General features: G+C 40.4%; 3 protein-coding genes across 5 annotated transcripts; 1 reads left to right on the plus strand and 2 right to left on the minus strand.

Annotated features, from left to right (window-relative positions):
- Positions 1–30,635: 30,635 nt before the first annotated feature.
- On the minus strand, positions 30,636–45,061 carry znfx1 (zinc finger, NFX1-type containing 1). Its single transcript, XM_085407463.1, has 19 exons — positions 44,955–45,061; positions 44,020–44,106; positions 43,107–43,915; positions 42,438–42,672; positions 41,915–42,267; positions 41,562–41,741; positions 41,319–41,425; positions 40,239–40,477; positions 39,987–40,118; positions 39,582–39,730; positions 39,177–39,320; positions 38,966–39,083; positions 38,375–38,607; positions 37,266–37,405; positions 36,592–36,724; positions 35,868–36,035; positions 34,127–34,237; positions 33,876–33,971; positions 30,636–33,669 (listed from the first exon to the last, which is right to left on the minus strand). The coding sequence occupies exons 2-19, from the start codon at positions 44,063–44,065 to the stop codon at positions 31,216–31,218; spliced, it is 5,847 nt and encodes a 1,948-aa protein (XP_085263589.1). The 5' UTR covers positions 44,066–44,106; positions 44,955–45,061; the 3' UTR covers positions 30,636–31,215.
- A 714-nt stretch (positions 45,062–45,775) lies between these two features.
- tbc1d20 (TBC1 domain family, member 20) lies at positions 45,776–59,293 on the plus strand. 3 transcript variants are annotated; one of them, XR_014911789.1, is made up of 9 exons: positions 45,776–46,201; positions 46,324–46,509; positions 46,622–46,702; positions 48,409–48,595; positions 48,762–48,863; positions 49,517–49,658; positions 50,161–50,339; positions 58,293–58,388; positions 58,472–59,292. XR_014911789.1 is itself a non-coding variant. In XM_085407466.1 (8 exons), exons 1-8 carry the CDS (start codon positions 46,150–46,152, stop codon positions 58,324–58,326), a joined length of 963 nt encoding a protein of 320 aa, XP_085263592.1. In that variant the 5' UTR covers positions 45,776–46,149; the 3' UTR covers positions 58,327–59,293. The 3 variants fall into 3 exon arrangements, 2 of the variants coding, with proteins under 2 accessions (XP_085263592.1, XP_085263591.1); XM_085407466.1 differs by having other exon boundaries at positions 58,293–59,293; XM_085407465.1 differs by lacking the exons at positions 58,293–58,388; positions 58,472–59,292 and adding an exon at positions 50,498–52,612.
- On the minus strand, positions 53,240–60,526 carry rbck1 (RanBP-type and C3HC4-type zinc finger containing 1). The gene is made up of 12 exons (XM_085407464.1): positions 60,269–60,526; positions 59,751–59,895; positions 59,331–59,427; positions 57,515–57,713; positions 57,237–57,379; positions 56,956–57,129; positions 56,320–56,480; positions 55,472–55,568; positions 55,101–55,280; positions 54,912–55,010; positions 54,062–54,205; positions 53,240–53,962 (listed from the first exon to the last, which is right to left on the minus strand). Exons 1-12 carry the CDS (start codon positions 60,306–60,308, stop codon positions 53,882–53,884), a joined length of 1,560 nt encoding a protein of 519 aa, XP_085263590.1. The 5' UTR covers positions 60,309–60,526; the 3' UTR covers positions 53,240–53,881.
- Positions 60,527–60,994: the final 468 nt, after the last annotated feature.

Genomic DNA, 60,994 nt, shown 5'->3' on the forward strand with positions numbered 1-60,994 from the left:
GTGAAACAGCTGTGTACTGCCTTTTGTTCCTGGAGAAGGTATTTAACTGAGAGCCATGCTAGGGTTAGGCTTTGTCCTACCGGCTGTTGAAGCAAAGGAAATGGAGGAGTCACGGAGCCGTGTGTTTCAGCCACCACCGAGACCATCAACTTTGAGGGGACTCCTACAGATGGGTGAGTTGTAGCTAACTTTGTATACAGTCATGGAGAGTTTTTGTCTGGCCGGGAAAAGGGGGGGGGGGAACGCCTGCGGACCCGGAGTTCGAGTCTCCGGAGGGAAAAATCCTGGCGGTTTGAAGCCCCAGGCTTGTGTTGGGTACGGTCCATCACAAGGACATTGGCTCGAGCGCGCTGTTGGGGAGAAGCCGGCCCAGACCTGTGTTCGGTCCAAGTACGTCACAGGGACAGTGGTTCGGGTACACTGTCGGAGTCCATTTCTGCGTACTACAGTGCGCAGAGTGGCGGTGTTCGTTCCTTGGTCTGTAGAAGGCAAGGACCTCACGGGGCACGCCTCGTGTAGTAAAATGGGATATAGATCCAGTAAGGCAGTCAGCTGGATTAGCGGCTCGAGAGGCGGCTGCGGCCAGAGACGAAACTCAGTGCGTGACTGTATGGTAAGAACTGAGTAAATGTGTGGTGTGTAAGATTGCAGAGAATGGTTGTGTGGGAAAAGTTGATGTGTGTGTAAAAACAGTGAAAAATGGGGTTCAACATGTTGAAAATGGGGAACAAAAACAAGGACAAAAAATAAATAAATAAAAAGAGAGGAGTGTAGAAATGTGTGTAAAAGTTGTTTCCAACTAGAGGGAGAGGGTGGTACTGCAGGCCACCAGCTCCCCTAGGGTGGACACACAAAAATTTCTTTTTTAGCAGACTTGTTGATGAAAATACGCAAAAAAAGGAAAAAAAAAATAGGAAGAGGGTTTGGTGTTTTTCAATGTAGAACAACTACAATCTTTCTGGGTTTTTAAAAAAGGGGAATTCAAAACCAGAGAGAGGAGATGTGTTGTTTTAAGCAGTGAGAAGAATGATCAAAATGTCTCAGTGTGTCACTTGCAGGTGAAGAGCAGACCTGGATCAATTTTCCACGTGCAGCAGTCAGAAGAAAATTATAGGTTAACATCATTAGAAACACTCAAGCCAAGTTTTGGCTGAATTGTTTTACAACTTAACTTCCATGTGTTTGTCACCCTGAGAACACAAGCTCCAAGAATCTCCCTGAAGACAAGAAATGCAGTTCCAGAACAACGAGATGGATCTCAAGAGCTCACAGCAGTATCCTGAGCAGTGAAGAAAAGGTCCAGCAGCAGCAGCTGTGCAAGACCGCGGCAGCAAGGAGAAAAATCATCATGACTGGATGGATGGATGTGGATTTCCAACAAGCTGCAACTTCACTGTATGTGAATGGACTGTGAAAAGACTGCCTGAGTTGGACATTTGCAACTTTTGGAGCAAAATGGCAAGATGAGACAGTGGAAAACACAGGACAAAGCTGAAAGACAACTGACTCTCACTGGACTGCTGCAAGGGGGGGAGATGAGATGAGACCACAGTGGAAGGAGCAGGGGAGAACATGGAGGAAGGCTTTTTTAGTATGGGAATGAAGTTTGGGTTTAGGAAACTGGGAAGAAAAAACAACTGCCTTGCGTGGAGAATTGAAAAGTGTCTGGAGCACCGCAAAGAGGAGAGGTACACAAAAATTACACAGAAAAATGCATTAATCCTACTAACACAAACACACATGCAATGAAGCTCATGAAGACCAAATAGTATTTTAAGCATGCATTTCTGTTACCATCATCTTGTCCGGTTCACTTAGTAGGTTAAGAAGTGATACATAGACTAGTGAACTAGTATTATTTTGGGCAAAAATGATTGAATCATTGCAGGGATGAACAGAATGCTGCAGGAGGGTCAGATGAGTGGAGACTAATAGATTATTGAGTTTCTTGTTTCTGATGTGTGGGGGAGGTCTTAACATGACACACATCTGGTTACATGGAAAAAACGCATCATCTAATAGAATATTGCTGTTGTGTGAGGTGTGACTGGTGGATGAATGTTTGTGAGATTTACTTGGCTGATGCATTTTCTTTTGGTACCACTTTGAACCTGCCAATTTTTGATCTATCATTCTAACAGAGTATGCTTTGACGACTCCTAAAAAGAGGCCTTCATATTTTTTTTGATTTTTAACAGTGCACTGAGATTTTTTGTTTGGCAATTTTCTCTTTTTCAAGCAGGCCTGCAAGATCAGAATCGAAAGCGCTACACAACATGTTGATCAATCACAAGTGAGTTTCTCCAAAATTAAAATGGGCTCAGGAGAAAGCCACTTATTTGGGACAATCAGAAAACAAGTCCCTGCCAAAAAGGATTCAGCGAGGTAATCCAGTCTAAAAAAAATTTCTTTTTTGAAATGGCGTCATTGCTGGCAGTAGAAACTTATTGCGTCACGAGAGGTTCTACTGTCAGCAAATAAAAAATGGGGGACTGACTGGCTGACCAAAGCTTGACTGACGGCACCTCCACCCAGAGTGACAAAAGGGTGGATGTATGTATGTATGTATGTTTCTTTTTACATGAGCAGAAAGGTGACAGCAACAGGTTGCATGGGCTTTTGGGCCGTGCTGACTTAACCTTTTAATTGCCACTTTCTGTGTCTTTGTGAATTTACCAGGGGTGTGTTATTCATGACCTTGTATTGTTTACAATGCAAATGTGAGAAAGTGTGCATACAGATGCGCTGCGCTAACATCTACATCACTTTTTCCACAGCAGAAGGTTAATCGTGGGATCTAATCACATGATTTACAGCAGGACACACCACTGGCTAATTTTTTTTCTTACGACAGGGCCTGGAGTGAAACTACTCCAGGGGAGAAGCCCTGGGAATTTTTAAGAGACAATGCACAACTTTATTGCGCATGTCTATTTGTGCTAAGCTGACATGGGGCAAAAGAGGGTTTTCCGGGGAAGCTTTTATTTTTAAATTGCAGAGACCGTGACATGAGATATATAGAAGGATTGGCTGAGGCGCAGAGGCAGACCATGACCAGGAGAGAAGGCTTCAAGAGGAACAGTGAGAAGCAGGAACCATCTCCAGGACAACTGACAAACGACAGCGGGCTGCACCACTGGGCCTTCAAAAGATTGTCATGAGGAGATTTTGAACAACAAAATCTTAAAATAAAGTGAAAGAGTTTCTACGTTGACGTTGAGGAAGACTACAGGAGTGTACGACTTGCTCTGCTCCTAATCTACAGCCGCGTTGGAACAGAAATCGAGGGATGGGGAGAGCGTGCCAAGCTCCAAAGGTGACAGTGCAAGGGGAGATCAGCGTTGGAATTATGACTCTGTAGATGGCACAGACACCAGGACCGTGACTGAGAATGACCACCTAATGCTGCTTCACTTTGCCATGCAAAGTACTTTGACACTCTGGAGAAGGCCTTTCCTCTGTATCATTGTTGTTTCCATTTGCATGTGAGAGCTTAGATTGTGGGGATGATTAAAGATGCCTTGGTGCCACTGGATTTTAACAAGTCTCACACTCATACAGAAAGACAAATGGTTGGGGTCTAGTAAGGAAGTTGGGGGAAGCAGACAACTCCACAGGAAGTCTTTTGTTTCTTTGAGGACTCTGGGAGTTAGCAAGGGAGTGTGAACCTTAAGGTGTGAAACAGCTGTGTACTGCCTTTTGTTCCTGGAGAAGGTATTTAACTGAGAGCCATGCTAAGCTCAGAGAGACTCTGCTAACCGTCTGCCCCACGGTCATGTAGGCTTTCCACAAGCTTGGTTGTCTGTTCTTTGTGTGTTTGATTAAAGAATGTTAGCTACCGCTCGTCTGCAGGCTTTATTTAAATGGAAAACTTCCACAACAGACCCTGTTTGCTTTTCTTTTAAGCTATTCCTTCCTAAGTTCTAAGATACTCTAGTACTCAATTCTAGTGTCAGGTTTCAGTTAACGGACTCAGGTGCAGACCGGGACTCCTTACAGGATTTACAGATTTTATTTACACAACGACACCAGGTGATGCTATTTACAAAGTGCTGGAGGGAGGGGAGGGGGGTCCAGGGTTCCGGGGTATGTGAGGGAAAAGATGGGAATCTGACGTCCTCCAAAGGCTCTCTCTCTTCACTCCCCACACTGGGGAAACACCATCCACTCACTCGTCCACGGGATGACAGGCAGGCAGGGAAAGGTCTGGGATAGATCTGTACACAGAGATTATAGTTAGAGGCGAACAGACGGAACGAACTCACAGATCCTTATTTACAATCTACTGAGCGACTGACGCTGATAACTCAACGATCCAGCGACGAGTGACACAGTGCTGCTGTCTTAAATCGGCCTTGTGATTATCCCGATCGGCAGCAGGTGCGTGGGCCAGGGGCGGGAGCCCATAATGAGCATCGCCCCGGCAGGAGAGAGAGAGAGAGAGAAAACATGTTGCCTAATACAGAATCAGCTGGTGAGGCACAGGGACCATGACAGTACCCCCCCCTCAACGGGAGCCCCCCGGCACAAAATCCAGAGAAACATGGGACCATGGTCTGGTAGGCGTGGGTAAGGGATGAAGCGGACCCGAGGGTGGCTGGTTTGGGGTCTTGTTTCGAGCGCAGGTTGTACACGCGGAGACGTATTCTTTGGTGTCCCGGCTCAGGGTGGGCCACCAAAAGTAGCGCTGCAGGAAAGTAATTGTGCGGTGTATTCCTGGGTGACAGGAGAAACGGGCTGTGTGTGCCCACTGTAATACCTGAGACCTGACAGGTTGGGGAACGAACAGGCGCCCCGCAGGGCCGCCTCCTGGATCCGGTTCGGCTCTCTGAGCCTCGCGAATGGCCGACTCGATTTCCCAGGAGACAGCCCCCACCACACAGGTGGCCGGGAGGATGGGAGCAGGGTCCGCCGGGTCTTCGGAGGTGGAGAACTGTCGAGACAGGGCGTCCGGCTTGACGTTGCGGGATCCTGGCCTGTAAGTGATTGAAAAGTGGAACCGCGTAAAAAACAGAGCCCACCTTGCTTGTCTGGCGTTAAGCCTCTTTGCGGTTTGCAGATATGCCAGATTCCTATGGTCTGTCCAAACGATGAACGGTTGGGCAGTGCCCTCCAGCCAGTGCCTCCACTCCTCCAAGGCGAGCTTGATGGCAAGAAGTTCCCGATCGCCAATGTCGTAGTTGCGTTCTGCGGGGGTGAGACGACGGGAGAAAAAGGCACACGGGTGGAGCTTACCATCCCTCTGTTGCGAGAGGACCGCTCCTACTCCCGTGTCGGATGCGTCCACCTCCACCACAAACTGCAGGGTTAGGTTGGGCTGGACCAGAATGGGTGCTGAGGCGAATCGCTCTTTCAGCTCCAGGAAGGCTGATTGGGCAGCATCGTTCCACTGAAAAGGAACCTTGGGAGAGGTCAATTGTGTTAAAGGCAGAGCTACCTTGCTATAGTCCCGGATGAACCTCCTATAGAAGTTAGCGAAGCCGAGGAACCGCTGCAGCTGCCGTCGGTTGGGGGGTTCAGGCCACTCCACCACGGCTTTCACCTTAGCTGGGTCAGGACGTAGGTCTCCCTGCTCGATGACGTAGCCTAAGAAGGCAACTGTGGACACGTGGAAGACACATTTCTCACCTTTTACGAACAACCGATTTTCCAGCAGGCATTGCAGGACCTGTCTGACGTGGGTCTCATGCTCTGACAGTGATTTGGAGAAGATCAGGATGTCGTCGAGGTAGACGAAGACCAACCTGTTGATGAAATCCCTCAAAACATCATTAACGAGTGCTTGAAAAGCTGCAGGAGCATTAGAGAGGCCGAACGGCATAACCAAGTATTCAAAGTGTCCAAGGTGAGTATTGAAGGCGGTCTTCCACTCGTCGCCCTCTCGGATCCGAACTAAGTGATATGCGCGCCTCAAGTCCAATTTGCTGAAAACTGTCGCCCCCTGGAGCAGCTCAAAAGCGGAGGTCAGAAGTGGGAGTGGATATTTGTTTTTGATGGTTATGTTATTTAATCCACGGTAGTCGATGCACGGGCGGAGAGACTTGTCTTTTTTCTCGACGAAGAAAAACCCTGCTGCTACGGGCGATGAGGATGCGCGGATCAAGCCGGCGGCGAGGGACTCTGAGATGTATGACTCCATAGCCTCTCGCTCCGGTAGAGAGATGCTGTAGAGACGGCTAGTAGGCAATGGCGCGCCAGGGAGTAAGTCGATAGCGCAATCGTACGGTCGGTGAGGAGGCAACGACTGGGCCCGGTCCTTGCGAAACACTTCGGCGAGATCATGATAAACAGGGGGCACTCCGGACAAATCGGAGGGCGCGGTCGACTTGGCGAGGGAGGCTGGTGTGTGAGGCGGTGAGGCGGATTTAAGGCAGGTCATATGGCATTCCTCTCCCCACCCCGTAATGCGTCCCGTAAGCCAATTAATGCACGGGTTGTGTTGACGAAGCCAGGGGTGCCCGAGAACGAGCGGCGTCCGAGTGGCCTTAAACACAAAAAAACATATTTCCTCAGTATGGTTGCCAGACAGAGTAAGAATAACGGGCTCAGTGACGTGAGTAATGTCAGGTAGGCGCTGGCCGGACAAAGCAGTGACATGCAAAGTGTGGGGAAGAGGTTCCTGCCCTAGCTGAAGGCGGTCTGCTAACTCAGAGTCAATAAAATTCTGTTCCGCCCCTGAATCTATCAAAACGGAGAGAACATGACCTTTGGTGTTGACCGTGAGCTGGGCAGACAGCATTAACCGTGGAGGAGATTTGTCTTGGCTGAGACCGCCCACCAGCACTCCTACCGTCACTGGTGGGCGCGACCTTTTGCTCGAGATGGGCAAGAGGCGACCACATGTCCCTTGTGGCCGCAATAGAGGCACTCACCGGCAGAGATACGGCGCTGGCGTTCCGCGGAGGAGAGATGCGAGCCTCCAATCTGCATGGGTTGCTCTCCTCCGTCTGCGCTCTCTGCCTGCCGGGAAGAGCTGGGCTCCGAGGTGGAGCCAGCCCTCCACTGCCCCGTGGCCTCCTGGGAATTGTAGTGCCGCGGCAGACGACAAGCTCGCAGCCGGTCATCCACCTTGATACATAAAGCCATTAACTCGGTAAGAGAGTCGGGGAGATCTCGCATAATGAGTTCATCTTTCACCTCTTCACGAACATTATTGAGCAGTGCACTCCGTAAGGCCTCCGGGCCCCAGCCTGTCTCTTCGGCCAAAATCCAAAAATCAATAGAATAGTCAGACATGCTCCGCTTCCCTTGTTTGTAGTTCAGCAGACGAAGCGCGGCGACTTCAGCGCCTGAGCCTTTATTGAACACAGTCTGGAATTTAGACAGGAAATCAGCATAGGCAATCCCGGGATCCGAGCTAAGCACGACCTGAGCCCACTTTAAAGCCCGGTCCCGCAGCAACTGGACAAAAAAGGTTATTTTGGCACCGTCGTTGTTATGGAAGCGCCGCTGCTCACGGAACACAAGAGTACATTGAGCCAGAAAACCAGCACACTTGTCCGACTCACCCGTAAAAGGTTCCGGCGTGGGCAGGGGTCCGTCCGAGGGTGGCAGAGGTGCCGGAGGTGTGCTCGCAGCGGCAGGCGCAGGCTCCTGGGGGGCGGGAGCCGCCGGCCGGGGATCACTCTCCAGAGGTGTTAAGCGAGCGACCGCCTGCGTAAGCGCCGCCATTTCGTGGTGGAGCCGCTCGAGCATTTGCTCATGTCGAGCCAGAGCAACTCCCTGAGCGATGAGTGCCTGAGCGACAGGGTCCTGAGCGGCTGGGTCCCGACCTGCTGAGTCCATGATGGCTGGATCGTTCTGTCAGGTTTCAGTTAACGGACTCAGGCGCAGACCGGGACTCCTTACAGGATTTACAGATTTTATTTACACAACGACACCAGGTGATGCTATTTACAAAGTGCTGGAGGGAGGGGAGGGGGGTCCAGGGTTCCGGGGTATGTGAGGGAAAAGACGGGAATCTGACGTCCTCCAAAGGCTCTCTCTCTTCACTCCCCACACTGGGGAAACACCATCCACTCACTCGTCCACGGGATGACAGGCAGGCAGGGAAAGGTCCGGGATAGATCTGTACACAGAGATTATAGTTAGAGGCGAACAGACGGAACGAACTCACAGATCCTTATTTACAATCTACTGAGCGACTGACGCTGATAACTCAACGATCCAGCGACGAGTGACACAGTGCTGCTGTCTTAAATCGGCCTTGTGATTATCCCGATCGGCAGCAGGTGCGTGGGCCAGGGGCGGGAGCCCATAATGAGCATCGCCCCGGCAGGAGAGAGAGAGAGAGAGAGAAAACATGTTGCCTAATACAGAATCAGCTGGTGAGGCACAGGGACCATGACATCTAGTCTTTCTAAGTACAAGAGAAAAATGCATAGCAATTGTATTGCAAGCTAACAAGTTGATGTCAAGGAAGTTCAATTCTAATTGTTTTCTGATTATCGACTCACGGACCGGTACCGGTGTGAAATGTATAGTTTTCAGGGTTTTTATCGGTTTTCAGCGTTATTTTGTTATCGTTTTTATCGTTTACTCGGTTTCCCTGGGTCTTTTCATGTGTGTTATGAATAAATCTTCTTTTTTTCGGTACCGGTACTAGTTTTATTTTGTTGTATTTATCCGCGACACCTTAAAGGCCGGTCCATGAAATTATTGTCGGGCATAAACCGGTCCGTGGCGCAAAAAAGGTTGGGGACCGCTGTACTAGAGATTCCAGGTCACCGTTCACATCTGTTAGTTTGACAATCTGTTTTTATCAGTTTTATCTTACACTCATTACCAGTTGTCCAAATCCCACTTGCCATTTTATTTTTACTCTTCAAACCTTTCACCATAGCTAATGTTTTCCCTTGTGTTTCCAACTGGTCTCCTTGTTTTTGACCTTTTAGGTTGTTTTATGATCTTTGTCTTTTGCCTGCTCCTCACCTGCTTTGTTTGCCACACTACCCGCCTACCTGTGCATGACCACTGGCTGTTTTGGAATAAATATCTGGATTTTGGACTTTTTCCCAGCCGCCTGTATCCTGCATTTGGGCTGTGATGTGAAACTGTCACATCAGTGATGAAATACTATTGCATTCTTATAGCATTCTTAAAGTATAGGCCGAAAGTGTAGAAAAACCTTTCCATCAACTTCTTAAGACTTTTTTCCCCCCACTGTTATGAAATCCAAGTCCTAAATACATTTTATTTAGTTCCCACTCTAATTAATTATATTTCATTTCTATTTGACAAAGTGTTATGTTTGTGCTACATGCACAGGTGCAACACAAAGCTAAACTATTCCTTCTTACAAAGTCATACGGCATCTTTATTTTTTAAGAAGATCCATTGTTGTTAATAAGAGGTTACATTGAAGAAGTTCTCTATATTTTCACACATTATTCTATGTCGTTTATTCTAAACGTAGCATTTTCAGTGGAAGAAACATATAATCACTCATCCAAGTGAATTGTTCTGTCTGGAGCGAGACTTTGAAGAATCAATTCTTTTGGATTTCCTTACCTGGGTGATTGGGCATCAAGACATTATTTCTAGTATTTGTTTTTTTCTATGTGTGTGATACGCGTGTTGTCTGTTCTGTCCTGAAGAGAAGTATATACCTATCATCCAATATCTAGTAATATCTCGTCAACTATTTTCCATTAACATTTTAAAAAGAAGGAAAACACAATCCTTGACTGCAAAAAGTTGGTTCTGCAAAAAGTTTTGTTGAATGGGCTACGTTCAGAAAAGGTTAGCTTGATTAAAACTTACCTTTTAGTCAAAGGAAATTGAGAGACACTCGTCAAAAAAATGAATTACCATTTACTCTACATTAGAGATAAGATAAGTTAAACCTTTATTAGTCCCACACGTGGGAAATCTTTTGGTCATATTCATATTATTTAGTTAGAAAAATTATGTATTGAAAGATTATTTGGCTTTTTAAAAACTCAAATTATATTTGTTCTTAAATGATGGCAATAGCCATCTAACCTACCACCTTTAAAAACGATTTCAGAATTGATCACTCCGTGCAAAAGTAAAGATGGTAAATATTTTATCACAGTTCTGATTCATTCACATTCAAATTTCAAAACTCAGATATTTATATAAGATACATTTTTGGCTAATTATATTAAACATTCCTTTTTAAAGTTCACAATGATGTTCTTAAATTTCACAGATCAGTCTTTTGTCAGGTGGATCTTTGACAGCCACATTAGCCCAAATGTCTTGCTCCAGATTGAAAATAAAAATGCCTTATGAGAATCCCTACCTTACCCCACCTCTTCAGACATTTCAATAATAAATGATCCCTCCTTCCTGAACCTCTCCCGTGGATCAAGGGCTGATGTATGGGAGCCCAGAGGGGACATATGGATGCATTAGCTGGGCTCAAGTCTGCACAAATAAGAAGTGAGTGATGGCTGAGAATGTTGACATCCTCAGACATCTTAGACAGAGAGAAAACAAGGTATTGGCATTTAGGCCATTGCTAACTGCAGACAGAGTCAATTCATACTGACACAAAAGAGTATCTGCAGGACTAAAATACAGGGCCATGAGATAATTTCTTGCTAAACTCAGGCAAGCAGTTAAATGTTTTTGTAATCACGAATCATCCCTCCTTGGTATTGAATTTCTGTTACAATGTGCCTGCTTTGCATAGTGCAGGCCAATTAATCCAACTTGGCTGCTCCCCTTTGAGTGCTAATGCGATTAATGGGATTGTGACTAAAGCTAGTTGGATGTGGGTGACCATACCCTTGCTAGAGAATAGAAGTAGTGACAGAAAGACATATGTTTAAAGTTGAAAGCTGAAAAAACTAAAGAGATATAAAATCACTTTGTCTAAAACACAAAGGTGGAAAAACCACTGTCATTTTACAGAAGAAATCTATAATCAAGTGCAGGAGGGAGACCATACATTTATGCCTGTGTTGATTAGGCAAACAGAAATAAATCTAATGACTTCATTTTAATTATGTAGATTATGTTGAGTGACTGTGAAGTTGTTCCATGATTCAGTAATTATTTATTTATTTGTTCATTTTTTATCCTGTCAAACAGAAATTAGCAGGCTTTAGATAAGTTTACAAAGCTGGGCGATAGCTATTTGCCATTTTAGATGTTACTGTGACACATGCCGTGATAAAAGCTTACAGTCACTGGACTGCACCTAAGCTTCTTTAAAAACCTAAAAAAAAAACATAACTCAGTGTTTGTGATGAACAGATAAACTGGAACTTCATCTGTGTGGTCAGTTCAGCTACAAAAAATGGTCCACGGTAAACTCCATCCCACAGAGGCCACTGCCCTCGGAACTGCAAAGCGGCTCAAAGTGTTTCGCAAATCCAGAGACAAAAGGCAAGCAAGAGTGAGCAATTTAGTGCTAGCTGCTTTGTGAAGGGCCTTGCAGCCCACACAGCACCATTCAAGGGACTAAAACACAGGCGAGGATTATGCTTATCAAGCATCAACTGTTTGGTCACACAGACAAAGGCTTATTGCTGTGGGACAACTTTAATGGCCTGTGGCTGAGTGCAAAGAGCGCCTCTTATAACACAGAAAGAGGGTGAGTTGAGGGCGAGAAAGGCAGGGAGCGACAGCAGCACAATCACTACTTTCGATAATGATGAGAGCAAATGAAGGGATGAGCAGTTAGGGTTTGTTGAATGGTATTATCTCTTTGGACCGCAATGAAAAGGAAGCAGCACATGAACCACAGAGTGAGAGACTCAATAATTGCCATCCCTAATTATCCAGAGGTCCGTGTGAGTTTGAGAAGTTACAGTATAAATAGCTGGACGGATGAAAAGTCCACTTGAGGTGCTGAGGAATTCTGATCTTGTCCATAACACATAAGTAGCTGTTGCTGTTCATTTGGCAAAGACTCATAAAATCTGGTACAAGCTTTCATGACCTTGGTCCTTTCTCATCACTCACTAAATGTTGCCATTTTAATCAGTATGTGGTATTAGATTATTGTTACAATGAATTTACCTGAGACAAAATATGACAGACAGGTTGTAAACAACCTCGGCGAGGTAGCTGTGGTCAAAAGAAAAATATTGTAGTAATCCAGTAAAACACTGGTCAGGTTGTTCAGTCCGTCAATTTTGTCTGAGCTGCTTTATTTAAAACCCCTTTCAGCTTTCATATGTCCATTGCCTCTTTTAGGCTCTCACTTTTGAAGTGTGTGAGGAAACCATATTTCTGGTTCAACTGATTCTCTTCTATCCCATTCTAAATGACACCACTTCATCTGCACTTTTCTGCCTACAGTACTTTAGCTCATTTCATGTAATACTTTTATCCTGCGTCAACATTACACAGAGCTCACCTACCTATTGCCATAACCACTGATACACTCTCCCAAATCCATCAGATATAGTCTTTTTCCCTGCAAATCCATTCAAAAGTACATTCTATGTAAATCCTGTTCTCCTTTTTTCCCCAACTCCCTGTTATTCTTATTTCTATAATCCTCAGCTCTATCTGTTCTCCATGTCTCTTTTCATATGACTTTATTCCTTTCTTACATGGTCTCTCTCACATCCTCGTCGTGTCCTTCCGACTTAAAAATGACAGTCCTCCGATGTGCAGCTACTCAAGGACAATATGTAAACAAGAATAAGCGATTTGGTGTTTCTCAGTGTAATTCATTTCCTTGCACTTCTCCTCTGTCACTTTAGTGCTGCTGATGTAATCAAAAGGTATACAAAACATGGCTGCACGACAAGCTCATCTGATCAGTGATCTACAGTACAAGAATCTATTATATGATGCTAACTGCTGACAAAAAAATGAAACCTACCATTAGATGCTTTTCACCATGCTTTTTGACTGATGTTTGAGCTTGGTATTTTTAATTTATGTATTCATTTGACAGTTAAGCACTGCTAAATTATCATTTGATGGCAAAGCATAACTACTGTCATGGAGATATGTCACAGTGGATCTAATTTAATTAATAAGATGACGGCTAACTGTTTGGGGGATTTCCTGTGATCTCAGGACAGCAGTTGGTCCAATAAGATGCGTGTTTGTGTCTTTGTTAGATAGACCCAGCATTTGAAATGGCAAGCAATGGACCAAAGCCTTCTCTGCCATCTCGAAAACCAGGCCATTACTCTGCCTATTGATATTCCATAAGAGTTCACATTCTAAGACTTCTCCTCTCTTGCATCCCACTTCTTTGCTCTGATGTGACAATCCTTACTTGCACACAAAAAACAACATAGGGCAACACAACTCAACACAGCGCAACACAACAAGGTTCCACAAAAACGCAGTCAAAGGGAGGGAGGTCGATCAGCCATTCTCCATTTGCGTTTGTTCTCAACGTGACAGACTTTCCTGTGGAGTCTGTGGCAGCTGAATACTAAAGAGAGAGCAAGGCTGTGATGTAGAGAAGGCAAACAGGTCTCAGTCACCTCCCCAGAGACACCAGGTGCTTCAGAGAACAAGGGAAGAAACGGAGACTTGGACTTTATTCATTGATACCGCCCACCAAGCTAAAGAGTTTCAAATGGGTGGAATTACAGGATCAATAGTGTGATTAGCAAAGGCCTTGTAGCTATAGCATGTTGCTGGCAATCCATTGCATCAAGCTAAACTCAGGGGACAGGGGGGTTGTTACTCCTTCCAACCGTGGAGGCGAGGGGCGGAGGAGAAGTGTGTGAAGAAAAGACTCAAACAGGCCTAACTTGTGCCAGATATAGCAAGCATTTCAAACGGTTAAAAGATTTTTGCCAGTGTCACAGCAAGAATGAATGTCACTCGTTTTTATTGAATATTTGAAAACTTAAGCATGTTGAATAACTATTATTATAGTTATAGTTATATTGTAGTTACTGGTGATTTGCCAAGGGTGTGAATGTAAGCATGTCTGTCTGGTTGTCTCTCTAATCATTCTGTGTTAGCGCTGCAACAACTGCCAACTTGTCCAAAGTGTACTGAACCGCTCAGTGTACTGATGGATGGATGGATGACTTGAAATAAATCTACTGCTATCAAGGTTATTCCATTTGATAATAATAATAATAATAATAATAATAATAATAATAATAATAATAATAATAATAATAATAATAATAATAATAATAATAATAATATAGGTGAATTCCACTAGTGGAGCTAAGTAGTGTTCACAAATATAACTGCCTCTACTATAAAGCAAAAAAAGACAAACTGAATTTTTTTAAGAAAGAAAAGAAGACAATAGAACTTGTGAGCTTCTGAATAATGCGTACATATTTGTTCTGGCAGTGTGTCAGTTTTGCTCTAGTTTTCTATTTGAAAAGCAAATCTAACTGTAATAACTCAAAAAATTAACCACAAAGGTATTACTCATATACTGTTATGTTCATCAAGAGGCTGGAGACCATCGCTGTTCTGTTTTGCAACCAATATATGTATATAACCCAAACAAATATATAAAAGTTTCACATTTCAAGTTTCAGGTTTGCCTTCAGCTACTAAGACTTGCTATTGTCCTCTACCCATCTGTGTATATCTATTGTTGCTGGAGATATTCTCTGTACTAGCTATTGAAAAATGTAGCTTGTCATGTTGCCTCTGGCCTGGTTGACAGTGCCAGGAAAGTCCTTCAAAACACAGTCAGCACAGTCAAAGCAATGCATTTCAAGTCGGGTTTTGGATTTTCATGAATGGGTAAAATGGATGAGGATTCCAAACACACATTTATTTCAATAAAAGCTATTCACCAGTGCATTCACTGTAAAATCTTCATTTAATCTTTATTTACATTTTACATGGGTGCCAATAAGGCAAGCTCATTAGTGTCCTTTTCTGACTGAGCGTATATGTATGCATAAAAGGCACCAAAACAATAATTTGATATGGTTCTTTTAGACTTAAGTCCAAATGAAATTAAAAAATACATTTTTTTCAGCTGCAGCATGCAGTGTTTTCAGCTGTACATACATATACAGTGCATACACAGTGTGAGCTCTTTATATAATTTCTGTACTTTACTTGAATATAAATTGAAAAATGAAGGCATCACGTTGTTGTTACTGCGCTTTTATTTGGTTATCTTACCTATCTCTGCATTAATGGAAGTGTGTAGGACAATCATTTTTAAATTAAATTTCAGTTTATTCAGTGTTTCACACTGATCTTAATTTTAAAGCATCAGTCTAAATGAGCCATGAGCACTTCCAAAAGTGCAGAAAATCAGAGAAAATCTGGCTCATATCTCATTGAGCTAAGCACAAAATGAATTTGGCCTTGCAACCTCCAGTAATGGACTAAGGAGTGAGTGGTCCAGCTGGTTTTGTTTTTTGGCACCAAAACCATGCCTAAATGTGACTGCCAAAGAAAATCCCTAACAAACGGCTAACTACAACACAAGTTCATGACATTACATAAAAAAAAAAAAATCCCCTGCAGGTCCAAACACAGAGTGGTTTTCTCTCTCAGCAAATTTGCTCCACTGTGTGCCAGCACCTGTTAGAGATGTGATGCACAGTTGCTAACCTTCACTTAAAGTGGTACACCATGCAGCAGTCACTCTGTCCGCTGCCTTTCCTTTGTAGCTCTAGTGTGTCACCAGTTTACTCCTGTTCAGCCCAGTCTTTATCAATTTAAAGCCAACATGCTCTGAATACTGGCTGAATTTCATTATAGCATTCTATTACACTAGCAAGCTGCTGGGGTTGGCCTCAGGATGAGAGGGCCAATTAATACAGTCAGTATCTGCCCCCTCTAATCTCTGTCGCCTGTGTCAGTCGAGCTATCTGTAATAGATCTTAAGGATTAGGGGACCCTTCTTAAAACACTTCTTTTTGCTGAGAAGTGGCCAACGAACAAGACCCATGTGGACCAGACGCCATCACGCTGCTCCAGCATCAGTCACATGGGGAGTGTTGGCAGGACGGTGGGAGCAAAGCACTCAAAAAAAAAAAAAGAGAAGCGGTGGCAAGAAAGGGGTGGGAGACAGAAATAAGGGCATGTCACACAGGAGGGAGGTGAAGCAACAGAGCAGCTATGACATGGAGAGATTGATATAGATGGGCGAGGAAGAAAGAAAAGGACACCACACTGGGAAAAAATGGTGATTATACAGAGAGGAAGACGGAGAAGGTGAGGCAGCGACGAATGAAAAATACAGAGAGCGAGAGAGAGAGATGAGCTGAGAGGGGGATAAGCAGCAGGCCAGGAAAGGCGAGAGCCTATGTAATTTCTCTAATCCTCCTGGCATTTACACTTTCACCAGACAGATAATAAAAATGAAAAATAAAATGGAAAACTTTCCCTCTCGGACTGGGCCAAGGTTTTCCTTTTTTTTTTTTTTTAATCTCGGTGTTTCTTTTTTTTCTCCCCATAGCACAACGCCAGGTGGGTGTGTGCTGAGTCAGCAGAATTGTTGTGTTATTACTGAATGTAATGTGACTAAGATGATAGATAGATAGATAGATAGATAGATAGATAGATAGATAGATAGATAGATAGATAGATAGATAGATAGATAGATAGATAGATAGATAGATAGATAGATAGATAGATAGATAGATAGATAGATAGATAGATAGATAGATAGATAGATAGACTGTTGTGACTGGACTGTTGTGAGCAAGGTAGGGGGCGAGAGCCATGTCCAATTGTTTTTAATGTGCTTGGCCTGAGAAAGCAGCTTCTTGTAAAAACACACTTGTAAATAAGGACAGGCAGCAGCCAGCCAATTAGAGACATGTCACTGTTCATAACTTACAATGCATGTTTCCATTGCTTATGCTTGTCAGGAATACAAGACAGGCATGGCAGAAATCAGTGGTCCAGTCATTCCTTTAACATTGTTTTCGACAAAGAGCATGTGGAAGAATCATGTCGACACTTTTAATGTTGTGTATAACACTCCCTGTTACTATTTTGGTTCTGTAGCTTGCTTTTACCAGCCACATCCTTTCAGAGCACATGGCTCCCTGCACAAAGCGCTGAGATAATTACTCAACTTCTTGTGAAGATTTAAATTCACTTGGGTGCTTCACCAAAGGATACAAAAGGGCTCCTCCCTCTTGAGTGAAAAATCAAGATGAGAGAAAATTGCAGCACTTTCTAGGAGGTACACAAAGCACTTCACTCTCATCTACAGCTCCTTCTGGGCTCAGGCAAACCTGTCCCTTTTTTCTAAGCACATCACAATTAACTCCAAGTGCAGCCAGGTCAGAACGAAGTCATTTCAGTCATTTTTATTCATTTTTATTCATTTCTACAACTTTGATGATGCCACTGCCCCTAAATCTTCCTGAATACTCACTCTGTGATTAGTTCAGCCAAGACCAGGATTAATGTGTGTGTCTATAGCTGTAGGCAAGCGATTGTAATAGCAAAAAAGAAATGCACTCATTACAACTATAATCCGGTTTTATATCACTTCCGATGTGTGTAATCAAGAAGAAATTGGAAAAACTGTGATATTGTTTATCATTCGATACTTGCAATTTGGAATTGTTTTTGTTTTTTGTTTGGTTAACATTTTTTTTAACCTTCCATTGACAACAAACGCTGCTTGACTGACTTCCTCATTCATCATATAGAAGCAGGAGAAACTCACTGTTAAGAAATAATCTCTTGAAGCTGCCTGAGAATTTTATAAATTCTCACAGACTGTCGAGGTTTTCTTCTGTTTACCAGGTGATTTCTTTGAATTTCACTCCTTTTAACAATCCTAGCAGCCCTTCAACCATCTGTCACAACTCTTTCAGTACCAACTGGACGCTTTTGCAAACAACACCACTGTGACTCCACCTATTAATTCTTCTGTGTTAAATCACAGAGGAAGGCAAGGCATGCTGTGTTTACAAGGCTACCTACTGCTATGAATTTCTCCATTGTGGGTATTTGCCATTCCTTCAATTGCTTCCATGAGAGAGACATATATAATGTGGGATGAACCGCACTCTGTATCCCGGAGAAGCTCATGACCCAGAAAGTGTTGAAATTACATGCATATGAACACATGTAGTGTGTCCATCAGCATGAACATGAACACACTAGATACATGCTAACAAGCAAAAAGGCTACCTACAGTCAATTGCTACTTTCCACAATGGGCTAGGGACAGCTCTCTAATACATACATACCACACACCAAGCCAGACCGTGTGGGTTTGATAAAGAGGGGAACAAATGTAATCTATCAAGTTGGTATATAAGGTTATTATGTTCTTCAGTCTGTGGTAGGCTACACCACAAAACCTGTTGATGTTGTTCTTGAGACATTTCTTCTTTGCTTCTGCAGAAGACATGTGGCATGTACAGCTCATCACGATCAATATCATTTAGACTGATTGTAGTGCAAAGTTTCTTTCATCATTCAGTAAGTGGAAAAAACTTTTCCAGGCATCATCATATGTATGCAATGATTTAACAATTGTTTTCAAAGGCTCCTGTTTGACAGAAGAAGAACAAAATCAAAGTTTCATTAGATGTGTAATGATCTCTACTTATGTAACTTTATTTTTTGCTATTTATTGAGCTCTTTACTTTTTTGGATATTCCATTTTATTGAGCTCCTTTTATATAACTTTTTACGTTCCTGAGCTATTTGGTTTTGTTATACTGCATGTATCCCTTAGTGAGATAGATAGTTCATGTTTTGGCTGCTCTAACACAAAAATCTTCCATCTTCTGGGATAAGTAAAGTGTTTCACACACATTCAACTATTTACACACATGCTCCCACAAATTCAAAAGAAATAAAAGGAAAAACCTCTGTCACCCATTCAAGGACCCACATCGCCCTAGGTTCATAAGGAGCTATTTTTCAGTGAAATAACTATAACCGCAACCACACACACACACACACACACACACACACACACACACACACACACACACACACACACACACACACACACGCACAGGAAATTTAGTGAAATGCAATGATACTTATAAACATTTACATAAAACAAAAAGGGCCAGCTACATGAAATTAAAAGAAAAGAAAAGAAACTTTTGAGTGGAGTTCATTCTTCATTTATATGACTTTAAATTATAGTCTGCAACTCCAGAGTAAAACGTTTTTGAACCAAGTCAGTTAAAGTCTGTCGAATCTTACTGTCATCACAAATATTAGCCAGTGTATAAGTGGCTAACAATGGACAATCCTCCATTTTTAATTTTTTTATTCAGTGTTACCCAGAAAGAGTGAGTGAGCCCTTTAACTCATACATTTTCCTTCCTTTTTGTAACCACAGCTATCGCCGTCTGTTGTATTTCAGGCAGAATACAGGTTTAGGTCACTTCCACACATGCTTAATTTTTCCAACCTGGAAGCTACATCCAAATTTTTCACTGTCTGTAGGTACTGCCATCTGCTGGAATCTGGGTCCTCTACTCTGGATTTTCCTCTTAGAAAAACCTCGACTTGCATTAAAAAAAAATATGCATTCTCTGTATCCCATGTTGTACAACATTATGCTAGATCAAGACAACACCAACGTAAAGTACAGTCTCTTCACATTTTAAAGATAAATGTTCTGGCCCTTTGGTCAACTTCCAAAATACTCAAATAATGACAGAACTGGTTTTGACAAAGGATGAGATGGTTAAAAAAAAGTGACATTAAACTGTTTCAGTTGAGCTCATAAGTAAATGCCCAAGATATAAATCATGCATGCATGCCAAATGTGACCATTTAATTTTTCCTTTCTTAATGAGACAACTGCATACATACATACATCCACCACTGCTGTCTTGGTGTTTGGAAACCAGATGTGATAAGAGTGGGCTCAGTCTGACTGTGAAATTGTTGGCTAATGACTTAGAATTTATCAGCCAATGAGTGATGGATATTCAATACAATGAATATTTCTCTACGATTCCTCTAAGCTACTTTTCCCCTCTTTTTTCAAAGTAAAATGAGTGCACCACAACAGAGGACCAAGCTTACTGAGACCTGTGTAATGGTACCACTTGGCACTTATTTAACTCCAACAACTATTTCAACTATGTTCTTAAAGATGAACTCTCATTTATGGGGTAGCTACCTTCTGCTTAGTCTGTCAAGTCAAAAATCCCTCTCCTGTTGCAACGATATGGATTTTCCTTTTCTTAATGAGTTTTTCATTGTAGGTAACAGCCATATTTATTCATTATTTGTCTCTGTAATGAGCACTGAATGTCAACTAAGTGTAATTATTTGAAGCTGCAGTGATAATCAGGTAAAGGTCTGGTCACTGTCAGTGTGGGCGCAGTTGTGTCACTAACAGGACAGAGGGAAGGCTTTTCAACGGCTTTTCTCGCGAATCCTGTTTTGCTGTTGCAGTACAATGTGACTATCTCAACCTTGACAGCTATCCAAATTCATTCTCCCTGCTCACACAAAGCTCAAAGCCTAAAACATTTCTTCTCAGTTTTTTTCTACGACATGGAAAGAAAGACACCATAGAATCTTCAAGGTCTATAGCTGAAGTACCAAACCAGAGCCATGGACTTAAATAATTTACTGCTGTAGGCCTCCAAAACATTAGCCACGCCATTCTTCCACTACAAGGTATGAAAGTAAAGGGAGTTCTGAAACAAATTTTATTCCCCATTTGAGGCTTTGCCTCCATATAAATGTCTTCAAATTGAAGCAACCATTTATCGGTTCACAACTCCTTTACTCCAGTTAATGTCTTCCATATTTCAGACAACTACAGTTAAATCCATTTCACCCTGTGTCCCTACAAACTTTTAAAGCTGATCTGAGTCGTGAGGGAGGTGAGAATAGAGCCGACGAGTTGAATCTGTTTTTCAATAGATTCGACACCACAGTGTCTGCTCCCACCCCCACAACCTCACCTGCAGTCAGCCTGGAATCCAGAGCCACACCACTGTGCCAGCCTCTCTCTTCACATGTTGCCTCCTGTGAGATTCCTGACACCCCTCCCCCACCCATCACCTTCACTCAATACCAGGTTGAGATGCAAATGAGGAGACTTCACTCAGGCAAGTCTGCTGGACCAGACGGAGTGAGTCCCCTTGTCCTCAAGACCTGTGCCCCCCAGCTGTGTGGAGTCTTTCATAAACTGTTTATGCTGAGTCTGAGTCTGCAGAGGGTCCCGGTGATGTGGAAGACATCATGCCTCGTCCCTGTACCAAAGACGCCTCGTCCCAGTGGCCCCCAGGATTACAGGCCCGTGGCACTGACCTCCCACATCATGAAGACCCTGGAAAGGCTCATCCTGGACCAGCTGCGACCCATAGTAAGACCACATCTGGATCCCCTTCAGTTCGCTTATCAGCCTCGTCTCGGAACAGAGGACGCCATCATCTACCTGCTCAATCGTGTCTACACCCATCTGGACCAGCCGGCGAGCACTGTGAGGGTCATGTTTTTTGACTTTTCCAGTGCTTTCAACACCATCAGGCCGACCCTCCTGGGTGATAAGTTAGCAGCGATGCAGGTGGATGCTTCTCTGGTGTCCTGGATTGTTGATTACCTGACAGGAAGACCACAATATGTACGTCTCCCACAGTGTGTGTCTGACAAGGTGATTAGCAACACAGGGGCACCACAGGGGACTGTCCTCTCCCCCTTCCTCTTCACCCTCTACACCACAGACTTCAGCCACTGCACAGAGACCTGCCATCTTCAGAAGTTTTCTGATGACTCTGCGGTGGTTGGATGCATCAGCAGGGATGATGAGACAGAGTACCGGGCTGTGGTCGACTCCTTTGTCACGTGGTGTGAGCAGAATCATCTGCAGCTCAACGTGGCAAAGACCAAGGAACTGATCGTGGACTTCAGGAAGACCAGGAAACACTTGACCCCTGTTTCAATCCAGGGGGTCAGTGTTGACATTGTGGAGGACTATAAATACCTTGGAGTACACATTGACAATAAACTGGACTGGGCTAAAAACACCACAGCACTTTACAGGAAGGGCCAGAGTCGTCTCTATTTTTTGAGGCGACTGAGGTCCTTCAACATCTGCCAGAAAATGCTGAGGATTTTCTATGAGTCTGTGGTGGCCAGTGCGATCCTCTATGCTGTTGCATGCTGGGGGAGCAGGCTGAGGGTCGCAGATGCCAACAGACTTAATAAACTGATCCGTAAGGCCAGCAATGTTGTGGGGATGGAGCTGGACTCCCTCAAGGTGGTGTCGGAGAGGCGGATGCTGTCCAAGATAAAGACAATGTTGGATAACACCTCCCACCCACTCCATGACATGTTGGTCAGTCACAGGAGCTCGTTCAGTGAGAGACTGAGATTACCGAAAAGCACCACTGAACGACACAGGAAATCATTCCTGCCTGTGGCCATCTCCCTGTACAACGCATCCACTTAACACACTGTTTGCTGCTACAACTACACATGTTTCTTTTCCAAATATTTATTTATGAGTGACTTATGTATGTATGTATGTATATATATGTATATATTGTACTATTCTTAGTTAGCGTATTGTCTGTCTTGTCTTAATGTTGGTTTAAAATGGAGCACTGTAACAAAAAATAATTTCCCCCAGGGATCAATAAAGTATTCTGATTCTGATTCTGATTCTGATATAACAGTGTCTTTCGTTACTCTTATGTTTCAAAACTGCATATTTCTTTAAAACGTCCTATAGAGAATCGCTTTTCTACAAGGTTACAAATATGTTCAAAATATGAAAACATCAATGTTTTCATCAGGATACAGTTTTCAACATTTTTATTACAGAGGTACATATTAGGTAGTTGAAAAGATGCAGATAAGTGCTTTAAATGACCATGAATAGCGGAATACGGACATTTACCTGGAGGCTTTCATTAATTTCCCCAGCTCAGTATTTTGAATGCACAGAGGGTGGGAATGACACCATTGCCTCTGTGAATTATTCACGAATGCAACTTTTTTACTTTTGCGCTACAATTTTGGACACAAATCTTGTTTAATTAGGTAAAGGTAACCTGTTGATTTTGTGTTATATAGTATTTAACATTTATTACAATAAGCCCCTCACTGAATAAGGATGGCACAGCAGTACAAACACATCAATGAACCCAGCAAAGCATAAAAGTGTGAACAAGATAATTGTGAACCTTCCCTGCTGGGAAAGGAGCAGAGAGACGGGCTGACGCTTACTGAACGCTGTCAGAAGTAGTCATGTCTGAATCCAAGGGGCTGTAGTTCACATAAACCCAACAAAACCTACTCATGAATTAGAACATGCAAATATAGTCAGAGTTTTTTCTAATGTGCGCTTTATTTGCTTCCTAAGAAGAAGAGCCGGACCTTATTTTTTTTAAGCACAAGGATCATTAAGTAGTGTGAAAATGAATTCAAGTGAATCAGAGTTCTTTAAACCTAGTAGATATCCACCTATTATTTATTTATATATTATCTCATACAAAGCTCATTAATTTGCCAATGCAGAGTTCAGTCTGACACTCATTACCTAAATGTATATTACATCTGTATCTGTTATATATCTGACATGTTGCAGTAACAGTTGGTAGACATACCTACTTAGTTTGCCAAGTACCAAAAGTCTGAATAAAAAATAAAAAGTTTATAATCATAAATTACTCATGAGTTATAAATGAAAGATTAGCTGGGAGGGTGCCACTCCAAAATTAATGTTTCATGTTGAGCTATAGGTATGCCATATAGCTGCAATTGGGGGGTTTTTTTTAAATGGAGAAAAACCCCCACTGACCATTCTGATTACAGGTTCTTACATCACAAAGGATCATTGACAGAGAACAGACAGTGTGTGCAGAGAGCACATTAACCACACAGCAGACCAGTTTACTACCTGCCTGTTATCAACCTGCTCATGGAATTACCTTTAATTAGCACAAGTTGATTTGATCTGCTCCTGGCAATATTTGTCATTTTAAGCAATGAAAGTGGCAGTCCTCACTAGCTAAAGAGGAAAAGCTATTAACCTGAATGTTTTGTATGTTGCTCATTTCTAAGGATAATTAAAGTCAAAGCTTTTGCCAGCCTCAGTATTTGAAGTCATTGTGATTCATTGCTGTGTCCAAATAATTTGTAACATTCACACACAGTGTAAGAAAAATCTCACATCGAATTCTGTGAACACCCAACTCAGAGAAAGAGGAGTCACATGCATCAGAAAATCCTGATAGCTTTAAACTTTTGAATTAATTCATTCAATTATATTAAATTATTTTTAAGTCTTGATTTTCTAAAGAAATTATTTTGTTACTTTTTCTTTGAGGACACAGACTTGGCACCTTGAATTGATGCATCAAAATGTAATATATTCCTACTTCTGTTGTTCATGCCATTCGTGATTGATTGATTTATTTTTTTTCTTAAAGTATCATGTGTTACTAGTGTCTCTGTCGATGACACTCTTTCACGTACAGATTAACATTTGGTTAGTACTAGCCAAGTGAGTCAGCCTACACTGAATGAGGCCACAATCCCATGCTATGGTGCTGTAAAATCTTTAGGCTTACTCCGCTTTGTTAACCCATCCATCTAGCTAGCAGAAACAACTATTTCCTTCAGCCCCAGTACTAAATTACCATGTCATTTAATCTCAGTGAACCAATATTTGCATATGAATGTGCAGAATCCTTAAAAAAGGGCCAAGATTTTTGGTACTGGCAATTGTTTGTTTTTTATTTTGTAGTCTTGTTGTACTGCACAGGTTTTTCTGCGTGCAAGTAAACCGTTAGTGTGGATGGAAAAAGACATTACTGCATTTTTCAAGATGCAACGGTAAAGCCACCAGTGATTATCCAATAATAATTTCAGGTAAAACTTCCTGATCAGCATGCTTTTTCGTGTGTGTGTTCAAAATTGCAGGTTACAGGATCATCATTTTGCGAGTCTCAGTGGGAGGAGTCAACAATGATACAGTATATGTTTTTCCAGGTGAGACAAAGACAACTTTGAGGAGATAATTACCTTGTTATTGGGCCTAAAATCTTGCAATTATGTATCTTTTCAATTTGTTGAGTTTTATTATTTTTTCCCACTGTAGCCTTTTTACAAGAACACTGTTAAGCATTAATGCATGATCTAAAATAAAATCAAAATTTCCTATGTTTTTAACATGTATTGTGAGGTTTTTGTCATTTGGTGTTTATTTAATACAGTAAAACATTGTGAGTTAACTTTACTAAATTTAAGAGAAGCAAACTGAAGAGAAGGGGTTCAACAATTTCATCAGATCCAGAAGTCATTAGCTTAGAACAAGCGTTGAAGAAAAAGGGTGGTTACCTTGGCTTAATGAACAACCTGGGAAATGTCTTCTGGGATCACCAAGCTATCTTGTTTCAGTGTTGTGTTTTCTTAGCAAGGTGCAATAAGGAGCATGTGGTTTGTTCAGGGTTAAGGGGTGAGCAAATCCCTCATTGAGCAGACAGGACTTTTTGATTGCTGCTGGATGCATCCACTAGAATTATGCTGAACATTAACGGCCTTTATTTCCCCATGCTCTACATTGTCTGTCTATTTCCACTGTGATACAGACTGAGTTTGAAATAAGAACCCAAGCGATGCAACACATTTAATTCCATGCGTATGCATAAAATACTATTTGTAGCATTTCTGACATTAACTCAGTGTCAGAAATGCTGACATTGAGTTAATGTCAGCATTTCTCATCGTCAACAGGATGGAGCCTACACCAACTTTCATGGGGCGAGAGGCGGAGTACACCCTGGACAGGTCACTAGTCTAACACAGACAGACAGATAATCATCCACACTCACATTCAGACCAATTTAGAATCACCAAATAATCGAACAAGCATATCTTTATATCATAAACGACATGGGACAAATGGCCAGAAACTACACTGCCTGTGTGTTGGAGTGAATGCACATGCTGATGCTACAGTGTTAAAATATGGACGATATGTGCATTCTGGGGTAAAACTAACAGCTATAAGGTTTATTGTTCTGTTAATGTCCATTCAGTTTAATGTTTCATTCATCCTGACATAAAGAGATGTACTGACAACCACGTTAATCCAGGGCACTAAAAACGAGGAGCTTGCCAACAGTTGTTCTGTACACAAGTGGATCAATGAGATTGGGAGTTCACAAATCATGCAAATACACATTTCCATTAAGTTCTCAGGCAGATTCAGTCATACCGGGGTGCCGAGGGGGATGTGCATCTTTGCTTAATGTTTTCCCTCAATGGTGCAGAAACATAGTTTGTTTTAGTCCTGTCATGGCCTGTTGGGATTTTGCTGGATGGTGAGATTCCCTAATACATATTGATAATAATACACTGATGGTAATGGTAATAAACCACCTTTGTCACAGCACTCAGGCATAGGAGAGTAGAATGGATTAGCCTGGGTTTTATTTTCACTTTCTTGGCCATATTTCACTGCTGCTCTGTGAAACACTAAGCCAAGCTCATTGCATATTCTGCAAAGCACATATGGTCTTGTATTAAAAATTTGGAGGTAAATACGGAGTTATGAAGCAGCTGGAACAACACTTGGAGGCCCAATGCAGCAAAACAACTTAATGACAGTCGCTAATCTAGTTGCAGGTGTTCAGAAGAGCAGAGCTCAATTAAACCAAATTGGCTTTCATACAGTTATTCAAATTAGTTTAGAATCAAACCCCCACAAACTAAATATGCTTACCTGGGCAGAATTGTCCTCTTCCCTTTAACTCTCTACTTTCCTCCCATAGCAAGACACTGTCAAGATGGGAGGAGCTGAAATAAAAATAAATTTACATTTAAATCAGCCTGGAAGGTGCACAAAAATGTGATCAGGGTCTGCGCTTTTCCCACTGCCTTAATCAAAGTTTTGATGTAATGACACACACCCCCATGTGGAGTAGCCTGCCTAGTATCTCAAGAGAGGACCACGGTAATAACTTATTAATGTACTGCCCACGCTGCAATTAAGCATCAATTAAAACCACAGGTTGTGTTTCTGACACATTACTGGGCTCAAAAGCTTTTAAACCTCTCCCAGACTTCTCACTCAGTTCTGAATCGGAGAAAGTCATTTCGTTTCCTGGTTATGGTGCAGAAAATTGAATGGTAGCCATGCCTAGGATTCAAAAAAACTATTAAATAGTACATACAATGACATATTCAAGGTTAAAAAACAACAAGATTTTAACAGGATAATACAGCTGCTTGGAACATTTTAGCTTTTTACTTGTGTGAAGTGCATTAATCATTTTTTGTAAGATAACAAGTAAACTGGACAAGAATACAGTATTAATATTTGCTGCTGTATTGCCATGCAGCAACACATATTTTGGTATATATTTTATGACTGGCAGATTATCACGTTTGTGAATGATACATAACATTCTGCTGAATTAGACCCACTGCTTTAAGGCTTTCAGCATTTTTTGTTAGCTGACATTCTTCTAGAATAGAAGCAGGTCTTCACTGCAAGTATGATCATTTTTCTGGTAAGAAAACAATCTGTCTCCTTTGTGGATAACTTTGCAAAATGCTAAGCAAGCTTGTGCATCTCAAAACCCAACACCCAACATCTGCTTTGTAAATTTTAGTTGCAAGATTTATAATTTTCTCTCAAACTTAATAGAAATTAAGCATGCTGTAGCTGGTTGGTTTAAATGAATCATAATCATAAAGAGCTGCATTTAGATTTGCCGTAACTGATGAGGTGCTTGGGCGGAAATCTGAATTTAAATGACTTGGCTTTTGCAGCTCTGTATATGTTTCCACAATGAAAATGTACTTCCTGATGGTATTACATTTAAGAGCCTTAAGTCAAGACTGGCAAAGTATAAAGATAGCTTGTCAATCTAGCGCTAAAACAGAAACATTTATTCATATTTTCTGTCCCTTCACCATGTATCCTCGTTTTTTGGTTCCTTTTGTTTATTTTTTCTATTCCTTTCTGTCTGCCTAAATATCTTTCTCCCAATCACATTCGCTGGTCCAGTGGAGTGGAGGATCACTCAGAAATAGTCAGCTCCCTTCTTATCAAATCATGCCTATTCTCCCTCCATATCCTCCCGCTTTCTGTCTCTCTCATTTGTGCTCACTGTCTTCTTCCCTATATCAGCAGAGTCTCTGGTGGACTGGAAGCAGATCAGTCAATCAGTCCAGTGCAACCTCATCTAATATCATGTTATTCCTTTTGATTTTTATCTTCATCTGTGCTTCTAATTTCTGTATGAATGTTTATGTAACTTAGTTTCTCTCTTTGTGTGGCTTACTCTCTGGACTTAGATGGATATCATTCAAATCCAGTGGGAAAGGAATAGTTTGTTAACAGAGCCAAAAGACTAAGTCTGTCTACCACTGCAAACTAGAGAAAAAAGGTCTTGTAATCTCTTACTTTTGGTTGCAGATAAATGTTGAAGAAATTAGAGCCAGTGGAAGTGTAGAGGCAAGGAAGGTAAGGCGATATTTAATAAAGTTGTGACTACTGTCTTTTATTTTGCAACAACCTGTGTTGAACCAACTTGTAAGGGCTGGAGGCCAGATGGACTCTGCGGATTATGACCTTCTGCACAAGTCAGAAATAAATTAAATGGAATGTTATTGGACAGAAATCAAAGTGCAGCACTTTTCAAAAAAAATATACAGTGTTACAGAAAACTGCAATTATTTAAAGAAAATGTCTGAGTAATTCCCCGGCTTTGTAAGATATGTGTAATAATTTCCATGAAGAAATATGTCGGAATTATGCAGTGCATTAGCAAAATTAAAAGACAACTTCTTTGGAGGACAAGCATGTAAACAGCCGCTCATTTATTATTTAACACAGAGACATGGTTCACAGCAGATAGAAAAGCTTGGAGGTTAATGCATGACACCAAAGACCAGCATTTTAGTAAATTTGCTTTAGATCTTTAACCAAAGGACTACGTTCGTTGTATACTCTATCTATGACACTTCATCACACACTATTTCTGTCTGGTGGGAACTTTGGACCACAACCTGCTTTACTGATGAAATGCCTGCAAGGGAACATTAATGAGCAATTTTCTGATAATACAAACCCATTACCCTTAGCCAGCATAATACCAACAGTTCATTCTGTGAACGTAAACCTTGTTGCATTTTCTCAGAAGTAGATTAATACCGAGTGTTTTTTTCCTCTCTGTTTGCATTTTAAATGCAAGGAGGTAAAAATGTATACTCACAAGCCAGCCATTTATTTAAAAATAAATATTTATATTTTGTTGAGTTAAGACAAAGGTTGCATTTGGAATACAAATACCAGATTCATTTATTCACTTTCTTTACTCTGTTTTTTAACCATTTATCCAATTCAGGGTGGTGGGGTTTGGGGAGCTGAAGTCTATCCAAGCTGTCATGAAAAATGTATCATAGAAAATAATCCAACACAGAAAATAAATAAACTAAAATTACTAAATAAATGAAAAGTGATTTATTTAAAAAGCTGCCGAATGTTTCATATAACATTAAGACTATACAAATGTAATATTATCTTAGGAGAACTTTTCCTTATTTCTCACATGGACTCTTAATTTTTAACTGCTCTTACAAAGACTTCAGACACTCTTTATCTTTGGCCTTGGGGATTCTTTGAAAACCACTATTTAAAATAGCCTTTCTGTATTGAATTTTCCTTGTCATTCAGTATACATTTAAGCTCTTGTTAAAATACACCATGTCAATCACTAATCTTTTACAATGTATTCAACAGTTAATTTTGACCAGATGCTGTGGTCACATCCTTGTCACTGATTTCTTCTGTGTCTAGTTCACATGTTCACAAGTGGCTTTCCAATTTATTCAGGCATTAAAAAAGATGCTATGTCAGTGCCGTCAATCTTGACCCATTCTAGTTCAAGTGCTCAAATTCAAGGCTTTACATGAACTGACACATTATCATTCGTGGCACCTTTGCTGCTTTACCAAGTCGTTAAACTCTGCAGTTTTTTTTCTCTTCTCAGTGATCAAACCACAAATTGTATGTTGGAAGGAGTGGTAGGGAACTCGGTAGTGTCTATTGCATGGGCAGACTACCTGGAACTCTGACAATAACATATTTTAAGGCCACCTGAAATGATAGATGAGGCAGTCCACCCTGTAGGATATTACCATTTTTCTCAGGTGCTGCCTTGCCATCCAGCTCTCTCTCATCCTGATGCTTGAATACTATAAATACGGAAAGAGTGGCAAGCTTTTAAAGTTTGCTCAATTTTAACACTTGTCTTGACAGCAGATTTTTGTTGTTTTTTTCACCCTGCAGACAGCACAGTTTGCATTGGAGCTGTTTTTGTGACAAGGACGCATTCATCATGTAATAAAGTGATGCAAGCTGTTACAAAACATCAAATTGAAACTCAGCAACTGTGAGTCTTGTATAGTAGTGAAAAGGAATTGCAGCTATTTTAGGGTTGTTTTTATCACCTTCGCTGCCAATGATGTCCTGTTATAGACGCAAATGTTTAACGGTTGTATGTTTGTTTTAATGATGAGGAGAAACATTTTGTTGTTTTCCTTTCATGCATCAGTTAGGTAATAGTTAAATGATATTTTTGCAGGATGGCAACTGAAAGTGACTAAGAACATTTTTTTTCATATATTTTTACTTGAATGTGTCTTTTTATGTAGCATAACAAGTACACTTGTTAATCACATTTGCTGAGCTTATTTCTCTGAGCCTATGGAGACCTATATAAAAATAAAGACAACAAGAACACGCTTGTATTTACAGACATTTTAATCTCATATGAACAAGCATTAACCATAATAACTATCAAGTCACTATTCACTGTTATTTTACAGTGTTTTACTGCCACCTGTTGTTAAGCCATAATGCAACTGGTACTTAATGGAGTCCTGAGCAACCAAAGACTCACCAAGTTTAGCATTATGAACTACCATCTATTATTTAATCTGTAATTTACAAAGCATTTAAAAATAAACTACTACTCATCATGTTTAGAATAGCAATACTGCATGATATATGTTCATAACTGAAGGTGGCAAGACACATGTTGACATACAAGCATAAAATATTTGCCAACATAAAATCTACATTTTCAAGAAAAACGTTTCAAAAGTACAGTTCATGCAAGAAAAATATGGTCTTATTAAAAGCTCTCTGCCTAATCCATCTCGTAGGTGCCATAAAGTAAAACAGTAAAAAGTAAAATTATGCTATTTTCCTTTGCCAAGTTATTTACACTGCGTACACTGACTTTAGTTGAGGCCCTTGTTTAAGTAAATCCACAAACTTTTGTCACTCATACATGTTCCAGCTAAGAGTCAAGGGTGGAAAGAAAACAACAGGCTTTTCTAAAATGGCTTTTAGAAGTCAAGTGGATTAAAGTTTAGAAGGTTATTGGCTTCAGACCAAGCAGGGTGCTGTGCCCCATCCATCTCTGAGGCAACTTGGTTGTCACTTGCAAGTATATGGCTTTGCCCACCAATAGTAGCATTACAATCAGGACAATGTCTGCTCTCCATAGCCCCTCCACACTCTGTGATAAGATAGACATGGCCATTTGGACATTTGTACCAGTGTCCAGGTCGCATTTTCATGGCTGAGACAATCATCTTTCTTTCCTCGTCACTGATCCCCAAGCCACTGAGTGGAAACATCTCATCTAGTTTCTTCATGGCTTCCTTCACTTTTTGCTCATCTTGCTCAGTGAATTGACCCCACGTTTCCAAAATATCTCTTATTTTTTGTACGTCTGATTGAATTTGATCTATTTGTCTCCTCTCATTTGCCAAATGGCAACGAACATTCAGTTCAGCCAGGAGACTGAGTCTCTGTAGCTCTCTCTGCAAATCAAAGACCTGCTGGTCTGTGAATTTTTGGTGGTAGCTATTGAGCCAACACACAAACTCTGCAACATTCTTCGAGAACTTGTCGCGATCCATGTCCATCATGTCTTTCTTCTCAATCTTCAGAAGCTTCTGAACTCTTATTAAGAAATCCATCTTGTTTTCCACTACCCATAGATCATTTGCTGTGAGGTAGGGTTTTTTCAGACTTTCTTTGATAAGCATATATTCCTTTTGGTCATCCATTTCATAGGTTCGAAGGTTTTCACGCCACTGAGTTCGAAGTGCTTTCGTCTTTTTTTCAATATCTGACTGCTGTCCATTTATCTTCTCCTTTACCATCTCTATCTCTTCCAGACTGCGGTTGATCTGAGATCCGTAGCGCAGATTATTTCTGATCGGAGTACGACACTTGGGGCATTCCTTTAGTTTTATGGCCACCTGCTCTACTTCATTTGCCTGGTTGTTATTATCCATACCCATATATATGTCCATAGCTGTGTACTCAATGATGTGTTTACAATCCTCCAGCTGAATGAAGTAAGCGTCTGGCTCATTTTCAGTGCCAAAGAAAATCTCTGTGACGTCATCGTGGTGACAGATGCGGCATTTACTTGGACATTTGTCTCCGCACAGTCCAATGCACGGGTGGCCACAACCTAGGGTCTTGTTGCAGGGTTCAGTGCATGGTGGGCGATCACATGGCTCATAGCAAAGCTTATTGCAGCGATGGTGAGCACACTGCCATGCACAGGGCTCTCTACAAGGAGCACATGGCTGCCCACATGGCTTCATGCACTTACTGTGGACACAGCAATTCTCACAAGGTCTCTGACAAGGAGGACAATCACCAGTGCAAGGTTCCTTGCACTGGTGAGAGCAGATGAGGAGACGTTCACATTTGTGATAACAGGCAAAGTGGAAGCGTCCCTGAAAACATTTGCCGCATGTACCACGGCAAGCATGTCCACATTTTAGCTGGTGCTCACATGGGGCCTTACATTCAGCCTTATCGATGCAATCTTTGTAAAAGCATGCATCTTCCTGGGTGTGTCCACACCTAAGTTTTAAGATGACCTTTACCTTGCACTTACTGGTGCATGGTAACCCACAGACTGACTCACATGGATGTTCACAGCTGAGCAACTTCTGGCAAGGCTCCTGGCATGTAAATGTGTTTGGGTCCTGGTGACAAGGAATCATGTGTGTGTGTTGACACTTGGGTATGATCTTCTCAACCTTTACTGGACAGTTCTTTGGGCATTCTTTATGGCATAGAAGTGTGCATTTGTGTCCCATATCACATAAAATCTTCTCACACTTTTTGACACACTTATACTTCTTGTGCTCTGGGTCATATGGATGACAGACCCTAGTACAAACGTGGCCACAGTCTAAACGGAACTGGCAAGGCTGGGTGCAGCCTCCCTCGGGTGCTTGGCTGAAATCGTCAGCATTTGATACTTTTACCTCTCGATCTGGATGATTCTGACAGCACAGAGTCAGAGCCTTTCCAACCTGATCCTTCTCTCTCAAGGTGTGGAAGATTTTGCTCCACAGTTTGACTTGGTCCAGCATCACGCTGTTGCCAATACAGTAGAGACCTTTCTTGGCACGTGACAACGCTACACAGACACGATTGGAAATGTTCAAGAAGCCAACTTTAGACTGTCGGTTGCTACGGACAAGCGACAACAATACAATGTCATTCTCTTCTCCCTGGTACTTGTCTACTACATGCACTTTGACACCTGCAAACTCCTTGGCTGGCATATGTTTACGCAGACAGTGGAGTTGGCCAGTATAGGTCGTGAGGATGGTAATTTGCTCTGGTTTGTAGTCTTGCAAGAGAAAGTGGCGACAAAGAGCTACAACAAACATTGCCTCATGACGGTTCTGATGGCTTTTTCCATCTCTGATTTCTTCTTCTAGGTGGTTGTGGTCCACAAAGTACAAATTGGTCTTTAGGCCCTGTAAATAAACATTTAATAAACACATTCCACATTATTCTTTTATATTCATCGAATTATATTTTTTATCCTGTATTCTAGATATTGTATGCACAGCCTAAATTAGATTTGAGACTTAAGATGCATTTGAAAGTCTAGAGTAGTAAAGTTTTAAAAAAAATCCTTGCATGCAGGAGGCACTGCAGGAGAGCAAACAAAAACATGTACCTTGATGTTTTCGTACTCCAACACAGAAGGATGGTTTTCTAACTCTGTGTAGATGTGTGGGGTCAGAAGACGGGCAATTTCTGGCCTCATACGATGCTTAAGAACAAACAAAAATAAGGACCATAGATGAACAAATCGCATAGAGATATTGAGATATATATCTTACTGTCTTTAACTGCATAAAGATGTCTACAATTTAATGACTGATCCTGCAAGAAGATGAGAGAGCTAATATATGCAGAAAAACAAACCTGGTAGTTCAGTCTGACAAAAGGCAGTCCCATGTTCACTAATCTCTCAAACATGGACATCTCCAGGTTGAAGTTCTTAGCGAGTTCATATACTGTGGCACTAGGGCGCAGCTAAAGGAGAGGGAAAAAAAACACTTGTTTATCATATGCATTGAAAGGTAAGTTAACATTAGACATCAGGTAATGCCTATATTTACATGAAACCTGTTAAATACCTGCCTATTTCAAGGCATTGCCTTCTGTTATTCCAAAAATAACATTACGACTTCTTTTTCTAGACTTTAAATGCAATGCACAGAGCAACATCATGCAATCTAAGTGAAGAAAAGAGCACTGAGTTTCCTAGCCATAGGACCAGGAGCATCAGACATAATTACTAATGAACAGCTGTTAAATAGTTCCTAGCCATTTGTAAGCACCATAAATACAAATATGGGAAACTATAAATGAATAAAATAAATATTCTTATATGGGTGTGTATTTGGATGGGAGTATAGAATGCATGCAAATGCACTCTAACTTTCTTTTGCTGTCGTTTTAGTTTTGCTTGTATGTATGTATTTGTGTATGTGTGTGTGTACGTATGTGTGCGTGTGTGCAAACCTAATTTAGCTAGAGGACAGAGCGTGATTGTGCATGTATGTGGGAGTGGTGTGGGGGAGGCAAGACAAATTCTAGTATAAATGTGAAGCATTGTGTTCTGCTCGATTCAACACCAAACCTGCGATTAATGACCAGCACAACAATGCCAGGCCTTATTTTACTTGGACAGTGTGATCCATCTACCTTACCTGCACAGATTCAAGTTTATGTTCCACAAATATAATGCTTTAATACTTGCCTCTAGAGTAAAAATAACTGCTATCGACTAACACTAATATGTGTCACCAGGATACCTTATCTAGTTTGTTCATTTGTTCTTTTTCACCACTTACTTAATTTGGTAAATTACAATATGAATAAACTAGAAAATATAACTATACTATAACTACACAAATAATTTTATCCATATACTTTGATCATGTGTAGCACATTAAATACTATTTAATGTGCTACACATGAGGTTCCATACTATTATGTTAATCTGATGTACATGATATAAAGAAGTATAATGATAAGGTGTAAAAACTGCCATTTATTTCCAACTCTGGGTTGCAAGAAGGTCACTCTTTAAGTCAACTTCATTTAAATTCCATTACTAAACTTTTAGTACAACTGCATGGAGCACACGCTTGTTAGCATAGTCAAATGTACACCCTATGTATGCAGATTCATAAATAAACATGAATAAACAGGGACACTAAGCAAATGTTAGTTTTTGATAGTTGTTGCACAGCAAGAATATACCAGAGCTGAATATTGAGATGTGTGATAGAGTTTTGTGTAGCTGTGATCACATGCTGCAGATTGGTAGACAGGCTGCCTAGCCATATGTCCTTGGCAGGCCCCGACAAGTTGTTGTATAATAGCCTCCTGATGTCCAGGATATCACTGCGTACTCTTCTCTATCTCTTGTAATAGCTAGTATTTTTTTTTTTTGCTACCTTCAAGGCAACACACATAAAGATATAGAAAAGCACAGAGCATCTCATAATATGCTGTCTTTAAATTTTCATGTTACAACTGTGCCTTGTTAAAAACACATATAGTGATCCAAAAATAGTCAAGCAGAGTTAATAAACCTTGCAAGTCTCCTAAGTGCTCAGGAAACATCGCCTTGTTTGTCTGTGTCAGGTCTTACCTGTTGGTGGTCTCCAATCAGAATAAGGTGTTGGCATGCTCTGCTCAATGTGGTGATGGTGTGGGCTTCAAGAACCTCTGCAGCCTCTTCTACAATCACCAGACGTGGACGCACTTCCTGCAGGGTTTGACGAAACTTTGCTGCCCCTGTTGTTGTCATGCCAACAACCTGGTGGACAGAATATTTGTTTTTTTTAAAGAGACAAGTTGACCTGAATTTGCTATTTATTTTTGTTGACTGTTAGTGCATAAGGTAGATATCAATCCTATACAAATGTAAAGCTGGAGTCTGTTGGATTAACATAAAGACTGGAAACAGTGGGAAGCAGCTTGTCTGTTTCTGTAGTTGTTTAACAGTTGGATTCTTTATCGCTTGTAGCCTCAGTCTGTTCATATGGCCACAGGTGCTATTGGGAAAAGTTTTAAAACTTTGTAACTAACCAATAGGTTACATTACTGTAACATTACTGTCACTTCTTGGATTACCAGGAGAAATTCTGCTCTCTTCTACTATTTTTAAATGGAGGCACAGAAGAAAAAACTTTGGATAATATACAGTTTTTTTCTCTTGCACAAAGATGCTTGCCACAAAATCTGGGCAAATGAAACCAAAAATAATTTATCTGTTAATGTTAGTTAAAATAATTTATAATAAATCTGATAAATTCTATATAATTTATGGTTAGGATTTTTAAAAGGAATATGCTAATTAATATATTCTGTACCGTGGCTTTGTTGAGGAGACAGAGACTTTCATGCCGTTTTACATCAGCCAATCTGTCCACTGCATTCTGGTACGCTTGTTCAGATAGCAGGGCTTTTTCACGAAGCTCCGTCCTGTAGCGTGCCACCCACAACCTGAAAACACAAAGCCAATATGAAATAGTAAAACACTGAACTGACTGAAAGAGCCATGCAGAAGCCCTAAGATTATTATTGTTTTAATCTGAAATAACATGGAGCAAGAGCAAAAATATATAGTATGATTGACTAATATCTCTTCATTACTAATACAGCATATTTAAACAATTAAACAATTTAAACAATATACTGTTTGTGTCTTCAATTCCCTGTTTGTTAGTTTAAATGAGAAATAAAACTGTGTACACAGTTCTTTCAGTCCTGATTTTACAGTAATAGAAGACTAGATTTACATCTTGGCTTTCTGCTGTGATAAAATCCTAAGAGATACATTTTCTTAGTGATTACTTGATTTAATTATACACAGTGGGAATATACGAAGGTAGGTCAGGGAATAGAAAGAGTGTAAAATAAAAGGGGAATTAAGAAAGAAGGAAAGAGGACAGAACTGTACAGAGAATGCAACAGAAGGAAAGAGCCAGAAAAAAGGTACATAGTAATAAAAGAAAAGAAACGTTGAACACGGATGCAGACATACCGATAGAGCTTCCATCTGTCTTGCTGACTAAGAGTCCAAACATCAAACACGTTATCTTCCTCTCTTTCAGTCATAGCTGAGGTCTTCCCAAGTTCGTTTCTGATTTTTTTCTTCATCTTTTTCCTCTGGTCTCGTTGGAACTGTATTGATCAGGATGGTAAAAAACATTATAACCTTCTGAACCTCAGTTAACTAAGTGATGAATTCATATTATAAAGTAGATTTTGTATTATTTTTTGTTGTTTTCTTTTTTCTTTTTGTAATAAGTTGTCATAGTGTGCACTAGATACTGGATACTGGAGTTAGAGACATGGTTACATTGACTGACAGATGTTCTGACACAAGCATCTGGAGCTGATTGTTATCTTTTAGACCTCACCTCTTCTAACTACAATCACTGAACTAGATTTCTACACTTAGTTTATGCAGTTGATTGTTCTTGGAGCATTTTAATGTAAGTCTCTGACTAATATTATGGTTTGCTGTTGAGGGCAGACCATCTAAGAAGTTTGTGCTTCAATTTTGGTGAGTGAAATTCTAATGTTTCATTAGTCTGTTGAGCACTAATTAGCTGATGTGCCTGAGCACTGCACATAGGAAATTGAAACTAACTTCCTAGCATTAGGCGATAATTTAGTACTCTAACCTTTCACCTAAACATGGTAACTTCTGCCTCTCCAGAATAACAGCATGCGGGAGACAAAAACACTACCACTGAATCTTGTAAATGCAAGACCCTAAACCAAAAGCCCAAACTGCTGGATGACTTATAGTAACTATGTCCATCTTTTACAATGCCTGAGAAATCTTTCTCCTGAAGCTTTTGGTTATTACACTTACACAGTATTCACAGTAACATGCCAAGTCCTATACTTATCATCAACAAAGGGAAACCTGAAACTGCCATCTACCAAACATGGATGTAAATAACATATTGTATGCTGTGGACTTAAGATGTAAATATACTTCCATTGGTCAGATGTTGATTTAATGTAAGCATATCCTTACATCAGACTCCACTCAGTCTGCTATGGTTCTACATCAATGTGCTCTTAGAGAAATGATAAACTCATTACGATCACTGCACTAAACCCTTCAATTAAATTTACCTTAAATCCTTCTTCACTCTGCCCAGCCTGTATTTTAACTTTATCCAGGTTCATAGCAAGCATGAGATCCTCGACTTCTCTGACAGCATCCTGCATTTCTTCCTTCTTTCTGGCATCTCTAATGCCTCTGGGACCAAAGTTGTCTTCAATAATCCGCTCTGCCTGGATCAGATCTGCCTCCTCAGCGATTTCAATGAGGTCCTCTTCTTCATCCACCTCCACTGATACTTTTTCTATATGTTACCCATTCAGAGCAACAGAATGGGTCAGAATGACAATTCTTTCAAACACCACAACAAATGCACATATTTCTTTTTTTATTGACACCTCATAAAGTGAAATAATTCTATTTTCAGCATGCTCAGCATATGGTATTTATGCTATTCAACATACTGTATGTGCATGATAAAATGTTTATAGTCTTCACTGACAGCAATTGCTGATCTGAAATGACTGTGACAGCAGTTTTAAGTTTAGATTTAATGCTCATGTTGGTGTTTTGGAACCTTAAGTGTTTACATTAGATGAAAGTCAGTTATTAAATAATCTTTCACTTGTTCAGTTGAGCACTGCTTAGAGTAAAAGTCTTACCATCATTTCCATTCGCATTCTCTGTCTCCCTCTGCAGGAAGACAGTGGAACCCAAACCCAACCACTCCATCATCAGGTTGGGCTTCTTCTCATTCCAGGTCTGAAATTCATCCATTGCCTACAAATCATTTCAAACTCATGAGTTTGGACTCATTCTGTCAAGCTCATTTCATATGCATAAAATGTGAATTTCTTATTCAGAATGACTCACAGGGGGGCGATGCAGGCTGTCCCAGTGTTGGCGCAAGATGAACTTATGTAAGAAGATTTCCCTCAACACACCTCTCAAAGAACATTCCAACTTTATACTCTGTTCCTCGATCTCCCTCTCCTCTTCACACAGCTCCCAGTAAACCTGTTAAGCAGGTGAGCAAGCCACACAAAGCAAAAAGAATGATTGTGTGATCATTGACAAAAAAAAAAACGAATAAGCGCAATAGAAAACCTATTAGATAAACAAAAGATGTTTAACAGGAAACAAAAGGCATTTACTTAAACCTGTTTCATCTTTTTATATATTCTGAGTCTTTTTCTTCATCTTTTCTGTGAACAAAAGGAATACACAAGGAGCATTTTAAAATAAGATTCAAACTGCAGTTCACCTGCAAGAGCTCACCTGATTATATGCATTACGCAGATGACCGGGCAGTGTTCGTCTGAAGTTAGGTGAATGGGTCAGCTCCCTCAGATTGAAACGCTTCAGGATCTCACTGTTGCTGCGACCTCCAACTCTCACTATGCCATCTTTTAAAAATTTATGAATACCTGAGATACAGAGTTAAAATAAATGCATGTCACATCCCAGAACACTGAAAGCTTTTTTTGCATTGCATTGTCCATTCCAGGAAACAGACCAGAAGGATAAATAATTAAATATAACCTGAAGTAGAGGTCTGTGGCCTTTTAGTGAATGCAAATACACTTGACACATAAGATTCTTTGTACCTGAAATTGAAACATCCTCTTCCATGACAAGTGAGCAAACCAAGCGTGTTATTACGAAGCAGCTGTCGGTGCTTACCCTCAAGGAACTGATCCAGGGCGTGGTTGGTGTAACACACAACCAGCATCGGAGCCATGTCAGGTTGATCTCTCCAGAGTTCCTGGTTGGTCAAGAGTGCCTGAGCAATCTTTAGACCAACGTAGGTTTTTCCTGAGGCCAAAAAACATGTTGATTTTTGCTAGAGAAAACTTAACTTTGCACTTCTTAAAATTCTGTCATTCAACAAATAAAAATGAAAAACTCACTAACAATGGTCTTTCAATTTCTTACCTGTGCCTGGAGGTCCTTGTATGATAGACAGTTCTTTTGTGAGGGCCAGCTGGAAGGCTTTCATCTGAGACTCATCCAGACCCAACTCCTCCATCCTTGGCCAGGCCTCTGCCTTCAGACTGTGAAAGGGCCGTATTCTGGCCTTGTAGTCAGGGTCAGCAACAGATGACAAGTCATAATTATCATTTCTTCGAAGATAAGCTGGCGGTTGGACATCTGTCTTGCATTCCACAATGTACCTGAAAGAATTAAAGATCCTTAGTAATATATTTCTTTAAAGAAAATCTCTCCCTAAACAATTAAATCAGCATTTTAATATCGCAAGGACTTTTGCTTAACTACAGAAACTGTGCTGTTAAAATCAGGTTTCAACGGTCAATGGGAACTTTCAGTTGTCAACGGTAACTTTATTGTCCCCAATGGGAAATTGATTTGCAGTCTGTCCATACACAGAGAGAAAAAAACAAGCAAAAAACACCCCAAAAAAGCCCAGACAGAACAGCCCAGATTTTATCATCAACAAAGTGCAGTGTGCAATGGTAACAACCCTTATGGTTTAGTGGTATTAACCATGATAATAGCAGCAGCAAAAGACACTCTATGTCTCTTGGTCTTCACTGCAGGCACTTACATGAGTTTTCCTAGTTTATTTGTCAAACTAGTCAAGTGTGGCAAAACCCTTGACACCCTTTTTATGTTGTAGTTCTGAGAGAAAAGGTTTAATGGAGTTTCATTTAAAGATACTGCTAGGCAACAAATATAAAACAATATTTTTTCAGTATTTGTTAAGGGTACTGAAGGTGATGTCAATATTTGAAGTATTGAAAAGATCCATATGTAAAAGTTTTTGGGGAATTGTGAGATGATATGATAAATTAAAGTGAATGCAGAATTTACTTTGACACTTTTACGCCAAAAACCGCTGTCAAACCCTTCTTGCTACTATTTTCTCACTCAAAACTCCTTTAAAAATATTTGTGGTGTTAATTGTTTTGAAATAACTTTTGGATTATATTAAAAAAAAAAACCTTGACAGTAAAATCTGAAAGTCCAGGGCAGCACATTGACACACATCCTTACCTTTGAAAGGGCAAATCATCCTCCTTCTGCTCCTGTAAGCCCTCTAGAACATACCGATAAGCCTCAAAGTAGGCAGTGGTCTCGACCATCAGAAACACTCGATCTTTCTATGATTTTAAAAAAACACATTTTGTTCTTTGTATTTCTGTTTCAAATGACCACAGATATTTCTTACATTTATGCAAAGAAACTGAATGCATCATGCCCATTTTAACATATGGTGCAAACAATGTATTACTCTACCTCAATTCTTGCCAGCTTTAACCTGCTCTCCTCTGTAAATGTAATCTGGACCTGTCCTTCCTGCAGATGTTCAGGGTCTCGATCTGACACTGTGGCAAACAGGAAGCTCTCGAAGTTATCACTTGACAGGCATACCAGGGAGCCATAAAGCAATCTCTTGGAGTTCTGCCAGCGTACAAACTGTGGGTAAAATGGACATCCTGTTAGTAATATACATGTTTATATATGTCTTTACATTTGCCATTTAAATAGTGAATGACCAGTGTATGTATTAACACATCAGTGACACAGAATATACTTTACTGCATCATTCAAATGCCATTTTACAAAGACATCAACAACCAGAAGCTAACCTTAAGTGGCTGTGCGTCAAACTGGACAATGTAGGCAATGCCAGTGTGTGTGCATTTGGGCACCACTAGCTGTGTGTCAAAATATATTCTGATATCATCAAAGCGCTTTGTCTTTAGTGGGCTGTTGGTCCTTCCGATATCTTTTTGGTTCTGGAGCAATTGCTGAATCCCCTCACGCAGTGGTCGCACAAAGTCCTCTCTGAGCAGCCGGAAGTGTGTATCAAGGTAGAGGTGGGTGTTTGTGTAGCTCTGGGAGGTAATGTTAGGTCTAAGGAAAGGCCTATGCTCCTGTCGGAACTCCTGTGGAGTTGGGTAGATTGGTATGGTCCTGAAATCCTGTTGATCTTCTTCATCTAGGTTAGAAATGTGGAAGTATTAATAACTGTCCGATCTATACTAACATTTCAAAACCTTACAAAAAGATTTTTTTTCTGGCCAACTGCATGGTATTTGCTTCAGGACAGTCTATCCAAATATGTGAAAACAAAGTGATTCAGTAGAAATATCTCCAAGAGCCAGTTACCTGGGTTACCACCACCAGAGGGCAGGAATGCATATGTGTCTCTGTCTGAGCGCAGGGTACCCTCTCTTGCTCTATTCTGGAGGTGTGTGATCAGGTCCTGAAGTTGCTCCACACTTTCCTCAATTTGAGGCTGAAAGTCCACACCTGATGCCCTCAGGCTGTTAATGGAGGCTTGGAGCAGTGTCAGTAACAAACTCACTGTATGAACCGAACTAGCAGGGAAGATGTTAAGCACCTAATAAACATAACAAGGAAAAAAGAATTTAGCTACTTTAAAACTGTTAATAAAAAGCACAGGAAATAAAAACAGAAATGCCTAAATAAGGTTTGTTTACATCTATGTAATCTGATTTTCTCAATAACTGTATCTTTCATTATGCCTTTTTCTCTTTGCACACAGGAAAAATAAAAATAAATGTGATTTATATATTACACTATCATTCCCACTGCACTGTATGTACATATAAAAAAATCTCACTGGTCTGTATTTTAGTGTATTAAGTACATTACAGTATACACACTGTTTGTACATAGTAAAATTACCCTTGTACTTTATTGCTTCATCTATTGAGCAATGTCCTCATATGTTTTTCAGATATAAAATCAATTATCCTTCAGCTGAATTTCCTATGTTTTGTCAAGTTTTCTATGTTTCATCAGTTTATTTACCTGTGAGAGAATCACCAGGATATTTTCCAGATGCTGTGGGTATTGTGCTCTGCAAGCAGGTTTGCTATCTGACACCATCCCCACAAGATAGTGGGGTAGAGAGGTGCAGAAGAACCCTGAATCTTTTATAATGCCAGCCAGGTGCTGCTGAGTGCCTCTGTCTGTCCTTGATTTAAAGGCTTTACTCAGCACCAAGCAAATGAGTTCAATAAGATCCTGCCTTATTTTGGTCTCACTGAGGAGATCTTTCACAGAAGGATGTGAGGACATGGTAATGGCCACTACAGATGGGTCTTTTAGAGAGAGTTCTTCCAGCGCTTTAAAGCCCAGTCCTCGGCCCTGTGGTGGCCTAGCTGTGCTGGCAGAATTTGATCTCCTTCCATTTCTATCTTGCCTGTCTCCCTCAACATCTCTTCTTTCACCCCTCCAACCTTCTCTTCTGTCTCCACGTTCTTCTCTCCCTGCCATCCCTATTCTCGCTCCTTGTCTAACAACTGGACCTGCTTCTGGGTTTCTTCCTACTTCTGATCTCCATCTCGCTGCACCTTCCCATTCATTTCTATCTCTTCCAGCACCTCTTTGTCTGCCTCCCCTTTCTGTATTGCGGCCCACCTCTGTTGCTCCTCTTCTTCTACCTCTCTCTGCACCTCCTCCTGCTCCACCACCTCTTCCCCTTCCTCTCCCACGCAGCTCTTCACTATCTCTTTTCCTTTCCTCCCTTTCACCTTGACTACTCCCATGACTTTGTGCTCCCCTTTGTCTTCTCCTTCCACCTCGACGAGCATTCTCACTTTGGACAGTATCAGTATCTAGGGGAAAAATAACATTTATGTAATGAGACTAAAGTAACTAATTTTAGTTGCCAGATTTTCTCAGTTTGTTATGTGACTGCCATCACATACTGTATAATTACCATTATTAGGTCCGCTTCTCCCAGTCATTAACATCAAGCTTTCCATGGTTGTGCATGTGGTAGATGATGAAGTTAAGACCAGTAACACTGATGATTTAATAGTGAGAGGAAGGAGAAGAACTACATTTAAACACAATGCAACAATACAATGATTTAGAAATTTTGCCACGAGTCTATTAAAATAGAAAACACAACACAGCACTGATTGAGGAACAGTGATTACTTTCACTCTCTATCACTGGGTCATAACTTGTAGTGAGTCAGCCTCAGATAGAAAGGATGTTCTCATTGATTACATCAGTAAAATCTGGGGGAATCAAAGCTAATAGAGTTCATGGATGAATGGATATATGTGTGTGTGTGTGTGTGTGTGTGTGTGTGTGTGTGTGTGTGTGTGTGTGTGTGTGTGTGTGTGTGTGTGTGTGTGTGCAACACGCGCGCGCGTGTTTTGCGACTATATTTCAATGTCCATCGTTATAGGATTGTTGGTGTGCGCTATAAACGAAACGTGCCATATTTGTTTTATTCTAATGTTGTCCATTGCACTGTATTCGTATGAAATGCAAATTCTTCCCTCTGCAGGATATTGCCCGACAGGTTTCCTTTTTCAAGAAATGATTCAGAGGTTTACACCGCAAGTCTTAGTCACGGATGTGGCAATAATAACACTCCACAGGCTGGCTGCCCTCCAAACAAGCTATACCATTCATATTGCCTTTTATGTGTCTGTCTGTCTGTCTGTCTGTCTGTCTGTCTGTCAATGACTTTACATGTCGTGTGCTATATGACTTGCAATTTTAGCTATCAGTTCGCATCACTGTTCTCAGTGTACACGCTATTATTATTTACTAAATAAGAAAATACAATAAGACAAATAACTCTGTATCCTAAACACTTCCTAGATAAGCGATAGCCTAAGAAAAGAACGAACTTACCAAGCGTGACATCCGACCAACATGAATATTTTCCTGGTCAAACTTTGTCTAGCCGTCTCTCATTCGGTCTGTGCGCAAGCTCATCGCAGCCTCTTCTCCGGCTGTCGACTTCAGCAACCTGCTATTTAAGTGCTTTGTCATTTTCGTTTTCGTTTCTCCAGAACTAACACCCCACCTAGAAGACAGAATGGATTTGTCCTTTTATCCTTGACTAAAGATAGAGCGAGCATTAAATTAATTGAAAAGCATGACTATCTAGGACCACGTAAAATTTAGGTTTATTTTAATGTGATATTGGACACACATGTTATTATTTTTAAATAAATGAAACAGGAAGCACTGTATTGCATAACTATGGAAGTCTAGCCTAGTTAACAGTAATAACATCCTAAGTAATAAGTAGCTAGAATAGACTGCGGGTTTTTATAGCGTTGTATTTTTTTCATCTTTGATCACATTTAATTCTTATATTTGTTATAAACGCATCCCATTCCAAATTAGGCCTGCTTAAGTTTATCATTTACTTAAAAAAAGATTTTAGACAGCACCACAATCTCTCAGAATTGTTTATAATTTTTATTATTATCATTATAAATTGGTTGTTAAGTCATAATTTTATATCAAGGAAAATACTGTTCCACACAGTTTGCAGACAGTTCTAGTTTATGTATTATATAAACCCGGTAGATAAGTATTGCCTGATGTTTTGTTTTTTTTGTTAGTGTTTTCCTGTTTCTAAAGTTTCGTTTCTTTACAGTAAAAATTGGGTCGACCCTACCCCTCCTCCTCCTCTTCCTGCTTTTCTTTCCTGCTACGTCATCACTCCGTATGAGCGGCTAGGCTAACTGTATCAGCTGTATACTTGGTTGCTTCCGCCAATGTAAACATGTAGCCGGTTTTTCGATTTAATCCAAGTGCTGGTAGGCGGTTGTTAACCTGTTTGTCAGTGGTCCCAGCAATGATGGCTGTGTTCCTAAAAATAGCCGCTATGGAACCAGGGCAGTGTAGCGCGAGCTTAGTAAATAGCTAACACTGAATAGCTAGTTATCTACCAGGCCGTGTTTTCATGGGGCTAGCATTGGTAATTAAACAGTTTTCATTGACAGCCACGCAAGGCTAAAACGGAGTTAGCAAAAACTAGGGAGAATGGAAAGTAGTGCTATCTAACGAGGACGCATCAAGACGTACAGACACCATGAAGAAGTCTAGAAATGTTGGAACATCGTCGCCAGTGAATGGAAAGCAAGGTAACGGTCGCTAACTGTGTCATGTCAACTGTTTGAGTACACTTCGGGGCGCTTTGCTAACAAATAAATAAACAAATGTGGGAGCATAGCTTCTAACAGTGAAACGATGTTGTCTGTTCCAGACTGGGACACCAGACGGAAGAGGAAAATAGCGGATATCACACAGGCACTGAGTGTGAGTCCAGTGGACGTAGCAGCTCTGAGGAGGATGGCTATCAGTGAAGGAGGACTGCTGACCGATGAGATACGGTGCCAGGTCTGGCCTAAGCTCCTCAACGTCCCCCTTGATGTCTTGAATCAAGAGCCAGGTATTATAATTGTTGACGATATGCAGTTGCGCGTCTCGCACCTCCTAATACAAAGGCTAGCAGTCAATGCATCATACAGTAATTGCTGGTGGCAACATTTTCATTTTTTCAGACACTGTAGACCGAGAAAATAACAAAGACTACAACCAGGTGTTGCTGGATGTCCAGCGTTCACTACGGAGGTTCCCACCTGGTGAGTGACCAATCCATGGCCAATTGTGTCTACATACACACACTGTAGACATGATATAGAGTGACTGTGTCATCATTTCTAATACAACTATAAATTCCTCCAGTTTCTTAACTGCTTTCCCAATTCATGGCTTGGGGGGGCTGAAGCATATCCCAGATGTTATGGGAAAACTGAACTGGGTTGGCAAATTCTACTTGCAAATCTTGTATATTTTTAACCTTTGTCTCTGTAAAGCACTTTGAATCACCTTGTTGTTGAATTGTGCTATACAAATAAACTTGCCTTGCCTTGCCTTGCCTTTGCTGACATGGGCACAGGGTCACCATCGTTCTTTATATATTATTGGCCTTGTAGTGGGTTATGGTATAATTGGCTAGAAGTTTTGTTGAGAAATGTTTTAATGTTTTGCCCATACATTGTTGACAAAACACTGTTTCTTCCATTGTAACCTTTTAAATTCGGTAGTTATCCACCTGAAAAATAATCTGCATTTAATATTGTAATTATCAATGCAATATGAAAATGGCTTTGCTGCTACTAGCTGATATAGTGGCCTTTGCTGGTAGCCACTTGGCTTCGTTGCAGCTATATCTATTGCTCTCCACTGCAGGAATCTGTCGTGGTATTTTCTGTAAAAAAGAATGTCTGCAACATGGTCAGAGCTGTGGTCAAGCTATTTTATTACTGCATGAAGGAGAGCCAACACACATCACAGTTCAGTCATTCCAGCTCTGACCTTGGGACATCTCAGCTCCTCTTTTATACCCTCACACACAACTCTGTGTATCTTTTAGTTACAGCAGGTTTCTGTCCCACGGGATGTTACTGGGGAGAGGGCAACTCCCACTATCTTTTCCCAGGAAGCTCCTGGCACTGGTCAGCTAGGGAGTTTCGTCCTTCTACACCCCAACAGTTAGCAGATAACATAGTGAAACATTGTTAAGCAAAGCAAAGCAGTTTTTCACCATGTCATCCTGACACATATACTTCGGCTAAGCCTACAAAGGCTATACAAAAATCATACAGTGAAATTCTAACCACCTACATCTAAATGTAATAATAATGGATTGCATTTATATAGCGCTTTTCTGGGCATCCAAACCGCTTTACAATTCCACTATTCATTCACTCTCATTCACACACTGGTGGAGGCAAGCTACAATTGTAGCCACAGCTGCCCTGGGGCAGACTGACAGAAGCGAGGCTGCCATATCGCGCCATCACCCCTCTGGTCATCACCAGTAGGCGGTAGGTGAAGTGTCTTGCCCAAGGACACAACGACCGAGACTGTCCGAGCCGGGGCTCGAACCGGCAACCTTCTGATTACAAGACGAACTGCCAACTCTTGAGCCACGATCGCCCCAATAAATGTGAGGGTTAACTAGATTTTTCCCATTACAAATCCAATTCTCAAACCAAGACAATTGAGAATTCATAGGATATACTCAAACGACATGCACTGAAATTGCTTTTCCATCTTTTTCAGCTAAATAAACTTTAGTTGAAAGAGCTACTATGGTGGTTAGCCTAACTCCAAATTTGAATTACATAGTTATTATTTTTTTAGTTGTGGAGACATTTTGAATGCCAATGTAAGCTAACAGCTGTATTTTATTTGAAAAATGCTGAACGGGCTGGTCTATTTAATTTTGAGCACTCAATGCACTTTCGATTCATATAGCGCTATTTTGGCTATGCATGCATAGGTATGCCAGATGAGCAGAGAGAGGGTCTCCAGGAAGAGTTAATCGACATCATCCTCAGAGTTCTGCAACGTAATCCCCAGCTGCACTACTACCAAGGATACCATGACATTGTCGTGACCTTTTTATTAGTTGTGGGAGAGCGTCTTGCAACTGCTCTAGTGGAGAAGCTCTCCACACATCACCTCAGGTACTTATCACAGACACAAATGAATCTACAGCAGGTTATTTTCTCTGCTACTTAATCTTCCACTTTTTTTTTTGTATGCACAGTCTGTCCTTATTGCTTTATGCTTCAATAAAAATCATACTGTGAGGTATTAAAAAAATGCTGTCTGTCTTATTCTCTTTCTCAGGGACTTCATGGATCCCACTATGGACAACACAAAACACATTCTTAACTATCTGATGCCCATCATTGAAAGGGTCAACCCTGAGGTGCATGACTTCATGCAACAGTAAGATTCACTCCTATTCTAGTGAAAGTAGGCCAAATGGGTTTTGTTCTGCATTAGGATACAAGAGGATGTTAAACCTTGCATTTTTATTTTTTAGTGTGTTAAATGACAAGCCTGAGATTGCATACCCAACTTTTAATATTAGCTTCTTAAATTTACAGTAAAGAATTGTGCATGCAATAGTAATTTTTTTCCTTTAGACAGAAAATCTTTTAGCGTCTGTTGTAATGACAGTACATCATCATACTAATGATGATCATTAGTATGACCCTTTACTACTTTGGCATATCTACAGCGGTGTCTCCTTTAAACAGCTAAGGTTAATGTTAAAACAGGTACAACTATAAAATGAAAGCTGTTTTAGGTGAAGGAATGAAGGGTGACTGCTCTTACATCACACTGATCCAATTATGATAGCTCAAGTTTCAGTTGTAAGGCATCCACGTCATTAAGGCTGCAACCAAAGGTTACCATTACAGCTGGCCTTCATGTTTGATTTTCAGTTCCTGATTATATCATAAATATATAAAGTATATAAAGTTGTAGAAATTTCTGGTTGTAGGTGCTATATAGAGTACTTTAAGTGGAGCAGTTGGCAAACTAAATAGTTGTGTGTGTCATTGTAAGCTGATCTCATCACTTGTCATTTTAAGGGCTGAGGTGGGTACAGTCTTTGCTCTCAGTTGGCTCATCACATGGTTTGGCCATGTCCTATCAGACTTCCGCCATGTTGTCCGGTTGTATGACTTCTTCCTGGCCTGCCATCCATTGATGCCCATCTATTTTGCTGCTGTGGTGAGTTTCCTGTTTCCTGGTTTGTCTCTCAGAGACACTCCCCAAACATCAAGTTACTTTAACACTACATGAATTACATATTCTAAATCAGTGTAAGAATAAACCATTTATATAATCTCCATTTGTGCATATGGAAAGCTCATATTTTTTCACTGTGCAAAGGCCATTGTGACAGCTGAAGATATGGATAATGTTGTATTCATGAGGGTTGTGGAAACCAATTTGGTAATGGTTGAGCATTTATTGACATTATATGTGGCTAATCAATCAATCCCTTTATTAGTATTATTATTATTAGATCAATGCAGTGATGTCAGATCAGTTCTTCTTTTTAAGTTGCCCCTATTTAGTTTAATTTAGTCGGGTGTGTTATTTTAAATGATTACATCTCTAATGGGAATGGCTTCTTATTTCTGTATGAATGTATCATTGTTTTCCTTGACAAATATGCTGTTTACATCTCTATGTTTATATTGGTATGCAAATTGTATTTATGTTGTAGATCGTGCTGTACAGAGAGGAGGAGGTATTGGAGTGTGAATGTGATATGGCCATGGTTCATCACCTGCTATCCCAGATTCCCCAGGATCTACCCTATGAGACGCTCATCAGCCGAGCAGGAGACCTCTTTGTACAGTTTCCCCCGTCTGAATTGGCTAGAGAGGCTGCTTCACATGAAAGGTAAGTTCTTATAGTTATTTTAGTTGTATGAAACTGTCATCACTGATTTTTCTTATATACTAATACTCACATTTTAGTTTCTTCTACTTCAAAAACTGCAGTTACTCACTTTCAATAAAACCTTTTTCTGTCTCTCTACATGTATCTGTCTCTTTAAGCATGGCAAGCTCTACCTTTAAGGACTTTGAACTTGCATCTGCGCAGCAACGACCAGACTCAGTTCTCCGTCGCAGACGCAGACAAAAGCAGGCTGCACTGGAGAGCTCAGGAGTGAGCTCTGTAGTTGCAGTGGCCCAACCTTCAGCAGCACGGCGGTTTGTTCGACTTGCAGTCATGGGTCTCACAGTGGCTTTAGGGGCAGCAGCTCTTGCTGTGGTCAATACTGCTCTTGAGTGGGCCCCCAAGCTAGACTTATTTCCTTGAACTGCTTTTCTTTTACACCAACACTCCATGTATTCTGTCCTCTACTAAATCAAGCTGGTGGGTCTGCTATCAAGAACCCTTTAATGGTTTAAACCACAAACCGCGGAGTCGGCAACACTGTCTGGGTGCACTCTCTAAAGTCGAGGATGTCTTTCTACTCTGTGTAGGGTTTGTCAAGCCTTTTTGCTTTGTAATTCCTGAATAGGCACCAGTGTAAATGCTGCTGTTGTTCTGAATTGAAGAATATAATGAAGAGACTATGTATAAGAACCATTATTGATGGTCATCACGAAAGCTTATTTATATTTAGTATTAAAATAATTTGAAGGCATTATCCTCACAGGGATTTGCAGAAAACTTGGCAGACTCACTACATTTGAAACTGCTGCCAATTACGAGCGCCTGAGTGAATGTGTGTGTTTGTGTGTGTAGTTGAGTGTGTACGCAGTCACAAACCATTTGTAATCTATTTGATACCTGGACCAAATAGGGAATTCCTGAATTCTCGCTTTGTAAAATTTACTGTTTGTTAATTTTAAGGTAAGTAACTGTATAGAAACATGACACGCAGGCACTTTAAAGGTCACCATTTCATTATTTTTAGATCATTTTGTGTATTTCATTAGTTATGTTTAACCCTTTCAGTAAGCGTATAAAGGTATCTTCTCTAAAGGACCGAGTATCTTTAACACATCAGCAGCTGTTACCCATGACTTGGTTAAATGAAACTGGTCTTACAAAAGTAAATACATTGTAGCTTACTTGAAGTTTTTGTTTGCCTAAACATATATTTGAGAATATGCCCTCGCAATACAATATAGCTTTCATCGCCCAGGAAAATAGTATAAGAGTAGCTAAGTGATAACTTTTAAGTTATTTAATGCTTGCACACACACACACACCTGAAAATGAGTTTGTGTTTTGTGTACCCAAATAACTAGTTTATGTAAAAAAAAAAAAAAAAAAAAAAAATTCTAGAGAAGATGGTCATATCCTAATAGTTCCCACAATATGGTCATTCACCAAATGCCTAGTAACCGTAAATATCAGAGGTGGAATAAGTAAAATTAAGTTGATATTGTTGTCTTCTTATTAGCAGTATAGCAGACCTGGCTTGTACTGACTGCATTAGTTTTGTAAAATCACTTTGATTTGATAGTTGCTTTTACTCAGTTTGTTTGGAAGGGTGCTCCTTTTAGAGAAGTGCCTGGGCCTTCATATTAATTCTGTCTAATATTTTAGATTTATACGTGATTTTTTTTTTTGCTTGATTTGAGCAGATGCTCCTTTGTAAAGTGATTTGAGTGTAGAATTGGTCCACGGTACCAGATTGTTCCAGTCATTGACATTAAAATCACATCCTTAAATAAGAGATTTCATTTTAATAGGGTTTCGTTTATTGTCAGTCATTTGAAAACCCACAGTTCTTGTTTCAAATATCAGCCTTGAGTTCTTGCCCCCTACCGGGACACAGAACTGGTAGTCCTCTAAAAACTTCTTAATTGGGTGAAACTCATCAAAGTGATTTTATTTGATGCTTTTTTTCTATGTGAAGCTGAAGGCTTGATGCTCCAGTGCTGTGCTGTGTTTGATTGGTTTATTGGCCTTGTATTGAGCCTCTCATTCAGCTGGTAAGGGATCTGCAAGCTGACTGAAATGAAGGTGACTGGCACATGTCCAAGGATGCTCTTATGCTCCTAAGAGCTTAGTTGTTGAGCATTGTAATGCAGGACGTATCTGCACTCAGCGGTGTTCATTTATTTTCATTGCACTAAATGATTTATCTGCCTTTTATGTTTATTTTTGTTACTATTGGACTGTCTACTAATGTAAAGTTGTACAAGAGAATGCTAATAAACTAGAGTGAAAAGGTTTTATGCATTTGGATTCAGGCTTACGTTTTTATTCAGAATATTTTCTATGACTATATAGTGTGTTTTTCAGGATTTCTCAAATTCAGGTTTTAGCTGCCCTCTGACGGCTTCTGCTAGACCACATTAGCCTCAATTGTCCTTTGTGACTTCAGTTCCTTAGGCTTCTTAACATATTTAGATTAGTGCTATGGTTCTAATAAGAAATAATAATTAAGGATACAGAAGATGACAAAGTTGAACATCGTCAGATGCTTGAGCTGATCTTAAGCTCATTTTTAAAATCTGTTTAGATATACAGTTACATCATAATGTCCATATTTAAAATACATGGTGCTTCATGACTCAAGACATAGAATGTAAAGCCTAACAACAAGCTTTAATGCAACATCACATATAATTTATGTGTAGTAATTTAGTTCCTGTAATTCTTTAGGAATTAATACAGGAATTAGTTGCAGAGAAAGACATTATACACATGATACTTTATAGCCATTAAGTGCATTAGAGCAATCTGTTTTTCATTATGAGTACATTCATTCAATGTAAACAAAAAGAAAAGTCTGATTTGTCGACTGAACAATCCCATAACCAGCCATTTATTTTAATAACATATCAAACAAAAACAGTAACTTTAAACAGAAAGTGCTGACCATTTATATTGGTAAGACCTTAATAGTACTTATAACCACAACTGCCCTGGTGTTTGATAGATAAAATTCTTAGTTGTAAAATAAATTAATGAAAAATATTGCTATTTATCATCAGACTTTATAGACAAAATAAACAAGAAAGCCCTTATCATGCACCGTCATCTTTGGAGTGCTAATATTATATACTGTATAAGCACAAAGACCTTTTGCATCTTTGTTCAGAAAAGTAAAATGTTACCTCAGTATGCGTGTTCTGATAAATTCTGAGTCGAATCCAAACTCAAGTAAATAGTATCACAATTGGCTCATTGAACTAGAAGAAAGCAATAGCTAGAGATAAGAAGGTATTGTGGCAAAAAAACTCCAAGTATAACTGTTTTCCCCCTCACACTGTACTAACAACAGTTTTTAATACACCTGGATGCATTGCAAGCAAGATAGATGAGTTTTGTCCATATACCAGTGAAAGAGAGGGTGAAATAAATCAAACTACCATTAAATCGGAGATCTGAGCACGAGACGTGGTTTGAATTTATCCAGACAGTGTAATCGCTTTCACTGGAGGTTCTAATATGAGTTTATTAGTGTTCTTCCCTCAGTGACAGTTTTGGCAGTTAGGATGACAGGGCTGATTATTGACTCGACATCTACATCCACCAGTTATGTCACCGCTGCCCTGTAAAAAAGAAAAGAAAGAAATGAGAACCATGTCTCAGACACAAAATAGAGAAACCTTTCTGAATATGTTTATCTATCTTAATGCATATATATTTACATTTGGGCCCCATCGAGCTTGTTTAGTGACCCAACAGATTTCTGTTTTGCACATCAAGCAGCAGATCCAGTCACATCCATCTTTTTTCTGGACAATGATGTCACACCGTGGGCATTTCATGGCTTCCCCATTCTGCAGCAGGCTCTGTAGTTGAATACAGTGAAACAGTGTGAAGTAGCCATAGAGGAAAATGCCTGAGAGGGTGATTTTAAAAAGTACAGAAAAACATCAACATAATACAATTTATCCACTTGACTCAAAATCTGAATATAATATGATCTAACTTTGCTGTATTCCATAAAGTAAAGCCCCGTATCAATCCAATGCCTAAATCCTTGCCATAGCCTGCATATAAAAGATGGACCTAGCCACTGCATGCAACTAAACAGAACAGATACATTTACAGCATGTGTTGAATACCACAAGGTTATTAGACAGAAGGTGTTAAGAGCGCAACAGATCACCACAGCCCTTGTTTCCGCCACAGAGAAACAAAGGCTTCCCAAAGCTTGCTTCACCCTTAATAATGACACTAGTCTAAGATACACCTGAGGATTTGGAAACTACCTCCTTAAGCAGCCATTAATGAAAGAACATTTAATTGTAAAAAAAAAAAAAGACTGATTGTTCTATGATTTATTTTACAGGGTTAAGATTCTACAAAATTGCCTATTTGGTTTATTTCACTCTGGATAAGAGAAAAATTATAGTCCTTGATAAGAGACAATGTATTATTTTGTTTGTAATGTCATTTGTGTTCTGCTTCTTGATCCACATTGCTTTGCTTTGCCAGCATTCATAGATTTTCACTGTTCAGGGTAATTAACAAAGCACTTTAAAGTTGACTTACCTCCAGCATCTGTTTAGTTTTCTGAGCTGCTTCATCATTCTCTGCTCTTACACGCAGGTCATCCTGGTAGTCCTTGCAATTCATGTCTTTGTGGATGGCCTGAAAAATATACGTCCTTTACATCTGGCGCCCTCTCTATTACACGAAATGAAACTTTGTTCAGTTAAGGTATTAACGTAACAAAGGTACCCTGCAGAGAATGCAGTTGGTTTCGTCGCAGAGTTCACAGTGAAATTCATTGACTTCATCCTCATAGATGCACCACCCACGACAGTTGGGAGTCTGACAGTGGAAGCTGTGCTCTGAGCGGCTCTCTGCAATGCTCAGACGCAACTCCAGAAACCGCTGGTGTTCCTCTTCCGTGAGCAGCTGGACCCAGGATTATACCATAAACAATAACAGAGACATATGAAGAGTAAGAGATTACATACTGTGTGGCTGTCAACATATTTGCTTCTCTTAAAGTTATTGTCTGTGTTATTTTTTGGGAAAGGTGATGTATGACTGTCAAACATAGACCATGTGAAGGTTAAGGTTGTGTCCCCGTGGCTTACACTCACCTCTTTGATCTCTCGGTCCAGTAATTTGCTGTCACAGTTGTCAGGACAGGACACCTCAGCATCTTGACTGTTTACTATTGTCCCTTTTAGACACTCCCTGAGTAATCACATACACGTCATTATATACATAAAATATTAAGCACAATGCACATTTTGCATACACTGACTCTTATTATTCAAAACGAGCATACATATGAAACACTGCATATGCATAAAGTTGATATACACAAAAGAAATGACACATGTAGTTAAAATTATAGGAGAAGAAGGTGTTTCGGGTCTAAAACAAGACTTGCACCAAGACATGGTTCAAAAAGATGCTTGAGGGGTACAGAATAAATTAGCTAAAGATTTAAATCCCACTGAAATGTTGTGAGTGAACCAGGCAGTACATGCAAGAAAACTCACCACTGTAGCCCATCTTGCCGAGCTGGCAGCCCATATGAGAAAGACTATTGCAGGGGCCTAGTTCTCCCCCAGACCATTTCCTGCATATTTCCCCTCTGACTCATACTACTAAAATGCCAAATCTTTTCTGTTTTGTTTTGTTTTTAAATAAAGGCTCTTTTTTCAAAAGTCAGTTGTAAGTCAAGTGTGTCATGTAACTCCACTGTACAGTTAGTAGTAACAGTAGTAAATGCAATGGCTAGATTTGTACAGGCATCAAATTGATGATGACATTAGATGCACTTTGGTAAAGGACGTTATTGCGAAGGTCTAGCAGCAGGGAAGTTGGGATATGGTATGGGTGGTGTAAAGGTCAATGTTAGCTAATCAGAAAGTGACCAAGAAAGCAGACAGAATTTGATAATTTTTCTGTCATGTTACAAAGCTATTTTCTGTCATACCTGCAGAAGGTATGGAGACATTCTCTGAGCACGATGCCCTCTCCTGGCTGCAGATTACTGAAGCAAATTGGACAATCTGCCTCGTTGGCATTTGGGATAAGGTTCTGTTCTTCTGTTGCCAACAAGTGCAAATAGTTCTCTTCTCGTTCCATCCGCTGAGCCTTTATCACAGAGTAGCATGCGCAGCAGAGGTTCAGATAAACTGCATGACTCATTACAAACATAGTAATTTAGCTTTTCCCGAAGATAGAAAGTGAAAGCTGAGAAGTTTTATTGTGGCCCGAAAGTCAGCTCTCATTATTCTTTAATGGTAATGTGTGGCAAATCATCTAGGAACAATGCGTAGTTTAAAATGTGGAATTTAAACAAAAAAGTGACACAAAAACAAGATTTAATGAGTTAATTAAACTGATGGTTTTTCTCTTTCTTTCTGTCTGTTTCTTTTATAACAAATATACCGATGTTTTAATATAAACATTAAATTTTTCTTTAAAACCTGTCAAGCACAAATCTTATTTCCTATAATATTTCAGGTTTTCCCATGACCCCAGGTGATTAGGGTTATTTCACACATAAATGTGAGACCGTGTTAAAAGGATTTAATTTTAGCTGTTTTTTAACAAGCAGCACTTTTACCTGTTCGTACTGCATCATGGCAAGTGTTTCCTGCTGGATCCTCTTAATCTCCTCCTCATCTGGCTGGTAGATGTCAGGCACAGTGTATTCTGCTGGCCGTTCCCCTCCGCACATCTCACAGCCAGGACGTGTTGGCTTGTTCAGATATGTACACACTGAACAGGCCCATCCCAACTGCAAGACATACAATATGTTTACACATCTCTAAAACATGCACTACTGTATTTAAACAATTATATGTGCAGGCCCATTGCTAAAGCAGGGTCTAGTTGTGTTCTGACCTGAGGTTTAGGAGCCACAGGAGGCTTGGGTACAGTAGCAGTTTGGTCTCTAGGAGGAAGAGGAGGAGGAACTATCTTCTCACCACCACCTCCATCCAGACCTCTGGGAAACAGCTGCAGTGATTGCATCGACTCCATGATACCTAATAATATATTTTAATTGTATAAAACTTCAGTGTTATTAAACATCAATACGGCATACTTTGCTGTCTGTATTTATCATAGCCAAAGCACTTCTTCTTATCGTTCAAAAGGTAAGACAACTGTTTACTACTTACCATCTATACGTTGTTGCTCCTGGTCCAGGTTGTGCTGATGCCGTGTGAGATGAGCAGCATGGGCAGACCTGATAAACAGGAAAGCCTGGTCTCCACTATTTCGAATCCCATGGCTATATAATGTTTCCTGGTCCTGAGCTAGCCGCTTCCCAATCACCCAGCGCTGCAGCAGTGGGTGGAACCCAAAATCTTGGCTGATCTTTGAATATAAAAGAAAAGAAAAAGTAACTCGTCCACTGGAATTTCAATGTGGCTTAACAAAATGCAGTGAAACTTTAAAGACAATAACATAAGCCAGCTGGTGTACTACCACTTCCTAAAGGGTAATAAACACTTTAATGCATAGAAGACATCAAGAATGGTCAGGAGGGTTTTGATCTCTTGTAGCACTGTGGGGCTGTTTTTGTATGAATCGGTGCACAACTTTGCTACTGTGTGTATGTGGTAAGGTTACTATAGTTAACTAACACCAAACTGAAAACTAAAACTAGATGTGAAAAAACTTTTACTTAACTAACATTTAAAAAAAATAATACATACTAGACTTTGGAAAAATAAAACCAACTGAAATGATTTTGTGAACTTGGAACATGAACTCAAATGAAATAAAAAATAGAAAAGAGGAAACATCCTTAGTTTTAGTATTTATTCGTTTGATAAAAATGTCACGGCCAGGCGGATCAGCTGATCAGCTGATCAGCTCTCTCTCTCTCTCTCTCTCTCTCTCTCTCTCTCTCGCCGGCGCGAAACTCACTGTGGGTTCACGCCCTTGGCCCAGGCCCTCGACAGATAAGACACCTGGGTCTCATTAAGACGATCAGCAGTTAAACCAGGAGGCGACTGCTGTTCATCGCTGGATCGTTGTCTACCATGCGTTAGTGAAGCCAAGCTACAGCAAGTCTAGTTAAGAGTATTTTCCTTTGTGTGTCGTACTTAACCCTGACTCCCTGCCTACAGAGCTTCCTGGATTTTCCCCTGTGTGATTTCTGTGTGGCAGTGTCGGAGTGTGAGCCTGTGATCGTTTGTGTGGATGATCTGAAGAACGCGTGCTTCCCCCCTGGACTTCCCTGGAGACCCCTTCTTCCTTCACTCAGCTGTATATAGCACCCCCCGCACCTTCTTGTATATACACCAGGTGAATTGTAAATAAATCCTTCTTGTGAGCATCAGAACCGGAGTCCTGCGCTTGAGTCCTCCTCCAAACCGTAACAAAAAATTTGTTATCACAGCTTGGCTGAGGAGACTTTGATGAAGATGTTTATTAAGACTTTGGATATCTACAAGAATGAGTCAACTGTTTGAAAAACGTTTTGTGTTTTTAAGGTAATAGGATACTTATAATCTTTATAATACTTATAATGACTTTCCTAACTTTTACCTTTAGTGTATACGTGCTAGACAATAAAACAGTAAAACTAACAGTGAAACTTCTAAAAACAAGACTAAAATTGAAATGAGCAAACTCACTTTGGACACGAAGTCTGAAATAAAGCTGAATTTAAAATAAAAATAGAAAAGACTGCTTGCTGATAAACACTGATATAAACAATACTGAATTGCATTTAGGGGCAAGGCTTTACTGACAAATGATACACTCCATGATACACTCACTGCATTATTATGAGTGATGCATAAACATTTTTGGTTACAAGAAAACTTCACAAGTAGCCTTTAATAGATCATAGCTCAGCTCCATTTTAGGTTTTATATGTGTAATGTATCATAGGTTGGTAAGAAAATATTTACGTAAAAAAAATAATAATAAAAGAACAGAAGAAAATTGCCTCTTGTGTTGCGTGTGCTTTCACATCAGTACCTTGTCTTTTAATTGTGCAATTGTCATGCCAGTAGCAACCTCAAGAATCACAGGGATATTGTCTTCTGACTGTCCATCCTCCACTCCAACCTTCAACCTGTAGAACAGGAACAACAGAACATGTCAGCCCTCTACTATTTTCACTTGAACATTCATGTCCATTCATTCGTGTTCTTATTTTGGTATTTCCAGCATGTAACCACAGACAAACAGTCATATATGCATGTTTTGTTTTTTTGGCACTTGGCCTTAATTCTTGTTTACATTGCATGCTTCCAAATTAAAACAGAGCCCATCTAAAAATAAAAAGGGGAACTCTTCCCCCATAAACAGCAGCGTCTGTGGTATTACTGTCATGGAGGCATTTTAAGAAACAGGGAAGTACACACAGGCATATCCCCACACACTGCTGTGTCCCACCTTATGGATTCCTGGGGGTAGATCTGACTGTTGATGTTGACTGACACCCGGACGGAGAGCTGAGTCAGCCTCTGGCACAGTTTAGCTGCTTCTTCAGAGTCCCCGCTGCTGAGGGCTTCAGTCAGAGACCGGGCAAGCTCCTCCGCTTCATCGCGAGCAAAGGAAGAGGGGCGTCACGTGACTTATTGTCAACATAACTCGTTTTTCTTTAATTCTTCGTATTATCAATTGATTTCTTTCTATCCTCTATGCCAACATACACGTACGTAGCAATGGTAAATGAACATTACGAAATTGATAGTGGCTTGTCTGTTGATTTTGACAATATAAAGCGTTGAGTCTTACCAAAACAACAGTGACACTTTCACAATCTCTACACTAAGAAATCGATAGCAAGCAGTGACACACACAAAACGCTTTCTGTTTTACTAGGACAGCTCTGAGATCTTATAAAACGTAGTTGTCAAGAAGTATTTGGAGTCTTCATAACAAAATCGAAAGTTAATTGAGCTGCTTACCCTCAGTCAGATCGACCCTCGGTGCCACCTCTGAAGCCATTACTACACGGGAGGTAATAAAATTATTAAGCTGCTTGGCAGCTGTAACGAAACACAGCTGCCTTTAAAACTATTTCAGGCAATACTTCCTCAGTCCTCATCCGACAGAGCCTTTCCAAGTTCGGCTTAAGGTTAAGAAAGGCAGCTATAGGGCCAAAGAGAGCCAAGTAGAAGTCAGAAGTACCACTCTAGCGTCGCTTTCTCACTTCTCAGTCCCTGTCAGGTAGAACGGAAAGTGAAACTGACTCACGCCCAGGAAGAGATATTTTTAAAGGATCGCTTTGGAATTTATTTCGCTCCACCCCTCGTTGACACTTTTTTGTTCCTATCTAAATCAGTTAAATGCATTATTGTAAAACTAAAAACCACACGAATAAGTCCAAAAATAAATAACAGCCGATGCATGAAATCTAATTATAAATTCACCCCCTTTAAAAAAACAAACAAAAAAACCCCCATCTGAAATGGTGACTTCTCGCATCCAGCAGATGGCAGTGTATGTCAAAGGCTGAACTCATTTTAACATTCAGGTTTTACAACTTTGGACCTAATATTTAATTCAGATTAATTACATTCGCTGTATATTTAACTTAAGAACAACGGAAGCCCTTTAAAATAAGCCCTTTTTTTTATCGGTATTAACATCTCTGGCGATGAATGAGCACTCCGAGGGCAAGTTGGTCGTAT

The sequence above is a fragment of the Rhamphochromis longiceps genome, linkage group LG5 (genome assembly GCF_057381845.1).
Source record: "Rhamphochromis longiceps isolate RC_006_pf linkage group LG5, R_longiceps_female_GT1.1, whole genome shotgun sequence".
In the NCBI taxonomy this organism is placed as follows: Eukaryota; Metazoa; Chordata; class Actinopteri; order Cichliformes; family Cichlidae; genus Rhamphochromis; species Rhamphochromis longiceps.

Bases quoted from the DNA above. Each gene is read 5' to 3' on its own strand.
- rbck1 (XM_085407464.1), bottom strand. From the start codon at position 60,308: ATGGCTTCAGAGGTGGCACCGAGGGTCGATCTGACTGAGG. The intron at 55,569-56,319 runs GTATGACAGAAA...GTGATTACTCAG, and splicing joins TGTCTCCATACCTTCTGCAG to GGAGTGTCTAAAAGGGACAA. The intron at 53,963-54,061 runs GTAAATATATAT...TCTTTTTTACAG, and splicing joins AAGCTCGATGGGGCCCAAAT to GGCAGCGGTGACATAACTGG.
- znfx1 (XM_085407463.1), bottom strand. From the start codon at position 44,065: ATGGAAAGCTTGATGTTAATGACTGGGAGAAGCGGACCTAATAATG. The intron at 43,916-44,019 runs GTAATTATACAG...TTTTTCCCCTAG, and splicing joins GAGAAGCGGACCTAATAATG to ATACTGATACTGTCCAAAGT. The intron at 34,238-35,867 runs GTAAGACCTGAC...CCTCTCCTTTAG, and splicing joins TGATTGGAGACCACCAACAG to CTGCGCCCTAGTGCCACAGT.
- tbc1d20 (XM_085407465.1), top strand. From the start codon at position 46,150: ATGAAGAAGTCTAGAAATGTTGGAACATCGTCGCCAGTGAATGGAAAG. The intron at 46,510-46,621 runs GTATTATAATTG...TCATTTTTTCAG, and splicing joins TGTCTTGAATCAAGAGCCAG to ACACTGTAGACCGAGAAAAT. The intron at 49,659-50,160 runs GTGAGTTTCCTG...TTTATGTTGTAG, and splicing joins CCATCTATTTTGCTGCTGTG to ATCGTGCTGTACAGAGAGGA.